General features: G+C 40.3%; 5 protein-coding genes across 8 annotated transcripts; 2 read left to right on the top strand and 3 right to left on the bottom strand.

Moving 5' to 3' along the window:
• Positions 1–12,504: 12,504 nt before the first annotated feature.
• LOC144712128 (type I inositol polyphosphate 5-phosphatase 4-like) lies at positions 12,505–20,602 on the bottom strand. Its single transcript, XM_078586318.1, has 10 exons — positions 20,049–20,602; positions 19,836–19,926; positions 19,556–19,619; positions 19,347–19,451; positions 17,304–17,799; positions 15,459–15,652; positions 14,628–14,736; positions 14,170–14,318; positions 13,394–13,652; positions 12,505–12,779 (listed from the first exon to the last, which is right to left on the bottom strand). The coding sequence occupies exons 1-9, from the start codon at positions 20,076–20,078 to the stop codon at positions 13,409–13,411; spliced, it is 1,482 nt and encodes a 493-aa protein (XP_078442444.1). The 5' UTR covers positions 20,079–20,602; the 3' UTR covers positions 12,505–12,779; positions 13,394–13,408.
• A 4,777-nt stretch (positions 20,603–25,379) lies between these two features.
• On the top strand, positions 25,380–31,917 carry LOC144711642 (uncharacterized). Of its 2 annotated transcripts, none has more exons than XM_078585634.1 (3): positions 25,380–25,473; positions 26,305–26,422; positions 31,408–31,917. In XM_078585634.1, exons 2-3 carry the CDS (start codon positions 26,317–26,319, stop codon positions 31,797–31,799), a joined length of 498 nt encoding a protein of 165 aa, XP_078441760.1. In that variant the 5' UTR covers positions 25,380–25,473; positions 26,305–26,316; the 3' UTR covers positions 31,800–31,917. The 2 variants fall into 2 exon arrangements, with proteins under 2 accessions (XP_078441760.1, XP_078441761.1); XM_078585635.1 differs by having other exon boundaries at positions 25,381–25,477.
• Positions 31,918–32,088: 171 nt separating this feature from the next.
• Positions 32,089–38,805, bottom strand: LOC144711640 (serine/threonine-protein kinase 52-like). 2 transcript variants are annotated; one of them, XM_078585633.1, is made up of 8 exons: positions 38,439–38,805; positions 37,908–38,302; positions 37,319–37,440; positions 37,032–37,240; positions 36,355–36,529; positions 35,874–36,008; positions 35,004–35,248; positions 32,089–32,390 (listed from the first exon to the last, which is right to left on the bottom strand). In XM_078585633.1, exons 2-7 carry the CDS (start codon positions 38,227–38,229, stop codon positions 35,042–35,044), a joined length of 1,170 nt encoding a protein of 389 aa, XP_078441759.1. In that variant the 5' UTR covers positions 38,230–38,302; positions 38,439–38,805; the 3' UTR covers positions 32,089–32,390; positions 35,004–35,041. The 2 variants fall into 2 exon arrangements, with proteins under 2 accessions (XP_078441759.1, XP_078441758.1); XM_078585632.1 differs by having other exon boundaries at positions 32,089–32,438; positions 38,439–38,804.
• Positions 38,806–40,648: 1,843 nt separating this feature from the next.
• Positions 40,649–42,942, bottom strand: LOC144711923 (FCS-Like Zinc finger 8-like). The gene is made up of 3 exons (XM_078586077.1): positions 42,468–42,942; positions 41,660–42,180; positions 40,649–40,993 (listed from the first exon to the last, which is right to left on the bottom strand). Exons 2-3 carry the CDS (start codon positions 42,178–42,180, stop codon positions 40,936–40,938), a joined length of 579 nt encoding a protein of 192 aa, XP_078442203.1. The 5' UTR covers positions 42,468–42,942; the 3' UTR covers positions 40,649–40,935.
• Positions 42,943–60,247: 17,305 nt separating this feature from the next.
• On the top strand, positions 60,248–64,986 carry LOC144711980 (Pentatricopeptide repeat (PPR) superfamily protein). 2 transcript variants are annotated; one of them, XM_078586147.1, is made up of 3 exons: positions 60,248–60,531; positions 61,962–62,128; positions 62,455–64,986. In XM_078586147.1, exon 3 carries the CDS (start codon positions 62,458–62,460, stop codon positions 64,639–64,641), a length of 2,184 nt encoding a protein of 727 aa, XP_078442273.1. In that variant the 5' UTR covers positions 60,248–60,531; positions 61,962–62,128; positions 62,455–62,457; the 3' UTR covers positions 64,642–64,986. The 2 variants fall into 2 exon arrangements, with proteins under 2 accessions (XP_078442273.1, XP_078442272.1); XM_078586146.1 differs by lacking the exon at positions 61,962–62,128 and having other exon boundaries at positions 60,251–60,531.
• Positions 64,987–70,636: the final 5,650 nt, after the last annotated feature.

Below are 70,636 nucleotides of genomic sequence, written 5' to 3'. Positions count from 1 at the left end.
TGAATCATAGGATGCAATATAAAAATATTTTTTTAAAAGATGTATTTTATATCTAAGACTAAATCTTGTAGGAAGGTAAGAAGAAGCTTTCGCTAGGAGACAAATCATTTGGTGAATCAACTCATCATGGAAACTCTTAGGCATAAGTAATACATTTTTATCACGGTTTGAATGTATTTTCCAGGATTGACATTGACCTAATTTGTGGGGGCACATTCTTATAGAGCTACGATGACGAGTTGGTTGATTTAATAGAGAAGCTAGCTGAAAATGACATCTATCACATGGGAAAATTTCAGGACAAAAAAGAGTAGGTATTTTGAGCATGAAGGGAATGTATACAGAGATGAAGATAGAAGGGACGATGAGAGGCATTAGGAAAATGGGAAACGATATAGAGAAACTCATTGAGTTCAAAGCTTTAATGAATCTATGATGCAGACGATGAAATAAATACTGAAGATGACAGAAGATCTAGAGAAGAGAGAGGAGAATCATAACCAGCCCCAACATGATCAGGAGGTTAGGGAGTTGACTTTAACTCCCAAAATGGGTCAAATCCCAATCCAACCCATAGTTAATGTAGAACTTTATTTCATTTTGAATCAATTTCCATCCCACCTGCTAGTAAAAAAATATGAGGAAATTATTGCTATAGCTAAATTAAGAAATGGAAAACAACTCTCTTATCCCTTTCACAATACTTTGGATAATTAAAATGAGATGATTGATGACAACAAAGTGATAAATAAACAAAAAGAACCAGATTCTGTAGATTATAAACATCCTATTCCCTTTCATGACTAATAAAATTTTTTAAAGAGGCGACTATTTCCATATAAATAGAAGAGGAAATTAAAGTTATTCTACTATTTCTAAATATCTAAAAGAACTGTGCACGTGAAGTAGAAAACAAAAAGAGTGAGATTTTTTGAAAAGAAAAGCTCTGTCCTCACAAATAAGCTCTGTGAAAAGAGAAATATCAAGGAGCTCATATTATGAAACGTAAAATAGGAGGCATAATACTTTATAGATATTTACTTGATTCAAGTGCAAGTGTAAATACCATGATCAAATCCCTTCATGACAAATTTGAATTGGGAGATTTTAGAACCTACATTTCTATAAATACAATTACTGGGTGGCTCAATGACCCACCCTTGTGCAAAACTAGAGCATATAACTGTTGAAATAGAAAATTGTAGATTCCCAATGGACTTCATTATGACAGAGACACAAAAAAGACTTAAGATTTGAGTTATTCTCCTATAATTTTGTGTTGACCTCTTCTTACCACATCTAAAGAACTGCAGATTGGGATAAAGGGATGGTGGAATTAAAAGTATGGAATGAAAAAATAAAGGTAAACATGACCAAACTCATGAAATATCCTCAAGTGGACCATGACGAGGTTCATTTATGCAATCTATTGGTTGAATTCATTTTTTCAGCAGGAAATTGAAGAACAAAAGGATGTTCCTGAATCTTTTCCTACTAAAGTGGAAGATAAAATCCTTAAAGGAGTTCCTTATCAGATTTGTGAACAGGGTACTTTTGTTGAAGAAGGAACTAAACCATCAGAAGAGAGTCAAAGGAGAACAAAAACTCATATGTCAGAAGTATTAGAACAAGAAATTATTAATATGTTGAAATCTGATTAATGCCATTTCAGATAGCTCTTGGATTAGCCCAGTTCATATGGTGCCAAGGAAATATGGGATAAACCTAGATAACAATGCCAGAGGAGTAGAAATTCAAACTATGTTGACCACTAGTTGGAGAGTATACATAGAGTATAGAAAGCTAACCTAATAACAAAAATATATCATTACCCCTTACCTTTTATTTATCAGATTTCATAAAAACTTTCTCACCAGAATTTTAACTATCGCTAGATAATGATTAGAAGGAATATGTCTAGGGTAGGACATAGTGGTGCGATGAAGATGATGATATGAGATGGCTGGTATTAATTATTAAATGAGGATGTAAAATTTAATAAGAAGAGACGTAGGTAGGCTGACATGAATGGGACGAATGGGATGAATGGGAATGATGGAGTACGTTAGATGAAGATGTAAAGTGAGAGGAAAAATGTAGAAGATAATTTAGTGTTTTATGATTTGTATGGAGAATATATCAAGGGATGTGATAGGGATGATGTACATGATGGTACTGATGGATGAGAGATTAGAGTAGACGTAATGAAATGTTAAATATTTAACTGGTAGTTGTGATGAAGAGTAATCAATCTAAGGCAAGAGACTTACCTTAAATCCCAATGTTATGTTAGATCAAGGTGATTTCTTAATTCAGTTCAGCCTCTCCACTTCTCTGTTGACTTACTCCAATTACTCAGGACACCGATAAACCTGATGGATCTTCAAAAACCTTAATCTCTATCAATCAGCCTCTCTAGTGAAAAGAGAATTTAAAGATTTTTTTTTTGACCAAGTTTGAGGTTTATTTTATAGATATAAAAATATGCATAGATAGAGGAGAGAAAGACCAAGCCGCACTCAAAAGTTCAGTTCAATAGACCTTATGGATCGTCGGATATCAAGCCATGATGTCAGATGACTCTTGGTTGTTGATTTCAACCAAAATTTTATCTCTCCTCATCCTTGGTGCTTTTGCCACACCACTTCTAGGTTTTGTGTCTATGCCTATGGCATTAAATCCAATGATTGGCATGTATTCTTCTGTGTCATACTCTATAAATGGATCTGCTTCCACCCTGTGTCCCTGCAAGAAAAAGAGAATGAAAAAGAATAAGGGTAAATAAATAATGTGTGTGACATGGCACCCCATCAGTGCATGCCATGTCCACTCAAATATCACCACATGTCCCACATATACATGTGCATGTCACTTCTGACACATGGTCAGTTCAATCATCATCACCATCGTTGATTTTATAATCTGATTTTGATTTCACATTTATTTCAAAAAAGTAACGGTGTTTTTTTTTCTATTGGGCCACATCAATACTCCGATTAACAAAAGAAAACCATTATCCAATCATTGGTTCTTAAGGCATTGTGATTTAGGATGCCATAATGGCATTTTTTCGCAATTATGAGAACCCTAATCATTATGATAATTTAGATAATGATTGCTAAAGATTAACACAAAAACTAATTCATTTGTATAAATTATTATTTTATAAAAACTAAAATAATATTAAAATTTAAAATTCAAAAAAAGCACTTTAGAAATAAACATAATTTTTAAGGCTTCATATTTTTTTATTCTTTATAGACAATTTTTTATTCTTTCTCTCTCAATTATTGCACCACATTTTTTGTGACATAAATTTCATCTTTTTATATTGAACCACATCTCCCCTTGGAATAAAAAACAAAAGCTTGTCAGTCATTTATTGTGCATTGTGGCATCACAATTTATGACGCCATAATGACACCTTTTCACAATGATTGGCTGCGCTACTCATCAGCAAAACTCTTGATTAGTTGCCATTCGATCAAATTGAATGACGACACATCGCAGGCATGATTTTATGACCATAAATATATTAATCAATATTTATAAAATGAATCCTAGGTCATCTCCATGAATATAATATCTCCATGAATCTAATGGTAAAAAATCATAAAAAATGTATTCAAAATTATAAAAACCCTTAAAATACCATTTAATCATTTTAATCTTGATAATACACACATATTATTATTATTTAAATGCATAAAAATATGTCAGTTTAGAAATAACTCAATAATTTTCCTTCCAAATTAATTATGAAATCATATCGTAAATTAATTAATCATGAATTTATTTAATTCAATTGATTGATTGAACTTTCAGATCATGAGGGCCAAACTACACCTCATGCTACAGAAGATACAAAAGCGTGTATTGGTTGAGTCATGGAACCTTACTATCATTGGTTACCATGTACATATATCCCCTATTCCACTTGACCCTCCTATGATGACTTAGGCCATGCTTAGATGTGAAATCCTAATCATTGACAAAGGACTACCTTGACAAAGGACTCCATCACATCATCATCCTTGAGATGTCTCCTCTAATTCTAAGAGTGAACACCCCGTATTTACTCCTCAATGATTGTCATGAACTTATTGTTGCACGCTGGCAAAGACAGTTTGGAATTCCACAATGAGAAACTTGTAATTAATAACCAAATCACAACCATCTATCTATAAGATCCCATCGGTGTCTCAAGCATATAAATCACTTACAACCATGACATGAAACATTATGATTGACAGTTTGGTATAATACAATTGAGGGATTCATAAAAATTAATTTTATGAACTCTTTCCCCTAAAGAGTACCTACTATTTTTCTGTAATGGCTAAGGTATCAACATTACTCATCATGTGAGTGGGACAAAAAAAAGGAGGAAATTTAGTGTCAAATTGTTTGGAATTTTGGTAGAGCCCATGTATGATTTTGTGTTAAATATAGTAAATGAATAAATAGATGTTCATGGAGCAAATGCAAAACAAAGGTTTTTCACTCGCATTTCAGTCACTTTTACTTTTTTCTCCATATATAATACTCTATAGTTTCATAGTGACAAGTCATTTTCTCATTTTATATTGTCCACAAGCATTAATTTAAATGGATTTTAAAGAAATGTGCTTCATTTTTTAGACATTCACTATCCTCGAGAGTCTCAATAGACATTTATTAGAACCTTTTTTAGTATTCCTTAAGCTAATCCCTCATTATTTTCATTCATTAAGAATAGGAATATGTTTATCTGGTAATATGATGGCCAGTCATAGATCACTAAAAAAATTAAATAAAGAAATTTTCATCAGAAATGCAGGTTCTATATTTATAGTTATCACATTAACCGGTTTGGAATTGTGTCTAGTTATATCAGAAGCTCATGATTCTACGATTTAAATATGTATTTACTTGAATGATGCTACAAATATATGTTAAATGAGACATTTAATAATTGACAATAACATTGTTACACTCATAAACTCGCCCCTCAGAATGTTATAAAATAAAGAAGGTTCTTATTTTTAAGAAAGGCAAAGTTTAGGTTAACATAATGGATTTAAGGGTGTTTCAAATATAGTGATGGGAGTTTGACATGTATAAGCTGCAGGAATCTGAGCGCGTTCTTTTGGTTGATGTTTTATAATATAATCTCCTTTGGCAGGTAGTAGATACATTTCAGCTCTTGGTCCCTCTTACACTAACTCCATTATTTTGGAAGGAGGACTATTTAGTAGAAAAAGTGGAGCAGGTTCCATCCATATTCTTTTAGTTTGAATGATGTTGTAGCAAAGATGGTGTTATTTTTGGTCCATGAATATATGATGGTGATGTTGATGGAGGACCATCCAGCTTCGAAGACCCCGTCGAACAAGCTTATCAAGTGAGGGCTCACGGGCGAGATCCAGCCTTCAGAGTACCCGGCCTTGTCAACGGGCCACAAAGGTTTGACATTATCTTTCCTTGCATTTTCCTTGTTTAGTAGGCCATGTATGTCGGCCGTGTATGTATTTATTTTTGTTTGTTCGCACGTGTTTGGACCGTTGTATGGACCTACACGTTTGCGCGTGTGTGAGCCCATGTATGGGCATGTTAGTGGGTTTCTGATATCGGAAGGGTGAGGAAGATCCGGATATTGGAGACCGGATATCCGGATTTCAGAATTGGTATCCCGATAGTATCCTCAGAAAAAACTGATATGGATCAACATTTTAGATGATCTACGTTTAGGAGTTTTTGATCTATATTCTATATTGTTTAATATATATACCTTTCAACCTTTTTGTTTCCTTGCATATGGGATAACAGGATTCGAAGTTTATTGAACTCTGAATCCTATTGTCCCATATGGAAGAAAACAGAAATTTTAAGTTGTATATATAGAACAAGGTAGGAAACATATTAAATAATTTAATAATATTTTATAAATAATTACTATATTATTACCTGATTTAGGACAAAATAAACATATAAATTTAATATCGTTCAATAAATACAGCTCAAGGTTTCTGTTTTCTTCCATATGGAAGGAAATAAAAAGATTGAGAGGTATATATTAAACGGGCTACTTTCTAAATCAAAAAGCCTAATGTTAAATAGTCGGTCCATGTATATCCTCTACATACTGTGGCACTATGGTAATAAAATTATATTTTTAATTTGGATATCAAAATCTGATATCCATGCCCAATATCCAATGTCGTCGTCCTCCCCGCGCGACGGATTTGGATGATGACATCGAGACGGATACCGATATCGGATATCACTATTGTAGCAACCGATATCGATATTCGATATCCCCATAATGGAAAAATGGATGCCAAAAATTTGAATTTCAATATCCAGTACAGCATCCATCCCGATACTGGTATCGGGACGAGGGATCCCTACAACATGCCTTCTTGTGCTGCCGTGTCTGCTTGCGTCGCCGCACTCACCTACATCATCATCGTGCCTACATGTTGCTCACCTTCCACAGCTGCCAAATCAGACACCGCCCGAGCCTACCACTCCCAATACGCTCGTCAACTTTCTCTCGATGTTATATTATTTGTTTTAGTGCCTTCGAACATTTTCTCCACCGTCAGGGTTAGGTTAGTGATAGATAGGAATACGTCAGTGGGAATAGGTTTCTATCGGCACGATCGTGGTTGGCGCTTTGCACGTTTCACGCACGAGCAGTAATAGTCGTACTTGCACCATCAGCCCTCAACCCATCGTCCGGGTCATTGGGAGCCTAGTCGCATTTCCAAGTCACACTTACCATAGCCTAGTGGTCATTTGTGTCCATCGGTGTCAGATTTATACTTCTCAGTGATTTCGTCGTTGCATCATTCGCTTGCATTACGTCCGCACTAGTCGTCTCCCCTACATGACATGACTGCCTTCGCCCTCGTTGTGTGTAACACGAGCCGTTCGATCCCGGCATCCGTCGTGTTACATCAGATGCCCTTATGGAGTATCCTCTGTGTAGGAATATTTAGAACACATGCTTAAAGACATTAGTACTAACGTCACATCTTCTAGGCCACACAATATAGCTTGGCACTCAATGGGCTGGAAATTATCCAATTGATTGGGTTAATCAATCCTTGCCTAACTGAGATATATGTTGATATTTTTTTAATTAATTAGGATGTGAAGTAAAATTTATAAGGCATTAAAATCATTAACTAGACTTACATAGGTCATGAAGGGTCATGCATATAAGAGTTTTGGGACAACCATGGTTATATGTTAATTTGGGGACTTAATGAATTTTTTGAGGATAGGGACTTTTATTAAATTTTACCACGGACTTCACAAATTCTCAGATATTTTAAGAGGAGTGGGTGTCCACCTTTGGTTCCTATGGAAGTGACTCGTGGGCGCCCTCCCCTCTCTTATCTTGCTCTTCCAATAAGTTACTTCTAGTGAGAACATGTGGTAAATTTTAAATTTCTAGCGACATACTTGAGGGGAAAAAGGATATCCAATGCTCTGAAGGTTGCATGGATATGTCTTGAGGCTGAACATTTGAAGAGCTCAAAGAGTCTTATCTGAGGAACCAAGAAGTTTTGGATTCAATCTACACAGAGTTGGTGTGTTCATCAATGTTTTCAGTCTTAAGTTTTATCTTCTATAATTTTTATTAATTAACTGAATCATCAATGTTAATTACGAAGGAGAAAGTGAAAATAAATATGTTCATCAATGTTTTCAGTCTTAAGTTTTATCTTCTATTCATTCTTCCACTGCATAATTGATTTTGGAATGAGCCATTCAAGACTGTGAAGATCAGCACCATCCATATCTACTTCAACCTTCATCATCTCCATTTCATATCATCACTCACCCCCTCTATTTTAAATAAATATTTATAACATTAATTAATATGTGCATATTTACCTTCACCTTCTCCTTCGTATATTTATTGTCTCAATAATCCCCATTTGTTCACACATAATGATGTAAAATTTTATTTATCATATTCTCGTCTCGGCATCACACTTCTCTCCATTTCTTAATTATAAAATCTTCCTTGTCATCCCTGAACTATCATTTTAATGGGCATTAATACTATTATATCTACTCCCAGTAGAGATAACCTTTCCCATCACTATGTAATCATACTTTCAGATTCAGGGAATTATATATTTTTTATTAATTAACTCAATCATCAATGACAAATTAAACATCTAAAATTGAGTTCATCATATACTATGTAGTACCACAAATTGGTGTAAGATTTTTTTGTCCACCTCATTTTCATATTCTCAGTCATATGAATCAATAAGAAAGATAAAGATGGCTTTCACATGATTGTTCAATTTTAACATATGAATTATATTAGAAAGTCATTTGATAATGAGAGATATATAATGATGAAACTATGTGAATTACAGAAATTAATTTGCTATATTTGTAAAAAAAAGTGATGTGAGATGGGATACAAATATTGTAGTCGCAAGAATAAATATTCAATTTTGTTCAATGAGATCATTTTCCCTGAATTTAAGTATCCAGAAGACCTAATCGAAGAGAAAGAGAGAAAGAGAGAAGGAAATAGAGAGTAATAGGGAGTAATAGAAAGAGAGAAAGAGAAAAATAGAGAGTAATAGGGAGTAATAGAAAGAGAGAAAGAGAAAAATAGAGAGTAATAGAGAGAAATAGAGAGAGAGAGAGAGAGATAATAGAGAGAAATAGAGAGAGGGAAAAGGAGAAATAGAGAGAGAGAGAGAGAGAGAGAGTAAAGCACCCGGTGACTGTGTCTGTCATTCAGACTAGAATTGAACGCTCATCTCTCTGCTCTTTCTCTCCTCTCTCTCTCTCTCTCTTCCTTTTATTCTATCAGTTCTCTCTCTCTACACCGAACTCAAACTTAGTTGGATTTATTTTATCAATTAACATGTTCTGAATAGAAAGGTGATCGTCCTCTCTCTCTTTAGTCTACACCGACTGCTCCTTTTGCTTTTCGGTCCTTGTCCGTTACCCTTTTTCAACAGCCAAAATTGCCAAATTCGGCGTCTACCTCTTCACTGTTTCCGAATGGGTCAGCGAGATCATGAACCTTCTATGACCCAAGCGCAGCTCCTGTGAATGTGTTCGTCAGCACCCTGGACAGACTGTCCCAATCGGCCAACTGATCCCATGCACTGCCCTCACGTCACCAAAGATTTCCATGACCTTCCCAATTTTAGCTTGCCAAGTCTTTGTAACAGGAAAGTTGAAGACAGATAGTCATAGAGATAGAGACAGATTGATGGATAGATAGATAGAGAGAGAGTTTGAAAGATAGATAGAGAGCGAGAGATTGATAGATAGATAGATAGATAGAGAGCGAGACATTGATAGATAGATAGATGTATATAGATAGAGAGAGATTGATAGATAGAGAGAGAGAGAGATATAGATAGATAGATAGAGAGAGACACATTGATAAATAGATAGATGTATATAGATAGAGAGAGAGATTGATAGATAGATAGAGAGGGAGATACATAGATAGAGAGAGAGATTGATAGATAGAGAGAGAGAGAGAGACCCAGTCTACCGTAGGACGATATCAGGGTGCCGCCGAGTATCCTGGGTGGAATTTCTGAATGTAAAACCGGAAGAGAGAGAGAGAGGGAAGAGTAAGTGAGGGGAAGAGAGAGAGAGAGGGAAGAAGTAAAAGCATAGAGAAGGAAAGCGACAACTTGCTTTCCGGAAGGGGAGAGTCCTGCAAGGACTAATTCAGGAGAGCACCGTCATCTTTCTCCCGAAAGACCGGTCTAGCAAGAAAACCAAGTATCCGGATATCTCTCTCTCTAGGTTTCTACTTATTCATCCACCCATATCCTTATTTCACGTTGCTCTTCAGGCTCTCAGACTTTCTCTCTCTACATCCAGAGAAGACGTGTGTTATCTCTCTGTATGGAGGGACAACACCTCAGAGTCTCTCTCTCTCTCTCCCTCTTAAAGAAAAGCTAACCCTTTATCTCAGAGTACAATGGTGTGACGCATCATAACGCAGTGGACTAACAAGGTCTCTCTGTCAGTTCCTCAGTCTCTCCAGTTCTCTCTCTGGTTTCAGCAAAAAACTGTGACATCCGACAGGAGTTTGAGAGAGGTTTTCAAACTTCCATCTGTTCTTGTACGTCAGGCGATGTGATATCTCTCTCTCTCTCTCTCTCTCTCTCTCTCTCTCTCTCTCTCTCTCTTTTCTCTCTCATACCCCTCTGTCAGAAGTCAGAACACCTCACCCTGAGAATGAGATGAGAAAGAAGGGCTGATCAGGTTGTTGGTCATGGCTCACGTCGGCGAGAGTTTACTAGAGGGATGCTGGTGCCTGCTTTTTCTTCCGTCACCGTCCGTATTAGTCCTCTCTCTCTCTCTCCCTCTCCCTCTCTCTATCTCTCTATCTCTCTCTCTCACTGTCCTTCTCTCCTTCTCTCTATCTCTCTCTCCCTCTCTCCCTCTCTCCCTCTCTCCCTCTCCCTCTATCTCTCTATCTCTCTCTCACTCTCCTTCTCTCTATATCTCTATCTCTTTCTCCCTCTCCCTCTATCTCTCTATCTCTCTCTCACTCTCCTTCTCTCTATATCTCTATCTCTTTCTCCCTCTCACTCTATCTCTCTATCTCTCTCACTCTCCTTCTCTCTATCTCTCTATCTCTCTATCTCTCTATCTCTCTATCTCTCTATCTCTCTCTCCCTCTCCCTCTATCTCTCTATCTCTCTATCTCTCTCTCCCTCGCCCTCTCTCCCTCTCTCTCTCCTTCTCTCTATCTCTCTATCTCTCTATCTCTCTCTCACTCTCCCTCTCTCTATCTCTCTCTCTCTCCCTCTCTCTCTCTCTCTCTCTCTCTCACTCTCCTCTCTCTATCTCTCTCTCTCTCTCCCTCTCTCTATCTCTATCTCTCTCTCTCCCTCTCCCTCTCTCTATCTCTCTCTCTCTCTCCCTCTCTCTCTCTCTCTCTCTCTCTCTCCCTCTCTCTATCTCTCTCTCTCTCTCCCTCTCTTTATCTCTATCTCTCTCTCACTCTCTCTCTCTCTCTCTCTCCCTCTCTCTATCTCTCTATCTCTCTCTCTGTCTACCCCTTGATATGTATATATACATCTCTCTCTATCTATCTAGCTCTCGATATATATGCATATCTATCTCTCTATCTCTCTCTGTCTATCGATCTATCTCTCGATATGTATATACACACATATCTATCTCTCTCTCTCTCGATATATTATTATAATATCTATCTCTCTCTCTACCTCCGTCTCCACAAGTCACAAATACTTTCTCACACCCTCTCTCTCTCTCTTTAAGTGTCCGTCTTTCTACAGTAATTTGTTTTTGTCTTCTCTCTTGTCTCCTCTCTCTCTAACACTGATAAAGCATCCTTTGAGCCGGACTTCCACAATCATTACTCTTAGAAAATCCTAGAAGATCCACTCAAACCATATCGTCCATTTTATTTGACACGGGCATAATGATGTAGAAATTGTATTTTTGTGACCAATTTTATGTTGATGTTCTTAATTTGGCAAGATTTTTGTTGACGTCGACCGATTCTGGAAACCTGGAATTTTAAGTGAAAGCATCCAAAGGATTACGAATTCCAAACCAAAATTGTGATTCCTTTTAATTAGTCTCGTTCTCGTTTAAATAAAAAAGTTAGTGCCTCCACTAAAATATATTATAGTATATGTTATATATGATAAAGTTAGTGCAGGGAGACAGACAGACTCGCATATAATATATATTATATATGCAAACCTCCAAATAGATAGATATATATATAGATATATAGATATATAGATATAGATAGATAGATAGATAGATAGATAGGATTATCTTCCAAAAAGGAACCGAGAAAAAAATTAAAGAGATGATGAGAGGGAAAAAATTAAAGAGATGGTGTTGCGGATTCCCCATGAAACATCACATCTCAGTTTTCGGGATTCACTTATTCATGGAGGTCAAGAGAGACAACTGACGGAGATCTGCTGTTTTGGGTTGTTATTATCTTCCTCGTTTTCTTCCCACTCCAGTCTCCATGGTCATGACCCTACAAGACGGTACCCACCTCTAGAGAGAGAGATGAAGAATCAGGTGAGAGAGCTAAGTAGAGATTTGAAAGTTGAAACCTCTCCCACTCTGTCTCTCTCTCTCTCTCTCTTTATCTCTCTCTTTCTGTCACTATTTATCTCTCTATCGGTCACTCTTTATCTCTCTCTCTCTCTCTCTCTCTCTGTCTCTCTTTATCTATCTCTCTCTCTGTCTCTCTTTATCTCTCTCTCTCTGTCTCTCTTTCTCTCTCTCTCTCTGTCGCTCTTTATCTCTCTCTCGCTGCCCTCTTTCTCTTTATCACTCTCTCTTTGTGTCTCTCTTTCTCTTTATCTCTCTCTCTCTGACGAGTCTCTGCATCTCTCTCTATTTATCGCTCTCTCTCTATCTCTCTTTGTCTCTCGCTATCTATTATTGCTTTAAATACTTTGACTGGCTGTCGGTCGTGGCCTCGTGAACGACGTCGTCCATGACATGGAATTTCTGTAAGCAATAAGCCTTTACTAAATTGTCATTGAAAATCGCGCTTCGCCCTGTTTGGGTGGGAGTCCCGGTAATCGGAAACTCCTCGGTTGGATGATACAGAGAGAGAGAGAGAATCTCTCTACGTAAATAATCAATGGAGCTTTTTTCTCTGATAAAAGGAACTCGAGAAACAGGCCTGCAACAAGCGCTGCCTCTCTATCCTTCTCGTTTTCTCACGTAATTTACGTTACAAATTTTCTCTCTTTTCTCGGTCAGCGGCGTCTTCCCTCCTGCAAACAAAAAAACTGGGATGGTTCACTGAAAAGAGAGATGTAGAGCGAAAGAAGTAAAGAGGCAGAGAGAGCGAGAGAGAAAAAGGGAGCAAAATGAACACTCACAGAAAGGTAGAGATTTGAAGAGGTGGAGGGAGAGAGATAAGACGCAGAGTTTGAGAGAGAACGACAGGGAAATGAAGAGGCCGAAGGGTGAGCAAGAGAGAGAAATGAAGAGGCGGAGAAAGCGAGAGAAAGAAAGAAATAAAGAGGCAGAAGAAATGGAGAGAAAACGAGAGAGAGACAGATGAAAAGTGGCAGAGATAGAAAGAGAAATAGAGATATGACGCGGCAGAGAGAGAAACAATAAGCAGAGAAAGAGAGAAATGAAGAGGCCGAGAAACGGAGAGAAAGAGAAAGGAAGAGGCCGAGAAAGGGAGAGAAAGAGAGAGAAATGAAGATGCAGAGAGCGAGAAATAAAGAGCCAGCGAATGAGAGAGAAATCGAGAAAGAGAGGTAGATGAAGAGAGATATATTCTATAAATAGAGAGAGATTGAGCGGGGCAGAAAGCGAGAGATTAGAGATAGGTAAAGACAGAGAGAGAGAGAGTTGAGAGATGTAATTTACAGACCTTATTTACAGCGGGTCATAGCGAGGTGAGATGGGTGAAGCCGTGGAAGTAGGGGAGGAGCTCTTCGACCTCCACCCGGGAGGAGGCGGAGCAGCTGCTGAGATTTCTGCTGCTCCGAGCGGTCTGGCCTTCGCAGCTCGTCTTCTCCACCTCCGCCGCGAAGAGGCCGTAAACTGGCCTGTGATCCGAGAACCGCGACTCCCCTCGCACGTACGATATCTGCCTCAAACCCCGCCCATACCACAGAATCCTATCGCACCTGTTGTTCCCCCACCCCATGCATTAAACACTTACTCCTCCGCTGAAGAGTTAGAGAGACAGGTGGGTCGAGAAGAGAGAGAGAGAGAGAAGAGACCTAGAGAGAGAAGTAGGTAGAGAAGAGAGCGAGAGAGAGAAGTGGGTCGAAGAAAGAGCGAGAGAGAGAGTGAGAGAAGTGGGTCGAGAAGAGAGCGAGAGCAAGAGAGAGTTTTGAGGGAGAGAGAGAACCAGAGAAAGAGAGTTTTGAGGGAAAGAGAAATGGGTCGAGATGAGAGCGAGAGAAAGAGAGAGAGTTTTGAGGGAGAGAGAGAGAGAGAGAAAGGTGGGGGATAAAGGAGATGGATGCAGAGAGCAAAGAAGTGGAGAAGTGGAGAAGTGGGAGGAAGAAAAGATGAACGTAGTCCGGAATGGGAGAAGTGAGAAGAAGGGAGAAGAGAGACGTGGAGACAGTTGACAGATAGACAAGAGAGAGAGAGAGAGAGGATGATAGAGAGAGAAGATGGGTCACGATAGAGTACCAGGCGGGTGTGCGACGCTTCTCCTTGCTGTGAAGGACGTCGCCGGCGTAGCGATCGGAATTGGTGGAGTATTTGTAGGTGGGCGGGAAGTAGATTCTTCCCTCGTTCCAGCCAAGAAAAACGCGCCCCAATCGCTGCTCGTTCCTTAGCTGCACCAATTGAGAAACAAACCCGCTTAATCTCCATCACATCTCTCTCTCTCCATCTTAGTTTCCATTCCAGTATCTACAATTACCTCAAACTCTAACTCCACCCGTATCTTTCTGCCCTTATCTCTATCTCTACTTACATCTAGGTCCATCTCTAACCCTATCTCTTTCTCCATCACTCTCTCTCTCTCCTCTCTCTGTCTCTGTCTCTCTCTCTCTCCTCTCTCTGTCTCTCTCTATCTGTCTCTGTCTCTCTCTCTCTCTCCTCTCTCTGTCTGTTTCTCTTTCTCTCTCTCTAAGTTTATTTACCTGGTCGTTTTCAAGGAGCACCTTCCAGTTGCGCATCTCTACCAGGGCCTTGGCGGCGCGATAGGAGAGCGCGATGCGATAGTTGAGATCTCCCAGCCATATTACCCGGCTGCCACGGACCGCGAAGAAGTGAGAGAAAGAAGTAGGAGAAGAGAGAGAAGGAAGATGAAAAAGACGAAGAACAATAACTAAAAGAAGATGAAGAAGAGAGAGAAAGAAGAAGCCTAGGAAGCAGAAGAAGTTGAAGAGGAGAGAGAAAAATGAGAAGAAGATTATGACGCTGAAGAACCAGAATAAGAGAGAGAGAGAGAGAGTAAGAAGAGAAGAAGACTTTGAAGTTGATGAAGCAGGAGAGAGAAAGAGAGAGGGAGTAAAAGGAGCAGAAGACAGAGGCTGATGAAGCAGAAGAAGAGAGAGAAAGAGAGAGAGAGTAAAGGAGAAGAAGAAGAAGAAGAAGAAGAAGAAGAGAGAGACTAAAAGGAGAAGAAAACTAAGAAGCTGATGAAGCAGGAGGGAGAGAGAGTAAAAGGAGAAGAAGACTAACAAGCTGATGAAGCAGAAGAAGAGAGAGAAAGAAGAAGAATCCGAAGAAGAGGGAGAAAGGAGAGAGAGAAAGAAGAAGAAGCCGAAGAAGAAGAAGAGGCTGAAGAAGAGGGGAAATAATAGGTAGAACGAAAAAGTGAGACAAAGAAGAAGCCGAAGAAGAGGGAGAAGAATAGTTAAACGAAAAAGTGAGACAAAGAAGAAGCTGAAGAAGAGGGAGAAGAAAAGATAGAACGACGAAGTGAGAGAAAGAGGAGGAAGAAGAAGAAAGAGAAGGGCGGCGATTACTCGTGGTCGAGGATGGTTTCGGGAGACGTGGCGCGGATCTGGCCGTTGAGTCGGGGGAAACGAGTCTTCCTCAAGATCTCGAGCACGTCGGAGTTTCTACGCAGCTCGTCCCCTTCCTTCTCTCCCGACGACAGATGCGCACACACGAAGCAGAAGCTCGTCCGGTGCAGCCTCAGACTTATCGAGATCGCACCCTGAACAACACAACCCACAACCCTTTCAGAACAAAACGCACCAATTTCTATCCAGAGAAAGAAGAGAGAGAGAGAGAGAGAGATTGAATTACGGATGAGAGATGAAGAGAGTTGCAGAAAACTGATAAGAGAAAGAGAGAGAGGTTGCTTGGGATGAAAAAGATTTGAGTTTTTTTTCTGGTTCGATGTAATGGTAAGTAAAGAAGCGCTGGAGTAGAGAGAGAGAGAGAAGAAATCCTGTTGCAGAAGACAGACGAGAAAACCGTGTGAGAGAAAGAGAGAGAGGAGAGACGCTGATGCAGAAGACAAGAGAGGAACCAGCGAGAGAGAGAGAGAGAGGAAAACGATGTTGCAGAAGATAACAGAAAAAGATAGCTGACCATGCAGTGCAAGAGAGAGAAGAGAGAAGAGAGAAGATAGGAGAAGAAGATTGCAGACGAAGCATTGCAAAAGAGAGAAAGAATGAAAGGAGAAAAACGGTGTAGGCGAAGAGAGAAGTGAAAGAGAGAGGAAACGTTTTTGCAGAAGATAGTAGATGAGCCAGGGCAAGAGAGACAGACGTGGAGGAGAAACGTTGGTATAGAAGAAAGGAGAGTAAGAAGAGCGAGAGAGAGAAAGAGCTAGGAGAAACACCGTTGCAGAAGATAGCAGAGTATCCAATGCACAGGACAGAGAGAGAGAGAGACAGAGAGAGAGAGAGAGAGAGAGAGACAGAGAGAGAGAGAGAGAGAGAGAGAGAGAGAGCGACGCTGCTGCCGGAGATAGGCGACGAACCAGTGCAAGAGAGAGAGACAGAGACAGAGACAGAGGGAGAGGTAGAGAGAGAGATGCTGTCGCCGAAGATAGGCGAGGAACTAGTGCAAGAGAGATAGAGATAGAGGGAGAGAGAGAGAGAGAAAGAGAGAACGACGCTCTTGCCGAAGATAGGCGAGGAACCAATGCAAGAGAGAGAGAGACAGAGGGAGAGAGGTAGAGAGAGTGTGACGTTGTTGCCGAAGATAGGCGAGGAACCAGCGCAAGAGAGAGATAGAGACAGAGAGAGAGAGAGAGGTAGAGACACAGACAAAGATACAGAGAGACACACTGAGAGATAGAGAGACACACAGAGAGAGATAGAGAGACACACAGAGGGATAGAGAGAGGCATTGAGAGAGAGAGAGAGGTAGAGAGAGAGAGGAACCAACGCAAGAGATAGATAGAGAGAGAGATAGAGAGAGAGGTAGAGACACAGACAAAGATACAGAGAGACACAACGAGAGATAGATAGACACACAGAGAGAGATAGAGAGAGGCATTGAGAGAGAGAGAGAGGTAGAGAGAGAGAGGTAGAGAGAGAGAGGAACCAACGCAAGAGATAGATAGAGAGAGAGATAGAGAGAGAGGTAGAGACACAGACAAAGATACAGAGAGACACAACGAGAGATAGATAGACACACAGAGAGAGATAGAGAGAGGCATTGAGAGAGAGAGAGAGGTAGAGAGAGAGAGGAACCAACGCAAGAGATAGATAGAGAGAGAGATAGAGAGAGAGGTAGAGACACAGACAAAGATACAGAGAGACACAACGAGAGATAGATAGACACACAGAGAGAGATAGAGAGACACACAGAGGGATAGAGAGAGACATTGAGAGAGAGAGAGAGAGAGGAACCTTGTTGCCGAGATAGCCCATGAGGCCGCGGCTAACGCAAGAGACCCGCAAGTCCTTAACCTCTTCTCTGAGCTCCCTCCGCACCCAGACAGTAAGAAAAACCCCGACCATCTGCTTACTCGCCACCAAACAAAACCGCCGCCCCTCCGCCACGCCCCCCAAACCACCACCACCATCATCATCATCAACAACACCATCACCATCATCACCACCATCATCATCATAATCATCATGATCATCATCGTCCATCGCAGAAGGCGCCATCATCATCATCCTGTCGCAGACGCTGAACCTTCTCTCTAGAGAAGGGTCGACGAATCTATCGCTCTTTTGCGAGTGGAAGGAGCGGCGGCGGAGCGCGGCGGAGGAGGAGGAAGAGGAGGAGAAGGGGTTGCGGTTGAGGGTGGTTGCGATCAAGGAGAGCCATTTTCTCGCCGGCGCGTTGTCCTCCGTCCCCAGAACGTTGCCGGCGTTTAGCGGCACGATTTCCTGAAACCTGCGCGGCCCATCTCGCCATTAAAATCTCTCTTAACTTGTACATTCATATGCGTGGGCGTAGAGAGGGAGATGGATTCGTGGGATGAGAAGAAAAAGAAGAGAGATGGATTCGTGGGATGAGAAGAAAAAGAAGAGAGATGGATTCGTGGGATGAGATGAGGGAGAGGGAGAGAGAGATGGATACATGGGATGAGAAGAGGGTGAGGGAGAGAGAGATGGATTCGTGGGATGAGAAGAGAAAGAGGAAGAGAGATGGATTTGTGGAATGATAAGAGAAAGAGGGAGAGAGGAGAGAAGAGAGAGATGGATTCATGGGATGAGAAGAGAACGAGGAAGAGAGAGAGATGGATTCGTGGGATGAGAAGAGAATGAGGACGAGAGAGAGATGGATTCGTGGGATCGGAGATCGGAGAGAGAGAGACTGAGAGAGGGCGACTCGGAGGCAGGAGAGAGACAGAAAGAAAGAAAGAAAGACAAGAATAGAGAGAGGGGGAGAGCGAGCCGGGGACCGGAGACATACTGAGCGATCGAGAGGAACAGAACGAGAGAGAGAGAGAGAGGAAGAGAGAGAGAGAGAATGACAGGAACAGAACGATAGACAGAGGGACAGAGATAGCGAGACGGAGACCAGAAAGAGACGATAGAGCGAGCGAGTCGGTGACCGGAAAAAGAGAGAGACAGTGAAAGAAAGAGAGGAGGAGAGAGAGCAAGTCGGAGACCGGAAAGAGAGAGAAAGAGAGAAGAGGAGGGCGAGCGAGTCGGAGACCGGAAAGAGAGAGGAAGAGAGAGAGAGAGAGAGAGAGAGAGAGAGAGAGAGAGAGAGAGAGAGAGAGAGAGAGAGAGAGAGAGAGAAAGAGAGGAAGAGCAAGAGAAAGAGAGAGAGAGAGAAAGAGAGGAAGAGCAAGAGAAAGAGAGAGAGAGAGAGAGAGAGAAAGAGAAAGAGAGAGAGAGAGAGAGAGAGAGAGAGAGAGAGGGAGAGAGAGAAAGAGAGGGAGAGCAAGAGAAAGAGAGAGAAGAGAGAGAGAGAAAGAGAGGAAGAGCAAGAGAAAGAGAGAGAAGAGAGAGAGAGAAAGAGAGGAAGAGCAAGAGAAAGAGAGAGAGAGAGAGAGAGAAAGAGAAAGAGAGAGGGAGAGAGAGAGAGAGAAAGAGAGGGAGAGAGAGAGAGAGAGAGAGAAGAGAGAGAGAGAAAGAGAGGAAGAGCAAGAGAAAGAGAGAGAGAGAAAGAGAGGAAGAGCAAGAGAAAGAGAGAGGAAGAGAGAGAGAGAGAGAGAGAGAGAGAGAGAGAGAGAGAAAGAGCAAGAGAGAGAGAGAGAGAGAGAGAGAGAGAGAGAGAGCAAGAGAAAGAGAGAGGGAGAGAGAGGAATAGAGAGAGAGAAAGAGCAAAAGAAAGAGAGAGAGAGAGCTAGTCGGAGACCAGAAAGAGAGAGGATGAGAGAGAAAGAGAGGAGGAGCAAGAGATAGAGAGATTAGGAGAGAAAGAGAGGAGGAGAGGGAGAGAGAGAGAGAGAGTGATTTGGAGACCGGAAAGAGAGAGAGAGGGCGTACCCGAGAACGTAGAGGTCTGCCGGCAGCGAGGTGTGGAGCCAATCGTCGAGATTGAGATACGGAGGAGGCGACTTCCCCCCCACGTTCCAAGTGCCGACGAAGATCCTACAACGAGGAGAAGCATTGTCGGGATAAAACATAAATCCCAGATAAATGAAGAGAGAGAAGCACTCCTCTCTCCCACCAGACGAAGAGAGAGAAACAGTCACCTGTACTGATGAAGATCCGTAGCGTGGCCGGGGTCGAGCTCGAACATGCCTCGCCGCGGCCTCTCTGCAATTTAGAGAGAGAAAGAGAGAACCCACGATAGTGAGAAGACAACGGAGAAGATTGCATCGCCAATTATAATAAAAATGGAATCTTGGGGGAATCCATGTTCTAAGAACATGCCAATCTCAAGACCCATGTGAAAAGAACGACGCAAAACCCAAGAGAGAGAAAGAGAAATAGAGAGAGAAAGTAGAGAGAGAGAGAGAGAGGGTGGTAAACCTTTGCAACAGGCATCAAGATCCGCATGGAAGTCCTGGCCTTTGGTCTTGGCGTTGAACCATTTCCAGACCAGAGTCTTCGACCACGACAGCTTCTCGGACAAAAATACGAGATAGAGAGAGAAGAGGAAAGTGATAATGAACGAGAAGACGAGCAGTGACCGGAAATCCCACGATAAAAAATCAATTCCGGGGAAAGAACAGAGTCTAAAACCTTGCTCTTTTTGGCGTTCTCATCTCTCATTGTCTCAACTGTTCTTCATACAGCCACCGTCTTCTCTCTTGAACACCGCTGCAATTGAGGAACAAGAAGAGAGAGAGAGAGGGAGAGAGAGAAATCGGCTCAGAATCGCTGAGAGGGATGACGAAGGGCAGTAGAAGGGGCCATGGGAAGGAATTTAGAGAGAGAAAGAAGGGAGACGACGCGGTATGAGGGAAAGAGGAAGAGAATGGAATTTCTGGCAGAGAGAGATAGAGAGAGAGAGAGATGGGGAGAATGAGTGCTCAGAGAAGGGAGCAGGAGAGGGAAAAGAACAGGCGAGAAGGCCTCAGGCTTGCAGCAAGCATCGAATTTGAAGCGAGGCAAAGTGCGGCAGACAATCCCTCTTTCTTTCTACCACACCTCCTTTATTGACACCCTCTCTCTCTCTACCTATCTATCCCTCTCTCTCTCTCTCTTTCTCTCTGTTTCTCTCTCTATTTCTCCCTCAACCCTCACATGATCTCCGACTTTTTCTCCCTTTCTCCTGTCTTTCACACCCTTGTTCGCTCTCCTCTCGATGTTTTTCTCTCTCCTCCCAAAACAACCAACATCTCCCTGTATCTGTTTTCTCTCTGTCGTCTGCCGTTTGCCTCCAAGCAATTAAACGCGACTGCAAGAGGGGAGAAAATATTTAGGATCTGGCCCCCAGACTCTCTCTCTCTCTCTCCTCTCTCTCTCTCTCCGCAATCTCTCTCTTTGCAATCTCTCTATCTCTGTCTCTGAGTTCTCTTGCACTATCTCTGTCTCTGCATTCTCTTTCTCTATCTCTGTCTCTGCATTCTTTTTCTCTTTCTCTATCTCTGTCTCTGCGTTCTCTTTCTCTCTCTCTACATTCTCTCACTATCTCTCTCTCTGCATTTCTCTCTTTCTGCATTCTCTCTCAATCTCTCTCTGTATCCTCTCTATCCCTCTCTTTACTATCTCTCTATCTCGCTCTCCATATTCTCTCTCTATTTCTATCTCTCTGTATTCTCCCTACCTCTCTCTGTATTCTCTCTCTATCTCTCTCTTTATTCTCTCAATCTCTCTCTGCATTCTCTCTTTATCTCTCTCTCTCTCTGCACTTTCTCTTTATCTCTCCCTCTGTGCATTTTTTCGTCATCTCTCTCTCTGCATTCTCTCTTTATCTCTCTCTGTGCACTCTACTCTCTCTTTATCTCTCCCTCTGTGCGTTCTCTCGTTATCTCTCTCTCTCTCTCTCTCTGCATTCTCTTTGGTAATCTTTATCTCTCTCCGCATTCTCTCTTTAACTCTCTATCTCTCTCTCTGCATTCTCTCTTTCTCTCTCTATCTCTCTCTCTGCATTCTCTCTTTCTCTCTCTATCTCTCTCTGCATTCTCTCTTTCTCTCTCTCTCAGCATTCTCTTCCTCTCCCTCTCATGGTGGCCCTTCCTTTCTCTTTCCGGATCAAACTCTCTCTCTCACTCATTAAATCTCTTCTCCCTCTCTCCTTTTCTGTATCGAACTCTCTACACCTCATGCGTTACATCTCTCTCTTCTCTCTCTCCCTCCCTCTCTCATGCTCTCTCTCGCTTTATCTCCATCTCTCTCTCTTCTCCCTCCTCCCTCTCTCATGCTCTCTCTCTCTTTATCTCCATCTCTCTCTCTTCTCCCTCCCTCCCTCTCTCATGCTCTCTCTCTCTTTATCTCCATCTCTCTCTCTTCTCCCTCCCTCCCTCTCTCATGCTCTCTCTCTCTCTCTTTATCTCCATATCTCTCTCTTCTCCCTCCCTCCCTCTCTCATCCTCTCTCTCTCTTTATCTCCATCTCTCTCTCTCTTCTCCCTCCTCCCTCTCTCATGCTCTCTCTCTCTTTATCTCCCTCTCTCTCTCTCTTCTCCCTCCTCCCTCTCTCATGCTCTCTCTCTCTCTTCTCCCTCCCTCCCTCTCTCATGCTCTCTCTCTCTTTATCTCCATCTCCCTCTCTTCTCCATTCCTCCCTCTCTCGTGCTCTCTCTCTCTTTTTATCTCCATCTCTCTTCTCCCTCCCTCCCTCTGTCATGCTCTCTCTCTCTTCTTGCTTTGGGCGCGGTCAGTTCAACTGTGCTTCTCTCCACTTGGGTCTTCTCATTGGACGGTCAGTAAAGCAATAAAACACCAAGAGAGAGAGAGAGAGAGAGAGAGAGAGAGAGAGAGAGAATACAAGGGGAGAAGAATTTGACCTCTTTTTCCTTCCTTTTCAGGGGGGGAATCTGAAGAAGGGGAGAGAGAAAGAACGATTCATAGAAAAACCAAGCACTCCTCTCTCCCCAATTACAATTCCTATTTCTCTGTTCTAGGGTTTCACCTCAAACCCTAGAAGCTGCGATTTGAGAGGAGAAAGAAAAGATGAAAGAGAAAATAGGGATTAGGGTTTACTGTCGTTCTTCACTGTTCTTCTGCCGATCGCATAAGTCCAAGTCCTATAAGCCTATATCTAGCATTGGGAGAATCGATCTGGTCGATTATGTTCAGACGGGACGGATGACGGGACGAATGGAAAACTAGGAAAATTTTACCAAATTAGATCATGGTCCACCAATCGTAGACTGCCATGTGGCATGGTTTCTCATGCATGCGATTGCGATGTGGAGGAGAAGCATCTCTCGTGCGTTTTCTCACTAGAACTCTCTTATTTTTTCATCTCTTTGTCCTGACCATTATTCAAAGCAACTGAAACCAACAACTTTTGCTTTGAGCTATCCATGGCTTTCTCTCTTTCTCTCTCTTTCTCTCTCTAAATTTATTTGTTATTATCCCCCAGTGTTAACTATGTGGGACTCATGAATGTGATAAACTTTCATGGGTAGTTCTCCCCATGACTTTCTCTCTCTTTCTCTCTCAAATCTTCCTGTCATTGGCTACTGTTGTGACTATGTGGGACTCATGAATGTGATAATTTTTGATGGATAGTTCTCCCTTCCCATGGTCAGAATTAACCAATAATTGACTCTATGGTTATTGTTTCTATGGTCAAAGAAAATATTTATCTTACTTTCTCTCTCTACCACCCTCTATCTTTTCATTTTTAGAACTTTTCCTTTTGCCTCCCCTTCATCACTTTTTCTCTCTTTCACACTCCAAGTGCGTCTTGTTTTATGAACCCTCAATTATTAACTATATGGGAGAAAAGAATATGGTAATATTTCTATGAGTCTCCTCTTAAGACTTATGGGTCCAGATGTTGAATGGGAAACACTTTAATATATCTAATTTTATTTCAAATAGATCCACATGGAAACTCAAAAAAGTTCCCATAAATTTTGACTTATTGCTCTTCACCATTTGATCCATGTGCATCATATATGCATTATAAATATGGATCTTGAGAGTCTCCTTATGTTGTATGCATTGATCTAGAAGCCTAGCATCCTTTGGCAAACTATAATCACTAAATTAATGGATTTATTATACAACTATGCAAGTGATGTGTATATTATTTTTTCAAATAAGTATGTAATGATTAACTTTAAGGCTCGGCTACGGGTCAACTATATAGTTGATATTTCCCCTTTCTTGATATTTGAAAGATGCCAGGTTATCAGGCATTGCTGGGGTATCAAATTTTACTTTACAGTATACTTGGAAATGCGTATGTTTATAAATCTCTTAAGAAAATTTCCCCTTTCAGAAAATATGCATTCCTTATCCAATCAATTTATAAAAGTATTGGATAATTTTTAGTTTCAGGAATTTCATAACAGTGTTTAGGCATAAAAATGTTTATGCCCAGTGCATAGTCACTAGGTGGCGGCTGCTCTTGGACTGTGGACAATTAACGGATCCTTCTAGCGATAGGCATAAAGTGGTGATTTCCAAAGCCAGCATAGTAATTGGTTCAACCATATCCGTAGTTTGTCACATAGCATCTTTCTTAGCTATACCCCTACTTTCCCCTTTTTACTTTCCCATATTGCCTCATGGGCTCTCACTACCTTACTCTTCTGAGCATATGCCTCTATGTGCTAGTGGTCCCTCACAACATATGTACTATTTACTTTCCTCATATACCAGACATCCCCCAGATCTAGTGTTCCCCCATCTTATATCTGATATCAGACAGTCCAATATTCAGGCGAATTTGAGAAGATTTCAGATTCCTGCATCGGATATCGAATGGATATCAAATATTTTCTTGATATCAGATCAGAAATAAAAGGGTAAGGAAATCGGCCCCTCACCTGATTTATTTAATTCGGAGACATCTTCTCATAGGGAAGAAAAACACAGTTGTGTAAATTATTTGTAATGAATACTGCTCAAAATCAAAAGTATAATATGCATTATTAATACCACATAGTGTGAAGTTGACACTATGGTAGAGTAGGGCTAATTTGTCCCCTGTTGACTTGACCATGGAACTATTGTCTTGGTTCTGTTGACTCATCCAAAGATTTTAACGTGTATTAGTTTTACAAAAACTATTTACGCAAAACCATTTGAGGGAAAAAAACATACATACACACACACACACACACATATATATATATATATAGTTACATGGCTGCTGGCTCGCCGCCCATCTCACCCACACGTCATCACAAAGTTGAAATTTGCAGAAGGCTACATGATGACGGATTTTACGGCCTATATGATGACATAACACATGATGAATTTATATTATTATCTAAATTATTTAACTAACCGAATAATATTTATTCAAAGTCATGGAGAGAAGAATACATGTCGGATATCGGAAAACTGATTTCAGACACATAAATCTGATGTCGGTACCCAACCCTTGAGACTAAGGCAGATACTGACAAGGGTGAAAGAAATTATATCGGGTATTGCTATTGTAGCAACTGATATCCGGATATCGGTGCAACCGTATATAGGACTTCCTATTTCTGATATTTGGTACAACATACACCCTGATATCATCATCCAAGATCAGGATATGTAGACGAGCAAACAATACTGGGAGTGACCTCCAGCGACAGGGCCGCTGATAATTTTTTTAGCTGTATAATAAATAAAGAGACATATGTGACATAATGGTACGTCATTTCACTCAATCATCTGTCACAGAGTCTATAGTTTTGCCTCGTATCCACGAGGGGCTGTACATACAGGCCGAAGAGGAGGGAGGACGGAGGACTGAGGACGGAGGACGTTTAGTCATCGGCACCGGATGACGAAAGGGGATGAAAGGAAGGCACAGAGGTTTTCATGCCCTTTTCATTTTGAGGGCAGGGTGGATGTTGGATGACGTTAAGGGGACGGACGGATGACGTATAAATTGGGCTTAATTGGGCTTGATTCCCAAGGAAAATAAGCCCATTTGCTTCCTTTAAATACTCAAAATGGGCAAGTTTTGATCAGAGAGACGATTTAGATCGCTGAAGGGCTTCTTCACGCAGTTTTCTCAGCGTTCTCCCGGCCCAAAACTTCTTCAAGTGGGTAAATTTCTGTTTCTGGGAAGTTTTTCATCGTTTTTCAGAATATTAGAATGATGACTTCTGCAATTATTTCTTTTTTTCCGTTCGGTTGTTTGATTTTGCTATCAACTTGTCGACACGGTGAAGTTTTTTTTTCCTTTTTATAAATTTTATTGGAGATCTCCAATGTTCGTATTTTTTGAAGAAATCCCTTTGCAAATGCTCTGTTTTCGTCTCCGGCATTTGTTCTTGATAAAGTTTTGATCACAAGCGATGAACTAAGTTTTTTATTAGCATTTTCTTATTTTGAATTGATGGGGTTAAGAATCTTGATTGCATCTGGAGAGGAATTTCATTTAAGTTATATCGTTTCTCTGCCACCCCCTCCCGATTTGTTTCCTGGGCCCTAGAAAAATCAAGGTTCTTGAACTGGAAAAAAAGTAAAAAACCTGGGACTATCACCTCTTGTTGTTTTGTTATGAAATACTGAATAACATGGACTTTTACTGGTGAAATAAAGTATTTTTGAGTAAAAATGTTCTCTAGAGATGGTGTAGTCGGTTCCATAATTTTTGTTTTCAAAGTTGCGATGGGATCTCAGTTTCTTCATCCAACTGTGCCACTGGGTTTATTAGAGTTCTGCATTATAAAACTCTTTTGTCATATTCCTTAAACATTTAAATTGGTCCTCGAGTTATGAATTTACAAAGGGTCCGGCTATTTAATTCTCTTCTTGAACCATCACTAGAAAACAAAGCCTAAGTTGTTGGCCTTGCCAAATTGAGCCACATTTTTTCTTGCACTATTCATTTTCAGCTATTTTTAGTACATCAATGACATTTTTTGCAGTCAATCGAACTTATGAAGAGGGCAGATCCGAGGGCAAAAGAGTTACCCTCCTCTTCGGATTCGTCAAGTTCTGATTCTGATGATGAAGGAAGTGGACTCAAGCACAGTCTCAAAAAAGGTATGAATGTTGAATACTCTCCATATTTATATCTTATTTTTAGTATTTACTTGGATATGCTCACATCCCGAAGGGAATCTTCCTTAGTTCACTCCACGAGGGAGACATTAGTCATTTACCTTATTGGATGCTGAAAAATTTTCATATTTGTATCTTATTTTGTATATTTACTTGGATATGGGCCCACTCCAAAGGGAAACTTCCTTAGTTCACTCCATGAGGGATATGTTATTCATTTACCTTCTAGGATGGTTTCTTTAAAATAATTGAAGATGATTGTAGTGAATGCTCTAGGGATATTTTGTTAATAAGGCTATGAATGCTGAAAACTGTCGGCCGAAGATCCTCCCCAGTCTTATCTCCTCTTTATTCTACTTCTATTTTGTAATACTCTCCTTATCATAAAGGGGTCTACTTTCTATTTCATTATTGTGCCCAATGAGTTTAAGGCCCAGATTATTAGGCCATAAGTATGGGGTGGACTCTTAGTAAGAAATTGATTCAGTCTTTTCTCATCAAATCCTTGCACTCTCTTCCCTTGCTACTGGGAGATCCACCTCCAGACATGCCAATGGCTGAAGCTGAAGCTGATGACATGGTATCAGAGTGCTGGGTATAGGGAAATATTCTTCCCTTGATCTGTGGTTGCAGTCAAGGCAGTGAGTTGTGCCAGTGCTCCAATCTGAGTTACGACGAAGACCGTGAGGAACTTGCACAAGCGTGGTGAGCTTGTCAGCCATTTGGACAAAGGAAGTTCTTGAAGGCGTGTGCCAAGGGGAAAAATCCGGCAACATCATTCCAGGTTGTTGACCGAGTGATCAACTCTGAACCTTGAAATCGGGACAGAAGTTGAGGGTGAATCCACCAAATTATTCTACCTGGCGGAGGAGATATCATAATATTGTTGCACAAGCCGGTGAAGCAGGGCGGGATATTGTGAATACATCGAGATGGCTCCTGAGAGCAGAGGAGTGGACGACTACCTCAAAAAGGAAGAGGATACAAGTAGCTCAAAGTATAGGACATGGAAGCGTGATAGTGCCAATAAACGGCAATGGTTGCTGTGAAGTATGGCAGGTGATCGATTCCGGAAATACCTATATCTAAGGACTACAAAGAAAATATGGGATCATCTCCTGAGAAACCATGTGAAGAAAAGCCACACATGGAAAATTTGCGAATTTGTGCCCAAGGCTGCCACCCTTGTATAGGGTGACATGCCTGTGACAAAATATGCGGAAGAGCTCTAGACACTGTGGTTGGCAATTGATCACTTCAGACCTATTAAAAATCCGGAAGAGTGGTGGTCAACCTTGCAAGATCATCCAGTTAGAGTTTTGATGGGTTTGAACAAGGAATTTGAGTGTTTACAAAGTCAAATTCTCAATTGAAAAAGGGTTCCAGACCTTGAAGAAGCCATCCAAATTGTAATGGACGAAGAGAATAGGCTTGAGCTAATCCCAGGAAATGACAAAGATGAAGTTGGGACAGGTTTTCAGGCTAAGACAAAACAACAGAAGAGTGCTCCTGACGGCACAGGTGAAAGAGGTCAGAGGAATACAGGGGCGGATGTCTCAGATCATAAGAGTCAAGGAAGCAAACACAAGTCTAATTTACATTGTTCACATTGCAAGAGAAACCACACCAAGGATACCTGCTGGATCCTACACCCATGTCTCAGACCTGCACGGGCTAATGCAGCGCAAACTAAAGAATCTGAGCCTGGCTCATGAGATGGACGAGACAATGAAAAAAGTATACCCATTGTGGATTAGGAGGGGTTGAAGGAGTTTGAGAAGCTCAAGACTTTGATCTGTTCAATGTCCGTGGCTTGAGTTAGTGAGCCAACTTACCATACTTATATCATCTGAATGGATTAATGATACAGGCGTTATGGATCATATGACTCCCCACTATTCAAATTTTTCTTGTTATACTTCGTATAACAGAGATCGACGAGTGTTTACTGCAGGCGGGGAGATTTTGCCTTTCACCAGCATAGGTGATCTTTAAATTGCTGACCTGGGCTTGATCAGACATGTTCTTCATGTTCCTTAACTCATAATGCGGTTAAGCCTGTGGGCACAGCTTAACTCACCTCAGAAACTCGAATTTTACGGTTACCTTAACTCATAATGCCTCTTTTGTTTATGATAAGGTAAAGAACTTGAGGAGTTCACCTTTGAAGGAGAAGAATGGGCTATTGTACTTGAATGAGCTTGCTGATGGAGATCTCGTCTCCAACATTGCTGCCCAAGAGTAGGAGCGTAGCAGACAAGAGAAGCACCTCATGCTGATCCACTGCCGCCTTGGACTTCCTTTTGAAGTATTAAAACTCATGTTTCCCTTATCCTTTAAAAATGTGGGCCCTTCTCATGTTCAATGTGATACATGCCAATATTCAAAGAATAAGGGGGTGTCTTTTTCTGGGAAAGGTGAACGGAGTACAAGTCCATTCTGACTTGTTCATTGTGACATGAGGGGGCCATCATCCAAAGTAAGGATTATACAAGCCAAGTGGTATGTTGTATTCGCTTATGACTGTTGACTGTACAAGATTGACTTGGGTTTATCTGTTAAAGTCCAAGCCAGAAGTCTCCACTGTGGTTGAGAAATTCTTTCAGATGGTGAAAAATCACTTTGACATCTCTATTAAACGGCTGCACTCTGATAATGCTAAGTACTTGGTTTACAAAACTCTTACTTGTTCATTATGATGTGTTGGGGCCATAATCCACTGAAAGCATTAGAGGAGCCAAGGGAAGGTGTGATACATGAATCATCCTGTGTATACACTCCACAGCAGAATGGGCTAACGGAGAGAAGAATCGGTCATGTGACCACTACAGCTCAAGCATTACTTTTACATTATGAAGTGCCGAAGAGTTTTTGGGGAGAAGCCATCTTGACGGCTGTACATATAATCAACTGGTTGCCCTCATAGTCACTGGGATACAATAATCCGGTTGATCTCATCATGGTGTATTTGAAGGTATATGTTGGTCACCGGATATGTTATGACCACCAGAGCGGAATAGACGTGGAAGTGTATACAGATGCGGATTGGGCAGGCTTGGCCATAGATAGGTCAACATCAGGCCATCGCAAATTCCTGGGAGGAAATGTAATTACCTAGAGGAGTAAAAGACAGTCAGAGATCTCATTGTCTAGTGCCGAGGCCGAGTATAGAACAGTGGGTCCGTGGTATTCTCACGGAGCTTGGAATGAAGTAAGACAAACCCACTGTTATATACTGTGATAATAAATCAGCAATTGATATCGCCCCTAATCCAGTTCTACATGACAGAACAAAGCACATTGAGCTAAACAAACATTGGATCAGGGAGAAAATTGATCAGGAATGTGTCCTGATTACGCACATCAAGTCAGCTGATCAGATAGCTGATATCTTTAATAAATGATTGGCAAGGTCATTCTTCAATTGGCTACTGGACAAGCTGGGAATCAGGAGCATCTACTCTCCATCTTGTTGGGGGGTGTTTCAAAGATTCTCCCCTCTATCTCCTCTTTGTTCTACTTTTTCACTTTAATTCTCTCCTTATCATAAAGGTGCCTGCTTTCTCTTTCGTTATTGGGCCCAGATTGTAACCCCATAAGTATGGGTGGTCTACTGGTAAGAAATTGATTCTGTCTTTTTCTCTTCAAATCCTAGCACGTTCACCTCCAGACAACCCAACAGTTGAAGCTGAAGCTGACAAAAACTATTTATCTTTGTATCTAAGTTTGGGTATTTACTTGGCTATGCCCCCAGCCAAAATGGAATCTTCCTTCTTAGTTCACTCCATGAGGGATATTTTGGCCATTTACCTTCTAGGATGGTTTCCTTTAAGTGATTGAAGTTTGAAGTTTTCCTCTAGCGTTGGTGAGTGGATGACACCATCATCATCATCATCATCAGCTGCAGCAGCAGCATCCATGGATGATGAGTGGAAGGTGACTATGAAGAAATTGTCACTGTCCTTGTACACCCATCATTGTCGTTGCTGATGCGCAAACCCTTCTTGGAGTGAATCTCCTTTCCTACTGGATGGATTAAAAATTCATTGTCTTCGTCAACATCCAGAAAATTTGTTGTCATCATCATCGTCTTCACAAATGTTTGGATTATATGAACAGCGATGACGATGATGAATTTGTCATCTATAGACTTGCTCAGCTCCTCATTCTCCTACTTCTTGCTCCACCCTTCAACCCTCTGCAATACCCTTCTCCTGTGATCATCTCTAGATCGCCTGATCTCCAGTGACCCACTTGTCCCCATTTGATTGTTGGATCTTGTTTAAATTTTCTCCTTCTCCAAAATTCATTTAAAGGTGTTTTTTTGGAACCCACGTCAAGGTTTCTATCAAAATGTTGTTTTATTTATGATTTAAGTTTTGTCCTTCTCCAAAAAGTACTTTGATTTGTGTTTTTAGGGACCCAGGACCCTTAGTCTGCAATAATAAATGGAATTAACCTTAAGTTTGAGGAATTTTTCTGACATCTATTTAGGAGGGGTCCGTTTTCCTGGTCTAAAGTAATTGATTGAAGGTAGCCTGAGTACAGAAAAAAAGAACAAAATGAGGAAAAACAACCCAGATAGCTTTGGAAATGGAAGAAAGCAAACATGAAGAAGAGGAATCCTCTGACATACTCCTGTCCTGAATGGACTAAGTAGCCGCAGTAAATGGAAAGAAAAATCTTTAATTATTTGATCCGAGTTGTTATGACCTGATGACTTGAAGAAATTGATGGTTTGGAAAGATATGGACAAGTTTTTCGTTTATTTCATGTGCTGAACAATAATAGTTACAAACTCGTAGTAACATTTTGGTTCTTGAATCGGTTATGGGTGTCCTTGTTGGTGTTTTCTTTCTTCATCTTCTTCCTGTTTTCCTTGATGCTGATGTTGATCATGGTGAATTATGGTGATTATGATGATGGTGATTATCATCGTGATGATGATAATTTGAATCCTTTTGCAGTTGAGGTGGCAAAGAAGAGGAAAGGTCTTGTAGACTACGGAGCACTGAGCCGCCATGGGTATCGAGGTGGGCTTTCCGTCCTTCAGGTTCCGCCGCCTCGCCTGTCGGTCAACGATGGCCAGACCAACTGGTCTTGGTCCAACGGCCAACCAGAGACTGACAAGTCGGTGGAAACTTACGAGGATCGCGAGCACACAAGGGCTGCTGCCAATTCTGTGATGGTGGCGACGACGGCACTGCCGCCAGGCGGTCTGAGAGACGGGGGATTGACCTTCTCTCAGAAGGAGAAGCGGAAGAGGGATCTGGGCCAGGCCAGCAGGGGAAAAAGCTACGTCGAGGAGGAGAAGAGGCTGCTTAGAGAGAGAGGGGTCTACTCAGGGTTTGATTCCTGATCTCTCCTCTCTTTCTCTCTCTAGCTTTCTTGCATACTTTTCTTCGTCATGTGTACAGATGGAGACAGGAAGACACAACATGGGATTCTTGCCTAGCCCATCTTCTCTCTGTTGGCTATAGAGTGTTTTAGAGAGAGAGAGAGAATCCCATACTGTACTAAATGTGTATAGAGAGTTAGAGAGGGTATGAGAGTACACAAAAACCTCATAGCAAAGAGAGAGAAACAGAGGAAACAAGAACTCCATGACTGATGACTGATGAAGAAGAGAGAAAACGATGCAAGAATCATTTCCAAGTGCAATAAATCATTCAAGAGTCATGCTTGTTTTGAGAGAAGAAACTCACCTCAGGCCCTTTTCTACAACAATTCCATTTGGGCCACATCCAATAAAAGTCGGGCCCTTTTCTACAACAAGACCAGAAAACCAGACCCACCTCAGCAAATATAAATATGGGAGAGAGTAAGAATAAGACAGCGTATTCAACCCAGATAATGACTGGGGACAAGCACTAAAAAAAATCAAGAACTCTTCCTGGCCATCCTGGGGATATGTCGACAATCTCTAATCAACCTCATTATTTCTCCTTCCCTGGGTAAGAAGCCCTCACGAATCAGTATGATTGAACATCCATCAGGGCTGGAGAGAGAAATAGAGAGATAAACATGGATCATGAATCATATCTATAAGCATGCAATCGAATATAAGTAGCTATAGAGGGCCTATAGTTTGCATCTAAGACCAGTAATCAAATAAGATAGAAAACACAGAGAGAGAGAGAGAGATACATGGATAATGAATCATATTTATAAGCATGCAATCGAGTATAAGTAGCTACAGAGGGCCTATAGTTTGCATCTAAGACCAGTAATCGAATAAGATAGCAAACACACAGAGAGAGAGAAATATGGATCATGAATCATATCTAGACATGGTCGTTCTGTTCTGTTCGTTTTAAACGAACAAAAATTTCGCACAAAAGAACCGCACAGGGCCTTGTTCTTTGTTCTGTTCTTTTTTTTTCAAAAATGAACAAAATTCGCACATTCGCACATTTGCACAAAACTAGAACAAATTTGCACAAAGCGAACAAAAGAACCGCACATGGGTCTGTGCGATGTTCTATTCTAATTTGTTTTTGTTCTGTTCGGAAAACCAAGCAGAATGAACAATTCGCACAAAAAGAACAGAACTACCATGTCTAATCATATCTATAAGCATGCAATCGAATATAAGTAGCTGCAGAGGGCCTATAGTTTGCATCTAAGACCAGTAATCAAATAAGATAGAAAACACAGAGAGAGATAAACATGGATCATGAATCATATCTATAAGCATGCAATCGAATATAAGTAGCTGCAGAGGGCCTATAGTTTGCATCTAAGACCAGTAATCAAATAAGATAGAAAACACAGAGAGAGATAAACATGGATGATGGCGAGGACGCCAACACTTCAGCATCAAACGCGTAACCACGGTCAACCGGAGTCAACACGCCCGCTATGGACCACAGTCAACCGGAGTCAACCGAAGTCAACACGGCGCAACCGTCGACAAGCACGTCTCCAGCCTCCCCTATCCTTCTTAACCCTAGCCATCTTCGTCGCCGTCGCTGCTGTTGCCGCCGCCGCCACCGCCAGAGCCGCCTCGCGACGTCGGCCTCCCACCTCCCCTCCATTCGCTCTCTCTCTCTCTCTCTTCGTTCACCCAGCCTTGGCCGCCCAAGCAGCCCCTCTAGGGCCGCTCAGGCAGCCCCGACCAGGCCGCCCTAGGCAGCCCAGACAACCCCGCCGAGGCCGCCCAGGCAGCCCCGCCAAGGCCGCCAAGGCAGCCCCGACCAGGCCGCCCAGGCAGCCCCGACCAAGCCACCTAGGCCGCCCCGCCAGAGCCGCCCAGGCAGCCCCGCCAGAGCCGCCCAAGGCAACCCCGCCAGGGCCACCCAGGCTGCCCTCCAGGGCCGCCCTAGGCAGCCCCGCCAAGGCCGCCCAAGGCAGCCCCTCCAGGGCACCAGGCAGCCCCACCAGGGCCGCCCTAGACAGCCCCGCCAAGGTCACCTGGCAGCCCCACCAGGGCCGCCCTAGACAGCCCCGCCAAGGCCACCTGGCAGCCCCGCCAAGGCCACCCAGGCAGTCCTCGCCAGAGCCACCCAAGAGCGCCCAAGCCGCCCAAACCGGGCCGCCCGAGACCGCGTTCAGGCTGCCCCTGTCCGAATGCTGTCGGCACTTCAAGCTGCGCGCGCTCGGGTGTGCTCCGCCGCACTCTGCGCGCGCGCCAGCGCTCCGCGCGCTCTGTGCGCTGCGCGCACCCTTCGCGCGCTTCGCGCGCGCGCGAGTTCGCCCACGCTTGACTCTGCGCCCACTGCACTCAACCAGGGCCATTCAGAACGTCCAGCCTCGTCCTCATCCACTGGGCCGCTCAACGCCCGGATTCGTCCAGTCGCATCACGATCAGAATTTCCCGCTCCCTCTTCACGCACTACGGTGCAGAGGTACGCCTGAACCCTCTGGTGTCGAAGTGTTCTCCGTCCAATGTTTTCTCGGGAAGTTTCCCACCGCCGTCGGAATCTGAATTGGTTTTGAGTTTCTGCTTCTTCTACCTCCCTCTCGAGTGTTTCCTCGCGACGCGAATCCGACGTATTGATTTCGGCGCTTAGGCATCGTCGCGGTGGGGGAAGACAGTACTCCCGCCCTCGATAAGGGTCGGAGCTGCACCACCAGATTTTTCATCGGTTTTAAAGTCCGGATCCGATCGTGTGGATTTCTGTGGATTGTTTTATCCCTCCTTATAAACCCAATTCCCTTCGTCAACCTGTCCGTCGTCCTTTCCCCTTTGTCATCCCTCACACATCCATCCTACCCTTACCCATATACCCAGTCGTTCCACCCTTCCTCGTCTACCCCGTAGTCGTCGTACGTCAATGGATCATGAATCATATCTATAAGCATGCAATCGAATATAAGTAGTTGCAGAGGGCCTATAGTTTGCATCTAAGACTAGTAATCGAATAAGATAGCAAACACACAGAGAGAGAGAGAGAGAGAGAGAGAGAGAGAAACAGCCAAATGATATTGGGACTGAATATAAGATGAACAATTGATGGATTCATAGATGCATCTCCAGAGAAATAAACACGAATCCAAGAGATCAAGAGCACAAAGGAACTAGTAAACATCACAGAAAAGAATACAGGGGGAGAGAAAGTACCTTGTGGAGAGAGAAACAAGAGAGAGAAATGGCACTGATCATGGGCCTCGAGCAGGGAAGAAGCAAAGGCAACCGGGGCGCTGGTCTTCTGGGATCATGCCCCCTCCTTTAGAGGTGTCGATGGCTTCTAGAAGCTTCACTACGTCCTCCATTTCTGGACGTTTTTCTGGGTTGGCGTCCCAGCATTTTCTCATTATACTCCCCATTGCGCTTGGGCAGCACCGTGGAATCTCCGGCCGCAAATTCTTTTTATTTTTTTCAAACAAAATTTAAACTCTATCAATCCACCGAAACATAGAAATCAGGATAACAATTTGTTTTTTTCAAAGAAACGACATGATCGACCTGAAGGAAAAGAGTTTAGTATTTTTTTTTTTTTTACTTGGAAAGGACGAGAGAGCGATGGGGGATGTCCATTCATAAATGAATGATGATGGTGATGATGAATTATTGTCATTGTCATCCGTGTGACAATGATGAATTCGTCCTGGTGTTTAAGTCAAACATGGATGAGGATGCGGATGATGGAACTTGTGGATGGCAATGAAAATTTGCCAGCCATGGGCAGACAATGGTTTTCTCTGATATCAAGCAATAATATAAAAAGTGGCTTCCTCTAGCATCAAGAACAACCCAACATAGAGAATTGAGCTTTCTTTCCGGAAAAAAACACCAAGGACAACTCGACAATTTTTTCCCACATTTGTGAAGCACAGAGCTCTGATTTTCCACCATATGTAATGTTTTATTTTGAAATATATGGTGGCATAAGAAAATTCCTAGAAGAATAGGAGCTGGTGATTATCATCTGTTGCTGTTGTGGAAGAGAAAACTGGAGCAAGATAAAGATAAGATTAATAAAATGCTGACCTGGCGAACGACGTTGGAGGAGACATCGGCGAAGGAGAGATTAGGGTATGGCATATCGCAGCAGTAAATCTCCCACAAGCAGATCCCAAAGCTGTACACATCGCACCTCCTGTTGTACGGCTTCCCTTCAAGAACCTGCGGACCCCTCCAAAAGTAGAAGTAAAGACATAGCTCAAAGATTCGATTTCCTCTCAGATCAAATTGATTTCATAAGATTCAGTTTTATCTTCATTGACTTTGTAACATGGATATGAATATGCATTTAGCTGGAAACCTGAAGTAAACTTAAAGTTAATGGTTTTGTCATTAAAAAAAACCCAGGTCTGATCTCAAAATACGAAAAAATTGAACAAAGTATAAACCATAATTCGTTTTAAATGTGTAGAGCAATTTTCCGAAATCACGCTTGATTTTGGAAAGAAAGAAAGATGGTAAGAAGGAGATGCTGAGACAGAAAAATAGATAGAGAGAAAAGGCACACCTCAGGAGCCATGTAACCAAGAGTACCGGTTTCGCCGGTCATCTCTTGGGGGTTCTGAGCCTCCACACGGGCGACTCCAAAATCAGCAATTTTCAGCCGTCGATCGATATCCAGAAGCATGTTCTCTGTCTTCACATCCCGATGCACAATCTTCTTGGAGTGAAGATAGCTCAGCCTGCATCGCCATAACAAAAAAAATCGTAGAGATCAATGGATGGAAAGAATTTTCCAATTAACCCAATGCATAAATAACAATTATACATAAATAATGGCCACCCATTATGCATCAATAACCATAACCAGATGACCTTGATGCTAAAGAACTAGCTGAAATGTAGATTAAAATTGAGCAACTCCAATAGGAAGATTTTACAATCCCTTGTGGAAAAAAAGGAGATTTCCTTAGATGTACCCTATCTATCAATCATCACTCAGTGAGCTCTTAATTTCCTGATTGGGTACAGCTGTGGTAGAACCTAATGAACCGGGCCTACTATTTAACATTTTCTCTCCTGACTTCTGACTTTAACTATGATTAATATACACAAAAAAATACATGGAGTAAGCATGAAAATCAAAGCTTATTTTCTATTCCAGACCAAGAAATAAACTCACTGTAGTGATAGTCTGAAGTAATTTAGATTAATTCAGGAGGAGAGAAGTGATGTTCTTTTTACCCGCTCGCAAGGTCCAGCGCCAGCTGAACAACAACCTTGTAAGCAAGCTTCCTCCGTCTGTTCTTTATCAAGAACTGCTTCAACGTTCCACCTGGAAGAAACTCCACCACAACGCAGCAGGCTCTTGAAGGCAGAGAATTGAGGCCATTGTCAGATGGATTCGTCTCTGGTATTCTAAGTTCTGAGGTCCCCATTGATGCACCAACAAACTGTTCCATCACCCATTAATTATGTTATAATGTTGAACCAAGATCACTAAAAATTCAAAGGGAGGAAGAGTTTTTGACCTTGGTGACGTTGGGATGATCTAGCTTGTGCCAGACAGCAACCTCCTGCCGGAACGATGCGCGAAGCGCAGCAGCCTCTGACTCAATCGAAACGCCGTCTGCTCCCCAATCCAATACCTTGACTGAAGCAAACACAAGAGAAACTAATCATTCACATAGCCTGAACTATACAATCTTTTTTCTTGTCAAAAAAAAAAAATAGAAGATCACCCAGAATTGGTGATCAACCCAACGAGCAATACAATCTAACAATAACTCTATTTAAAATCCACAGAATTTCAATTATATGGACCAACCAATCCTGAAGTGATTTCAAAGTTTGCTTATAAAATTAGTCGGCGTATTCTGATTTTAAACCCAGGGAGCGAAATTTAGATGTTTAAGCTGGATTCAATCACGGGTTTTATTAACACTTTGAGGAATTACCAGTCCACCTAGTAAAGCTCAAGGAAAGCATTAAAGTAACTCGGATGCCAAGAGAGATTATGGGTAAAACTAGACCACTATGCAAAAGAAATATAGATCATTCAATCAGTAACTTAACACACCCAATCAAGTATGAAGTTCATACTAAAGATTATTCATGTACCTGCAACATCTTGGTTATCATAGTTGGCTCTATAAACTGTCCCATAAGTCCCACGGGCGACAACATATCTCAAATTAAGCTTGGCGAGGTCGATTTCCCATTCATGAGTGGGTCTATGGGTCACACTTTTCTCTCTGGACCGAGCCTTGTTGAGACCCTTCTCCAGCTGAATATCAAGGTTCTTGAGATCAATCTTATCAGCCCTGAAGAACATGTCTTTCCCGCTGAGGCTCCTGAAACCCTTCGATTTTGAACGCAATCCGACCTCTCTACGGTGGGTTTCCTCCACCTCCGACCCATCTCCCTTGCTTTGTTGATCCATATCCCGCCAGAAATTCCCCAATCAAGGCCAGATTCGACTCAGAATCCCATAAATACCGCCGGCTTCACAAGTTCTGCGAAATTCAACCAAAGAAACTCGAAATCAGCGCTACAATCCAGCCATTCGCGGCATTCATCAAGGGTTCAACAATCACGGACGGAAAAACGAGAATTCTGCGGTTCGAAGGCGCGGAATAACGAGGAGCCTACCGTGGGTTGAATTTTTCGCCGGCGGAGGTAGGCTCGGAGACGAATTCACGCACGGAATCTCGACAACGAGATCGAAGAAGATGATTGGGGGTATTGTGTGGGGCCGAAAACGTTGACTGCGGACAGCAGAGAGAAGCCTCAGACGTACCTTTCCCACCTTCTGAGATCTATACGTCATCTCCGACATCACACCAGCAGCCCCCACCATGGTAATTGCCGAGATCCGACGATCGATGTGGCCCGACTGATCTCGACTCGTCACGATTTCGCTATTAAAAAACTCAAATCGACAGCCAATTGAAGCGCGGAGACCTCCGGAAAGCCCGAATTCGCTAATTTCTGCCGGAAACTTGAAAATCTGAGACTAATTCGCGATCTCCGCAGCCGAGCTTCTTCTTTCCATGCATTCTCGATCGCGATCTTCGTTCTTCTTTCTCTCTTCTTCCCGATCCCCAATTCTGTTCCTCTTTTAACTGTAAGAACGGTATGCGGGCCCCACCAAGCTCCAAAAATATTCGAGATATACCCTTCCCTGCCTGCCCCTCTATACTTTGAGTATCTCAAATTTATCCCTCAAATATTTTTTATTTGCTTTATACACACAAAAATCTGTAGGCGTGGTCGTTCCGTTCTTTTTGTGCATACTGTTCGTTCTGTTCGGTTTTCCGAACATAACAAAAATGAATTCGAACATAACATCACACAGACCCGCGTGCGATTCTTTTGTTCGCTTTGTGCAAATTTTGTTCGTTTTTGAAAATAAAAAAAACATAACAAAGAACACGCCCCTGTGTGGTTCTTTTGTGCAAACTTGTTGTTCATTTTAGGCTAACAGAACAAAACAACCATGTCTACTAGTCTGCCGCCCCATGAAACTACGGACGTGTAAAATTCAGCACCCAAAGAATAATTATTTGTCTTTTTATTCACGTTGACATGTAAATAACTGCCTGTGGGACCCAGCTCCAAAAATATTGGAGACATACCCTTCCCTCAAAACTATAACAAAAATTAGGAATTTGTTTTGTGTCCCTCAGGGGTTGGGGATCTGACCACGAAGTAATTAATAATGCCTATAAAAATCAATTTGATTCCCCCATCGGCACGTTTCGTGCCCTCAAATTGTCACACGGCAAAATCCACGAGGGCTGAGAATAAAATATAGCAACATGTCGAGCTCGAAGATGGCTCGATGTCAAGCAACCTTCACCAGCACAACAAGAGCCAACTACGTAAAAGGGAGGTCTCGCGCCCTCAAATTGAATGGCGGAGAACGCAGTTTAACAACACGTCAAGGTTGGCGATTGCTCGATGTTAAACAGCCTTCACTGGCACAATAAGAGTCATTTGAGCACGTAAAAACAGTACTGGCCAAGAGAATTTACAAGGGCAGTTGCGGTAGTAGGAATATTTAGAATACAACATAATTCCCCTTAACAATTTGCGAGGGCTGCGAATCCCATTGAGCAACTTGGCGACCTTGACGATTGTTAGATGTTCGTAAATAACAGACTTCACGGGGAAAATGAAAGTCATCTGAGCACGAAAAAGTAGTGGGATTGGCCAGTTGCGCTTGTAGGAATATTTAGAACACAATGTAATTTCCTGAACAATTTACGAGGGCTGAGTGTCCAATTTAGCAACACGTCGCCCTTGACGATTGCTAGATATTCTTATATAACAGATGACACGGGCACAATGAAAGTCATTAAAGTAATTAAAAGTAGTGGTATTGGCCAAGAGAATTTACAAGGCCAATCGCGCAAATAAGAATATTTAGAACACAACGTAATTTCCTTGACGATTTACGAGGACTGAGAATCCAATTTAGCAACACGGCGACCTTGACGATTGCTAGATGTTCATAAATAACAGGTTTCACGGGCACAATGAAAGTAATTAAAGTAATTAATAGTGGGATCGACCCATGAGAGATAACATTGAGTAGTATTGGCCAAGAGAATTTACAAGGCCAATCGTGCAAATAGGAATATTTAGAACACAACGTAATTCCCTTGACGATTTACGAGGACTGAGAATCCAACTTAGCAACACGGCGACCTTGACGATTGTTAGATGTTCGTAAATAACAGACGTCACAAGCACATTGAAAGTCATTCGAGTTCGTAAAAGTTGTGGGATCCGACCCATGAGAAATAACACTTGGTATTGGCAAAGAGAATTTACAAAGGCAACCGCGCGAGTAGGAATATTTAAAACACATCTTAATTCCCTTCCAGGAAAAACCCTCGGGCCCTCGAAGTAATCAGTATTATATTTATGAGCCAAGTGTTATTTACGGGAAAAGGGGGATGAACTTGGGCAGGGGACGGGGACCAGGCAGAAGCCCACAAGGCAAAAAAAAGGAAAAAAAACACATAAACAAAACTTGCTGGCGCATGCCGCCCCCTCGAAACCGAGATAAAAAAAAAGGAAATTAAAAAAAAGAAAAAATCGACACGGAAAACTTGTCGAAAAATCAACTCGGAGCGGCGATTCACGACTCGGCGATCCACTCGTTGCTGCATTCTTTGCAGCAGAACACCTCCTCGTCCCTGATTCATTTACACAAATGAATCAGAAAGATTGATAAAAATAATCTCAACTGGGAAGAAATTATTGACTTTTTCTTTCAAAAAAATTATTTTAAAAGTTAAATGCAAATTCATGAGGATTCATCATTCAATTGGTTTGAATTCTATATATCTGGAGAAAATCCAGTGATGATCTCACACCTTGATGAAGAAATCAACCGGTTTATGATTTTGATTCTTGCGAGTAAACATTCAAAAAACTTTGAGGAATATGCTCAATCTGGAAGAAATCAGCAGGTTTAAGATAAATCCAAGAGAATCACCATTAAAAATAATTTTTAAAAGGGAATTGAAAACATGAAAACAGCAAGATTAGAGCTAGTGATATAAACTACTCGTTTAAAAGAAGATGATTTTGATCATATCAATACAAAAAATTTCAGTCTTCATGATCGCGAGAATAAATAAAAAATGGTTAGACTTCTGCTTACGATCAATCGACCACAATCATGAATTATAATCCATAATCAAAATTACGAACTTTCTAGATCGGGTGAGTCGAAATCACAGAATTGCGAATTTTTAATCAATCGATGACGATAATCGGCACTCTAAAAGTTTGAAATTTTTTCTTGATCGAGAGGGAAATCAGAGATTTGGAGAAAGAATTTGAGCTGACGATCTGACCTGTGATCAGCAGCCGAGCTCTCGACGATATAATCTTCAAAGATGTGGATCATCCTCGGATTCGCCCCGCGCGTGATCACGCAGGTATAATCTTCAGATAATTCCATCCCGCACTTGGGCAAAGAACCGGGCACGATCCGAGGGGAAGAACAACGATCACGAACAAAATCTCCACCGCTCGGAGAGAAGGCGCTGAGCAGAGATTCCTTGGTTTTGATCCCAAATTCGATCGGGATCGGCGAGAACGAAACTTGAATCTTGAGCTGCGATCCTCGAAGAACTCTTCCGCTCTTCTCCTCGATCAGCGCATCAGCAATGCCGTTGCTCGGAGCAGGCTTCATGGAGAAGTTGTTCTTGGCTTCGAGGATGGAGGTCGGGCTCATGGCCGCCTCTTGTTCTTGCATGTTCTTGACCGAGGAGCTTCGGATGAACAGGCGAGGAGAGAGGAAGGAAGTCGACGATGGAATTCGTTGATCCGCCACAAGAATCTTCTTGTTGCCAACAGCTCCCGATCTGTTCATCTGCATAGATCCGGTTTTGAATGAGATTTGAATCTGTTAATCGATCCGTCTGGAAAATCTTCACGATCGAAAGGTCAGATCAAAATAGAAAGTTACATCAACATCATGCCAATCCATAGAATAAAAAAAAAAAAAATCAGAAAATTAAAACTTTTAAGACACTGAATTCAAAATCGCATCGACCTAGTTTAAACGAAGTTCGAATCATCGATCAGCAGGGAAAATCTTCCCGATCGAAGGAACAGATCCAGAAAAGGAAGGAAAAAAAAACAGAAACAAGACCTCACCTTGAAATATCAGTAGATTATCAAGGGATCGAGACTTTATCCATCCATCAGATGACGAATCTCGGAAGAACAAAACGGATTTTACTAAATCTCTCTCTCTCTCTCTCTCTCTCTCTCTCTCTCTCTCTCTCTCTCTCTCTCTCTCTCTATTTCTCTCCTGCTGCCACGATCGAGCACAGAGGAAGAGGGAAGCGTATGCTACCAGACTTCCCAGAAACACTTGAGCAAGAACCCAGACGCCATCGCGAACAAGCGCCAAGAACAAACCCTAGGCATCTAGCAAGCTAGAAAACTTCCATGGCGCGCGATCTCTGCAACATTGACAGTTCGTATCGGTGAAAATCGCCGTCTGGATCGATCCAAACAGCGAGAAAGATCGAAAGAGAAGCAGAAATCGAAGAACTCGAGAAGATCTCGTTCGAACTTGAGAAGAGATTGAGAATCCGCTCGCCATCTCCTCCTCCAATATATAAGCAATCAGCTGAGGCTAGAGAGAGAGAGAGGATGCGTACAATGGTAGAGAGAGAGAGTGGGGACAGGGACACTTGTAGGACTCTGAGAAGTAGTAATAGAAATTGTAGAGAGAGAAAGTAGGAGATAGAAAGAGAAGGGCCCGATAGAAAAAAGGTTAGAGAGAAGTAGAGACAGTGTCTCCTCTCTCTCTTTCTATCTCATGTTTTCTCTCTCTATAATTCTAGTATTTCTTCTCTGAATCCTCCAAGTGTTTCTGTTCCCACTCTCTCTCTAAGTTCCTTTCTCTCTCTACAATTACTACTATCTTCTCTGAATCCTACGTGTCCCTGTCCCCACTCTCTCTCTCTCTAAGTTTATTTCTCTCTCTATAATTTATAGTATTTCTTCTCTGAATCCTCCAACTGTCCCTTCCCCACTCTCTCTCTCTCTAAGTTCCTTTCTCTCTCGACAATTTCTAGTATTTCTTGTCTGAATCCTCCAAGTGGTTCTGTACCCACTCTCTCTCTCTCTAAGTTTCTTTCTCTGTCTACCACTGTACGCATCCTCTCTCTAGTCTGCTGTTTGATTATGTATTCAACGAATAGGAATTGTAGAGAGAGAAGGAGATAAGGTTGAATAAAAGGGCCCGGTAGAGAGAGAGAGAGAGATAGGAGACACTGTCCTTTCTTCTCTCTAACCTGTTCTCTGGAGGATTCAGAGGGGAAGGAATAGAAATTTTAGAGAGAGAAACTAGATAAAGAAAGTGAGTGAGTGAGAGAGAGAGAGAAGGTAGGATAGAGGGGCCGTTAGAGGTGAACAGACTTTGTATCTACATCTCTCTAACCTGTGGGAGGATTCAGAAGGGAAGGAATAGAAATTGTAGAGAGAGAAAATAGAAAGAGAAAGTGAGAGAGGAAGAATAGAGCGGCCAGTCAGAGAGAGAGAAGACATTGTCTCTACATCTCTCTAAACTATTTCATGGAGGATTCAGAGGTGAAGGAATATAACTTTTAGTGAGAGAGTGTGAAAAGAGAAAGTGAGAGAGAGATGGTAGAATATAGGGGCCAGTTAGAGAGAGAAAGAGGAGATATTGTCTTTACATCTCTCTAACCCTTTCTATGGAGGATTCAGAGAAGAAGGAATAGAAGTTTTAGAGAGAGAATGTAAAAAAGAGAAAGTGAGAGAGAGAGAGAGAGGAAACATTGTCTCTGCATCTCTCTAACCTTTTCAATGGAGGATTCAGAGAGGAAGGAATAGAAGTTTTAGAGAGATAATGTAAAAAAGAGAAAGTGAGAGAGAGAGAGAGAGAGAGGAAACATTGTCTCTGCATCTCTCTAACCTTTTCAATGGAGGATTCAGAGAGGAAGGAATAGAAGTTTTAGAGAGATAATGTAAAAGGAGAAAGTGAGAGAGAGAGAGAGAGAGGATACATTGTCTCTGCATCTCTCTACCCCTTTCAATGGAGGATTCAGAGAGAAAAGGAATGGAAGTTTTAGAGAGAGAATTAAAAGGAGAAAGTGAGAGAGAGAGAGAGGATCCATTGTCTCTACATCTCTCTAACCTTTTCTATGGAGGATTCAGAGAGAAAGGAATAGAAGTTTTAGAGAGATAGTGTAAAAAGAGACAATTTTTATAGAGAGAGAAAGATGGAATAAATATTGTAGAGAGAGAGGGAAGGTAGAATGGAGGGGCCTGGTAGAGAGAGAGTGAAAGTGAGAGGAGACACTGTCTTTACTTCTCTCTAACCTGTTATCGAGAGTATTCAGAGAGGAAGGAATGGAAATTTGTAGAGAGATAAAGTAGATAGAGAAAGAGAGAAGGTAGAATAGAGGGGCCCGTTAGAGAGAGAGAGAGGAGACATTGTCGATACATCTCTCAAACCTGTTCTGTGGAGGATTCAGAGGGGAAGGAATAGAAAATTGTGGAGAGAGAAAGTAGAAAGAGAAAGTGAGAGAGAGAGAGAAAGAAGATAGAAAACAGGAAACCAGTAGAGAGGGAGTGAGAGAGGAGACATTGCCTCTACTTCTCTCTAACCTGTTCTCTGGAGGATTCAGAGGGGAAGGAATAGAAATTCTAGAGAGGGAATGTAGATAGAGTGAGATAGAGATTAAGGAGAGAGAAAGAAGTTAGAATAGAGGGACCCGGTCGAGAGAGAGTGAGAGGAGACATTGTCTCTACTTCTCTCTCACCTTTTCACTGTAGGATTCAAGGGGAAGGAATAGAAAATTGTGGAGAGAGAAACTAGAAAGAAAAAGTGAGAGAGAGAAAAGGGTAGATAATAGGGGTTGAGAAGGAGAGAGAGGAGACATTCTCCACTTCTCTCTAACCTTTTTCTCTAGAGGATTCAGAGGGGAAGGAATAGAAAAGTGTAGAGAGAGAAAGTAGAAAGAGAAAGAGCGAGAGAGAAAGAAGGTAGAAAATAGGGGGCAGTAGAGAGGGAGAGAGAAGATTCAGAGGGAAGGAATAGAAAATTGTAGAGAGAGAAAGTATAGAGAGAAAGAGGTTAGAATAGAGGGGCCCAGTAGAGCAGAGAGAGGGGACATTGTCTCTACTTCTCTCTAACGTTTTCTCTGGATTACAGCCAGCCAACAAAGGAAATAGTACGTGCTAGTGAGAGAAAGCGACAAGGAAAGAGAGAGAAAGAGAAGTTTGTCGTTAGTGAAGGGTAGAGAGAGAGAAGGAAGAGTAAGATGCAGAGATCTATTGTGTGGGGGGGGGGACAAGGACACTTGTAAGATGCAGAGAGAAGGAATAGAAATTGAAGACTGCAAATGACTAGAGAGAGAAAGGAAGAGAGAGAGAGAGAGAGAGAGAAACATTGTCTCTACTCTCTCTAACCTTATCTATGGAATATGCCCTGTCTCTAGAGAGAGAACGTGCTAGTGAGAGAAACCGACACGGAAAAAGACACTCTTGAAGTCAGACAAGGGTAGAGAGAGAATGTGGGGACAGAGACTCTTGGAGGATTCGAGTAGAAGAGAATAGAAATTGTAGACAGAGAAAGAAGGTAGAAAAGAAGGGCACGTTAGAGAGAGAATGAGACAGAAAGAGGAGCCACTGTCTCTACTTCTCTCCAACCTTATCTCAAGAGGAGAGAGAGACCATGATTGTGAGAGAAAGCGACACGGAAAGAGAGAGGGAGATGACAGTAAAAGTAGAGAGAGAAAGGGTAAAAAGGGTCCGAAGTGGAGAGCACATGAGAGAGAAAGGAGAGTGACATGACACAAGACGTGGACATTCTCTCTCTACCCTCTTTTCCTGTACTTCTCTCTAACCTTATCTCACTGGTATACAATAAATGTAGAGAGAGAAAGAGTCGGGGTGTGAATTAAAGAGATGAAGGATAGAGAGAGTGGGGACTCTATGAGGGGCCAGAGGTGTAACGAATAGAAACAGTCGAGAGAGATAAATTATAGAGAGAGAGAGAGAGAATAATACTCTTTTAAGCAAGAGAGTGAAAAAAATAAGGGCTAGGCGTGGGAATGAATAGAGACCTCAGAGTAGAGAAAGGGTCTAGAGAGAGAATGTGTACTTTCTTCTCTTTTAAGAAAGGGTGACAAAGAAGGATGCGGCACAGGAATGGATGGAGAGAGAAAGAGAGGATGCAAGAGAGAGAATGTCTTTGTGCTGCGTACTCTTTCTCTCTATTTCTATTTCTCTCTTTATCTCTCTATCCCTACCTCTCTTTGTTTTTCTCTCTATCTCTAGCTCTCTCTTTCTCTCTATCTCTACCTCTATATTTCTCTCTCTATCTCTTTTTTCTTTCTTTCTCTATCATTATCTCTCTTTCTCTTTCTTTCTTTATCTATTTTTATCTTTCTTTCTCTTTCTTTCTCTATTTTATCTCTCTTTCTCTTTCTTTCTTTCTCTATTTTTATCTCACTTTCTCTTTCTTTCTTTCTCTATATTTATCTCTCTTTCTCTTTCTTTCTTTCTCTCTCTATCTCTATTTCTCTTTCTTTATTTCTCTGTCTTTCTCTTTTATTTCTTCCTCTCTCTATCTCTATTTCTCTTTCTCTCTCTCTCTTTTCTTCTCTCTCTATATATCTCTATTTTCTTTCTTTCTCTGTATATATCTCTATTCAATATCTTTGTATTTCTTTCTCTCTCTATCTTTATCTCGTTTTACCTTCCTTTTTCTCTCTATCTCTATCTCGCTTTCTCTTTCTCTCTTTCTCTCTCTGTCTCTCCATCACTATCTATCTGGGACGCTTTGGGGCAGATAAGACAAAGAAGGGGTCCTCATAGGGTCAGGCCCATCCAACGGTTCAGATTGGCCAATCGGTAACGTCTGCTGTACGTAATCCTCTTGTCCCACATTAAGCCACAATTAATTAATTATTATTCAGAGAAATGTAATATATATATATATTATTCTGGGGTTTATTTCCATATTATCTTCTTATTTTTGCCAATAAATGGATGGCTATAATTTGAACGTGGTGTGCCCACTAAGAGGGCCATTATTCCCTTATTTGATGATTTGTTTGTGAATTAATAATGAAAAAACAGGATTTTAATAATGTGTTGAGTTTACTCCAACCATGGTTAACTTTTCCAGGGAAGGCTGAGAAGAACCAGGGGCTTGCTTAATTATGGTTAAGCTAACACCATCTCATCCCCGTCGTCACCGAGCCGTGGTTTTTTGTAGTTAATTACGATGACATGACTTTATTTGGACAATGTAATAAGAAGCAAATGGAAGCTTAAATGAATACATTAAAAAGCAAGTTGTGTCACTGGGGCTCAACTTGCTAGAACTATGTAGCTAGATATAGAGATCGAGATAGCGATAGAGATAGATAGAGACATTTTTTGTTTAACAAATAATTTATTTTTGTTTTGCTCACAGTGTAGGTTTTTGTATAGTGATGTAACGGACATTGGTGTTTGTACATTAAATGACCTCTCTTTCGTCCGCATTATTAAGAAATTTAATACTAGAGGAAATCCACTCTGCACATATCGAATAGTAGCCCTCACTAACCAATCATTCTTATTTTTTGTAAGGAAATGATTTTGGTATTAGATGATAATTTAGATATGATTGTTTTACATGAGATTTTTGGAGCATATCAGGAAACTTGATCAATGACTTAATACATTGGTTTGACGATTTTTTTGTTTTGTTTATCCCACCCAATCAATTTACAAGGAACGATAATGATCCTCAATTTCAAGGTTGTAGAATGTGCTGCCATTTAGTATTATAAGATGTTATTCTTACAATCACACTTCATGTATTATTTAAGCGCAATATGCACATTTTTATCGAAATAATTTCTACTCTCTTTTTTAAAGATATATACTATCGTCCTATTAATCAATCCAAGATATATTTTCTAGGAATGTCCTATTTTGGATCCAAATTCCAATATATACTATCATCCTCACATTTGTAAGACTATGTGGTAATTTCTCGTGTATCTACATGTCTTTGGAAATGACAAAATATCATGTATTCCTAGAGTATAAATTTAAGTTTTACCAGTATATTTCCCACCCCATTAGATTCAACAAAATATATCAAGGAAAGCTCCAGCTCCCGGACGAAATGTCAAACTATAATTGTCATGATTCCCATGTCTATGAGATTACATACTTTGCTCATGTACATCTTGTGTTCCTTATATTTGGCTGCGATGTCCTTTAAACCCACTTATCTTGTGTTAAAACGAGTAGGGATGGTATCAAACATAATTGGTTGTGGTTGGGGAGGTTCTGGTTTTTTAATTCAACCATTCAAATTGGACCTTGCACATTCCCATGAGCATTCTCTCTGCCCATCACGCACATCCTGAGGTATGGAGAAGGGATGAACACAGTGATGTTTTTTAATAATTGACACTATTATTTATCCAGTTGATGTGCTCCACTCATGAGAAAGGATGACATCAATTTTTCTAAAATTATCTATATTAAATATTTTGAATAAACCAAACTCATACTAACTAGGCCCCTCAAAATACACATAATATGGATTTCATAATATTAATCAAACTAAATTAAATGATGAAATTTGTTTTTTATATAAAATTAATGCATAAAAATATTTTATAAAAATAAATATCAAGTATTTTACCTGAAATGAAACCCAACTTATTATAGAATTTTCTTTGTGTCATGATGGCTTGTAGGTTTTAGGAAATTTTAAGAACTTCATAATATTTATTTCACAAATAGGTTATTATTTTTCAAGCTCGATTTATACATTTTCAAGGGCCATGCTTATTTATCTTATGATTCTTTGGACTCATCAGATTTGACTGAAAGGGCTGGTGATTCAAATCATGAAACAGTCTAGTGGATCACGAGAGCTGGTGAAAGGCCAGATGATCAAGTTAATGGTCATTAGCTCGCAGATGCAGACTCAACCACATTGATTCCATCATGACTCAATTACCCAAATTTAAGAAAATGAAAGGTATATGGCCCATATTTAATGGATCAATGTAGCATATCACAATTAGTATATTTACTTGGAATTTGACGAGTCACAATAGTGGATCAAAATCTTATTATTTTCTCATGATCCACTACTAAGTCAACTATGTGATCAATATTCTGTCTCCTTCTGGAATTTTTAAAAATCTCCCATTTTGTGAAGACTTTTTGAAAAGTCTGTTTCAAGACGCTGCATGTTTTTATAATGAATATAAATATGAGGTCAAACCTTTTTATTTGAGCCCCAATCCACATTGATTTATCAATGTCAAAGAGATAACTTAGATCATGAACCAAGAAATTTGTCTGCACAAATATCCAGTTATTTAACTGAGGCCCTAACTATTGTGGTCCAAGGTCAGTGATTGATTTCTAAGTGACATAAGATAAACTTAAAATCATAATTTTAATAGTAACCAATTACAATCACAAATTTTAGATTAAGCTCAAATTTGTTCGAACCTTATCGTCTTTTGGGAGTTTAAATGACATGAAATGCCTTTTTATTAGAATTTTATTCCATCCCTCAATAATCTACAATTTTTATCTACAAAACATCAGTTACAAAAATATAAGCCAATTTTTTCCTTGAGCAACATTGACTCATTGTTAAAGGACATTTAAATTTTATGAGTAAAGAATAATTGTTAATTTTTAACATTCTTTTATAAAATGGCATTTAATGAGAACAAAATCATCATACCCATGGCTCACCTAAACCATATGGGTAAGTTTTTTGGGGTTCGAATTATCTTTCCATTTTTGAACCAAAACATTCATTAATATTAATTTTTGTGGTATTTATGTTATAAGTTTTATCCAAATATCAAATAATCTCCCTTCAATTGAGTCATAAAAAACTTATGATAGTTCAATGATTCACACTTATAAATTTTAATCTTCCTCTTAATAAATGCATGTTTCATTAATCAGTATCATGTGGATTTTTTTATGATTATCATTATTTGATGCTTATGTCTAAAATATCTTTGATTTTAAATATTATGTTGGATTTTTGGGTTATAAACATGCATATTATTTGATGTAAAACCCATGGGCTTGAGTATGTGGCTTTGATATTTCTGTTTCGCATGGTATATACATTTTAAATTCACTAATGTTTTTAAAAGAAAAATATTTGAGAATACATTAGGTCAGTTTTTCATCATCATACATGCTGATAACATACAGAAGGGTATTGACCATGCATTGGGCCAATTTTTGTGTTTAATTAATATTATAAATTACATTACGATACATCACAAGCAGATAATCATAAACCAGTAAAATATAAAAACATTCATCACGCCTTACACATTAAAAGTGTACTTAACTATATCACTATAATACCAAATCTTTCATCCGCCTGCTAACAAAAAATAAATTAACCAAAAACCATCATAAATTAATGTAAATTTTCTGATGACCATTGAATCGACAAAATAATTATTGGACTGCCACACACATATATAATTATAAAATTTTATTTACTGTTATCACTCTAAATTTTGGTCAGATAGAGAAAATCTAAGTGTATATTTTTTGTCGATTAATTTATTTGTATTAAACATCAGTCTATTTAATATTAAAGACTAAAAATGAAAAGTAGCGATTAAAAAGGGAGAGTAAATTGAACAAAAAGAGATAATATAATTATTTAATACAGATTTAGGCTCATCCTTGAATGTGATCCATATCCTTAGAAATCCTAACAAAAAAATATCACAAAAAGACACATTTGCATGGTCATGGTCTTATATTGTGAAGGACTTTTGATGTGGATGTAATAAACACATTGTTCCAAGACATGTTATATTTATCTATTAAGAGAAAAATGAGAAATCATATTACACAACTCATGTTTTATTAGTAGGAAGTATGTGTAGCATGATGATTTGTAGACCTTGAATTGTTGACTTGAACAAAATCAGTATTGTGTTCAGTCAAAAGCAGATACACTTTTCTATTAGAATGAGCTACATAAATGATAGACTTCATTAAAATGTTCTACACATATATTGACTTTTCTTGATAAAAATCAAGTACTAAGCATTGAATTTATTTATTGGCATCCATGTTAGAGTGAATTTTCCTTATGTTGATAGTTTCACTCTTTTTTTTCAAATCCTAGTGTTTTTTAATAACATGGGACAAAAAATTTAAACAATGCTTCTCAAAATTAGCTTCTATAAGCAGTAAGACATGGCTTCATCAAGGTCATCATTTACCTTTATGAAGCAGGTAAGAGTGAAGTATCAAATGAGAGATAGAAGCATTTCTGATAATTTTTCACAATCTCTGATGTTCTAAAAATGACATAAGTATGAAAATATACAATACAATTTTCTATGGAAAAAACATTTGATTCAATGATGATATGGATTTAGGCAACCGTGCAACGTGCATTAGTTTTTGTTAATCAATAGAGTTAAAATATATAGAGGGGAACCCCTTAGCTTATATAGGGAAAGAGATGTGGCCCAAAAGGCCTATCATATTCTCATACTCCCCCTCAAGCTGAAGAGTAAGTATCAAACATTCTCAACTTATTACATATAGCGTGCTATGAGTCCCTATTCCATCTTATCATAAATATAATGACGATGCACCTTAATAATCTTGGTGTACTGATGGAAAGTTGGGTTGCTCACACTGAAAATGGATGCTTTGTTATCACAATACACTGAAAATGGATGCTTGAGGTACACTCGAGTCACTCAAAAAGGTCCTTTGAGAGACTCAATACATTGGCTTTGGTGTAACAAGTCCAACTACCACTTAGACAGTCGTGACATGAATAGACCTACTTGATAGTTTGGAATAATACCATTCAGGTATTCACATGCACCAATTTTTTGAACTCCACAAAAGAATACCCAAAATCTATCCTTCATGTCTCCATACTAATGGCTACAAGATCAGCCATTCTCATTGTAAGAGAGGGATTAGATAGTGATATTCTATAAGGATATTTTGATATCCTTCTCGAGTATACCTCAAGCATGAATATTTAGAACACATGCTTAAAAATTTGGTGATCTAAGATTATGATATCATCATATTTTACTAAATTGAATCATGTATTCATGGACTTCACTATAAACATCACATATGCACTATAATGAATACATTGTATTTAGGAACATTTAATGGTGTATCAAATGTGTGATTGGTTTGTCAGCCAATATTTCCATCGGTTTGTACTCAATAATTCCATTTAGTTTCAAGATGTAGGGACACGAGGGTTGACGTGAGATTCTTAGACCAGAAGAACACTTAGAGTGCACTTTGGGTGAATTCAAGTTTATTGTCAATGGAAAAACTTTCAGAATCATACCGTATATGGTTGCGGTTTGTCAAAGAGATGCTGGATGATAAGAAAAACTCCATGTTTATTTGAGAGGAGGTATAGCAATGGGCCGTGAGTATGTTTATGAACAAACACAATGTAGTGACAATGATCAATACAATCAGTTTTTTTGGGAGGAGCCCACAAATCTGAATGGAATGAATTGAAAGAATAATTACTGATAGAAATCACAACCTTAATAGACATGATCCAAACTTGATAACATGGTGGAACATAAATAAAAGAGGGATTTAAAAACAAAAATATCACCTTTTCAAAAATCCTAATATGTGATTTCTTGAATTCTTTAGTGAGCATCTTAAAGTTTCTCAACAAACAAGCCTCTAAACACTAAATTATATTCAGAACATTAGATCTTCTCTTCTTTCCCTCAGATTCTGCTACTAGAATTTTAATTTCCTCCCCATCTAGTTTCACTGGAAGTAGTACCTGAGAAGAGAAAGATAAGAAAGATGAGGCACTCAAAATGACTCGTATGGCTGTCAAATGAGGGTTCTCCCTTCTATTTATATAGTCTAGGAAATTTTCATAAAATTCCCTAGTAAACTTTCATAAAAGTCCTCTAACTTAGAGTATATCCACCAAGATCCAAGAATATTATGTGTGTGATCCTCTAGACTCATGTATCAATCTATTTAATACCTTCAATAGTCCTATGGCATTTATTGGCTGATTTTATTGATTAATTAAGGATTTATTTAACCAAATCAATTAGTTAATGTGTCCGGCTATGGGATGCCAAGTTACACTTTGTGCCCTACAAGAGACATAGGCGTATGTCAACTCGTGCATGTACCTTTAACTGTCATTGACTACCATGTATGTGTAATCTTTCATATGTACGAGGCTCATGGATGACTTAGGTACACCCAATTAGGGAATGACGGTTTTGGTTCTGGTATCAGTTTTTGCCAATACCTATACTTATACCTAAACTTCGGTACTGTCTTGTTTCAATCGGAGTTTGGTTTCGGTTCAGTAAAACCTATAAATTTGGTCACATGCCTCTGAAAAAATATATTGAAAGCTTAAAAATCGAAGTAAAAATTTAGGTAAAATACTAATTAAAAGAGTTAAATAAACAAGTGTACTACGTAAAGATTCCATTATTTCCTTGGATTCACTACATAATCAAAGACAAAACTGTATTTGTGGCACATTTTCATATATTTATATTTGATTTTATGTATTTGCATTGTCATAGATTTACATACTTACATAATCATACATTTACGTATTTATATATTTAAATATTTAGGTATTTACACGATCACATATCTAGGTGTTTACATTTTTGTGTAGTTATGTATCTGCATATTAACATATTCATGGCATTTGTGTATTTTTGTATTTATATTATTTGTGTATTTGTTTATTTATATTATTTTCATATTTATGTATTTTTTGTATGTGTTATTTGTGTATCTATCTTATTTTCATATTGATGTTTTTTGTGTATCTATTTTATTTTTGTATTTATGTATTTTTTATACATGTTATTCGTGTCTTTATCTGATTTGTGTCTTTATGTATTTTTTGTATATGTTATTTTCATATTTATGTTATTTTAATATTTTTGTATTTTTATTTTTGTATCTATCTTATTTTATTAGTTTGGTATTTTTTGTATTTATATTATTTGACTACAATATATTGTGGATTTAAATTTTGTATTTAGCTTTATAAATTTCAAAAATCACTAGCGCAATTGGCGCAGGACTATTGTGTACGCGTGACCATACTAGGTTCAGAACTGACTGTCAACATGTTTTTTAATATTTTTTATAATAAAATAATTAATCCAGTTTTCAGTTAGGTTTTCTCGTGAAACTGAACCCTATTCCGAAATGTTGGTAAACTCGATAATCCCAAACTGACGGTATCGGTTCGGTTTGATTTACTGAATTTTTGTAAGAAATGGCAAACCCTACACCCAATCATCAAACAATCACGTTAATGGTCTAATTACATCTGAGTGGGGACAGTTTGGAATGTCATGGTAAGATATTCTTCAGTCATAGTCAAAACACATTCGTCCATCCATAAGTCATCTGATGGCGAGGACGCCAACATATCATCGACGAACGCGTCACCACGGTCAACCAGAGTCAACACGCCTGCTATGGACCACGGTCAACCAGAGTCAACCAAAGTCAACCCGCCACGGTCAACCGGAGTCAACACTAAAGTCGACACGCCACAACGGCCAACTAGCACGTCTCCACCCGCGCACGTCTCTATGCGCGTCATGACACGACACCAAAGGCAAATCCACAACTGCCCTTTGGCGTGACACGGCGCACGTCTTTACTTTCTCGTCAATTTCTCTTTCCTCCAAGGCCTATATAAAGGCCATTGTTTTCAAGAAATTCTTAGGCAGTCATAATTTCAAGAATTGAGTTTTGTTTAACTCTTCTTGGAGAACTGCCCAACCTCCCTATCCCTCTGAACCCTAGCCGTCACCGCCGCCGCCGTCACCGCCGCCGCCGTCACCGCCTCGCGACGTCGGCCTCCCGTCCCCTCTCCTTCCTCTTTCACCATCCTCTCTCCCTCTCCTATTCTCCTTCTTTCCCCTCTCTCTCCCACCCTCTCTCTCTCTCGCCCAGGCCGCCCAGCCAACCGCCCAGGCCGCCCAGCCAAGCCGCCCAGGCCGCCTCGCTAGGACGCCCAAGCTGCCCAGCCAGGCCGCCCCATAACGCCCCAGCCGAGGCCACCCAGGTCGCCCCGCCAGGACGCCCAGGCCGCCCAGCCAAGGCCGCCCAGACCTCCCGCCCAGCCGGCCGGCCCAAAGACAGGCCGCCTCGCCGAGGCCGCCGCCAGACGCCAGCCGCCCAGCCAAGGCCGCCCAGACCTCCCGCCAGGGACGCCCAGGCCGCCCCAGCCAAGACCGCCCATGCAGCCTCGCTAGGACGCCTAGGCTGTCCTCGCCAAGGCCGCCCAAGCCACGTCCTAGACCGCCACCCAAAGCGTCCCAGGCTGTCGATGCCGCCGACGCCGCTCGACGCTCCAGCGCAAGACGCCACGCCGCGGCGCTCGGTGCGCTGCCGCACTCGCGCTGGCGCTGCTGGCGCTGCGGCGCTCCGCGCACCCTACGCGCGCTTCGCGCGCACGGGTGTTCGCCTACGCTTGACTCTGCGACCACAACATCTGCACTCAACCAGGGCCGTTCAACGCCCAGCATCGTCCTCGTCCAGTGGGCCGCTCAACGCCCGGATTCGCCCAGCCTCGTCACGATCAGAATTTCCCGCATCCTCTTCACGCACTACGGTGCCGAGGTACGCCTGAACTCTTTGGTGTCGAAAGTGTTCTCCGTCCAGTGTTTTCTCGAGAAGTTTCCACCGCCGTCAGAATTCGATTTGGTTTGGATTTCCATCTCTTCTCTCTCTCTCTCTTTCCCGAGTGTTTCTTCGCGACGCGAATTCGGGTATTGATTTCGGTACTTAGGCATCGTCGCGGTGGGGGAAGACAGTACTCCCACCCTCGATAAGGGTCGGAGCTGCACCACCAGATCTTCATCGGTTTTAAAGTCCGAATCCGACTGTGTGAATTTCTGTGGATTGTTTTATCCCTCCCTACAGACCCATTTCCCATCGTCAACCCATCCATCTCCTTAGTCGCCCTTTTCCCTTGTCGTCCTACGTCATCATCTTTGGTGCCTTAGGTATAAGGATCACTTGCACAATCATGACATAAATCAACCTGATCGACACTAAATATAATATCTTTCAAGGATTTATATGGAGCATTTTAGTGAAATCTTTCTCAAAGAGCACCCGCTATCTGTCATTGTTATTACTAAACTAATGGCTACGGAGTCAGTCATATTCATCATATGATTGGGACTAGATAATGTTATTAATACTTTGCATCCCTTCTCGAGTATCCTTTAAATTGAATTATTTAGAAAACTTGTATAAAGATTAGTGATCATTGTTTTACGATCTCATCATAATTCACTTAGTGTTCATGAATTTGAATTTTAAACATTGCATATCTATTATAATTACTAAGTCATATCAATAAAATAATGAATAAGATGGGGAATGTGCGAAAGGCTTGCAAGGGAAATATATTTCGAATAATTACTAGAACCAAACCAAGTAATTTATATGTAAAGTGATGATGCTCACCCATTTAGAGGTGAGGGATGTAGGGAGGCCAAAGAAGAGAGTGTATTATCTTGGAAAAGTCTAGGTGACTGAACTGGCCCTCCATTTTATAGAAGCTATCCTGCCTTATGACAAGGAGCCAAGTCTCATAGATAGATGATCCAATACATGCACATAGAAACCGTTGGCATTCTTAATACCTAAAACAATCATCTTCAATGTCGTCAAGTTATGAAAAGAATAATAGAATGGGAGAATAGTAATGAAACACTATACAGTTTGTGTGAGACCAGTTAACAGGAAAATTAGGAACCTATAACGCATTGCTTAGAGTTAAACTAGGGGTAAGAGCAGCCATGCCTTGTCCTTTGATTAGACAAGTGTGAACGTTTAAATGACAATCATTTTTATGGTGGAAGGAGGAGAAAACTTAGAAAATTGTAAAGTTAACACAATTCTAATACACATGAATATGAGTGAGAGTGGTTCTCTGGGTTTACATTAGTCTAGGTTTATATTTTTATGGAAAGTATTTTATTCAAAATATCCAATGTTTAACTGAATTTTTTTTTTGTGGATTGACATGAAAAATTACTTGAACCAGTTAAAAATAAAAAATTTAATCTGGAAAATATCATATAAAAATTAACTTTCAATAAATTTAGGTATCTTTGAACGAGGAATGTAGTCTGGGTAAATATTTTATGGTTTTTTATATTTTATGAAAGTAGTTTACTTTGAATGGATTGGAACAAGGGATGGGCACATCCAGACAATGATTTTGTATGACGATGATGTTAATTTTGGCCATCTGATGATGAAACACAAAAATGGCATTTCCATCAATAAGCACTGATGTTGACTCTCTGTAGAGTCCCTTGGGTTCATCATCATTCACATAGAAAACTCATTGAGGAAAAAATAAATGCCATGACTCTCAGACTAGGGATGATGACTTTGTTGATGGAAATGATGACAGAAGTAATCATCATCGATGGGATGGCAATAAACCGTAAATTAGAGTTCAAGTGTTATTTGAGATTTTTTTTTATGTTGCAATTAATAATTAATAATTTATTAACTGAACACATAGTGTTTAAGGGTCAAAACCACATACACCGTGTATTGAGAAAGTGGAATATACTTTAACAAATATATATTGTACATTTTAAGTATTTATATTTTTGTAATTTTTGTTTATATGATTTTTTTATTAAAAAAAATCAAACTACCTAAAACTAATTTTATAAATTAAAATAAATACTTTTTATTTTAATACAATTTATCATATTTATCTAAAATTTAGAAAGTTTTTGGAATTTTTTAGGTCAATAGTTGAATTACAGAATAATAATTTACCTTCACTCTCATGTTGGGGGTTGCAGTTGTAGGTACCTGTAGGCAGACCGGATGACTTTTGGACACATGGTGAGCAGTGGACTTTTCTGCAACGAGGGGTATAATGAAATATTGTAACTTTTGCTAGACAATAATTTTTTTAGTGAGGTTTGATGCATGGGGAAGGTATGGACCTAGGCTATCTTCTTAAAAATAATATAGCAAAAAAGTTGAGAGAAACATGAGAAGAATAAAAAGGAATACAAAAGTATATTTATCACCCTAGTTATCATACTGTTTATCATACTGTTCTCAATCAGACACTCTTAAGAAAGAATGAAACCATGAAAACGGATGCACTAAGGCCTCCAACAATGTATTGGGATAAAATTCAAGGATTGAACATGAAGGGGGGGCACATAAGTTTTTTTTATAGAGGAGGCCTAATGCTCTTAGCCCTAACATATAATTTCCGGGAATTAGGAGGCTATTATATCTTCAAATCCAATCTTAATATTCATGTTATTCTATCCTCCAATAGGAAAGCAGCCTCCAAGTTCAAGTTAATAGTGTTAGTTGCATAAGTCATCCCTGCTTTTGACAAGGTCGTTAAAATGGCTAAAGTCAGGCCTTTTCTTCTCTTATTTGAACATGGGCCTCCAATTTTGATCCAGGTTATGACTTAGGCTTCTCCTTATCTCCCACTTGCATCCAAAATTTAATATTTTATTTATATAAATCTTGCATTTTAACTTGATTCACTTGAGTCAAGAGAAGTAATTCACTTGATTCACTCGATTCAAGAGAAGTGATGCACTTGATTCACTGAATTCAAGAGAATTAAGGGGTTAGTCTAAAGAATCAATTTATTCAATAAATTAGGACTCAGATAGGTAATTTATATTAGCCATCTATAATCATAATAGTGTTTTATTAATATATGGAAATAAAAAATTAATTAATTAAGTAAGCAACTGTCTTCGACAGAGACAATGACCACGACTCGACTATTGTTGATGTAGAAGACGACCAGGCTGACCACAATCTTGTTCTCGATCTCCCTATATCTTGTTCTCTCTCGTTCTCTCCGTCTTTCTTGCACACGCACACTCTCTATGTTTGTTTGTTTGTCTATCTCTATGTCCCCCGCTCTCCCTTCCTCTGCCTGTCTGTCTGTCTGTCTGTCTATCTCTCCTCTCTCTTGCTTGCTCTATGTCTCTCTATCTATCTCTATCTCTTTCAGGATTCAGTCATCCCCGTTCCGTCATCTATTCCATTTTTGGTCATGTACACTAATGGGACGGGGCAGATGATGATTTTTTGATGGATGAGTGAACGGAAGAAAGTTTGGTACAATAGTGTCATCCTTCATTCATCCAACAGTCTAACCCAGTTAAATGATCAAGCTCTACTTCATTAGAAATTCTGAAATTTTTTGATTAAGAATTAAAAATTTAACTCATGTGCAATGTCTATGAATATGAATGAGTGGTAAACCCCGTATACAATATTCCATTTCCTTATAGGAAAAACCTATTACTCTAAAGTCTATTAATATGAATGAGTGGTAAGCCGGGTATACAATACTCCATTTCCTTCTGCGAAAAACCCATTACTCTAAAGTCTATGACTATGAGTAAGTGGTAAGCCGGGTATACAATATTCCATTTCCTTCTGCAAAAAACCCATTACTCTAAAGTCTATGAATATGAGTAAGTGCTAAGCCGGGTATACAATATTCCATTTCCTTCTGAGAAAAATTCATTACTCTAAAGTCTATGGATATGAATGAGTGGTAAGCCGGGTATACAATATTCCTTTTCCTTCTGCGAAAAACCCATTACTCTAAAGTCTATGAATATGAGTAAGTGGTAAGCCGGGTATACAATATTCCATTTCCTTCTGAGAAAAATTCATTACTCTAAAGTCTATGGATATGAATGAGTGGTAAGCCGGGGATACAATATTTCATTCCCTTATAAGAAAAACCCGTCACTCTAAAGTCCAGGAATATGAATAAGTGGTAAGCCGGTATACAATATTCCATTTCCTTATGGGAAAAAGCAACCCATTACTCTAAAGTCTATGAATATGAATGAGTGTTAAGCTGGGTATACAAAATTCCATTTTATTCTAGGAAAAACCCATCACTCTAAAGTCCCGCCAGCCTCGGAAGACTACTCTGCGGAAATTCTTCAAGAGCGAGGAAGGGGAAATGGCTACCAAAACGACGAAAGACATCTCACAAGGATCAAGGAAACGAGTTCTTCAAAGCAGAGAATTATCCGAAGGTTGGGGCACAGTACATCCAAGCGATCTAGGCCGAACCCTCTAACGCTGCGCGCTTAAGGTAACTTGCAATCTTCATCTTTTCTGGTTGTTTTCTCCGTTTAATCCAACTTAGGTTTACTTTTTTTAGATTTTTGTTTTCTGGGTTTCTCTTTTTTTGGATGATCATACCACCAAAGTTGAGCATTAGTCATGAAATCGTTGTCCTCATTTTTTCTCTCGTACTAATCTTGGTTCTATGAACGGGTTTGTTATCCGATTAATTAGCATATATTTCCTGGTTTTATCCAAAGCCAATAGTAAGGATCAAATCACTCACCGTGGATAATGAAGTGGGACCGCTGGAATGAACTTTTGAGCCATTAGCGAGAAGGTGACTTTTATAGTGCTCCACTGAACGATCAAATTTGTGATTTACAGTTCTCTTTATCCTGATCAGGGAAAATAGAAGTCAGCTCCCAAATTCAATTATTAAAAAAACGTGGAGGTTCTCAGACAAAGCCAATATGATTCAATCCATGCGTCCTTGATTGAAGTATAAATGGTCGAAAAGTTATTTGACCTCCATTTGCATACCCTTCAATGTGACAAGTTCAGTTTATCGACCCGAACTGACTGTTTAATATTCCAACTCATAGGTACAAAATCTTTTGATCCCAAACATTCTGATAGTTAAGAAGGTGAAAATTTTCCATTGAATTTACAGAGTGATACAAGTCCCATGAGAGAACGATCATATCTGTGTTGAAATCACTGAAACGACGTGGATCGAGCTCTTGAACTCAAGAAAAACCAAGAATTGTAATATTCCAAGATAATGCCACAGAGTTCAATCGTCAGATACAGAGAACAACCAGAATGTGATGAGAGAGGGAATCACAGTGTGGGATAGATAATGGAAGAGGTAATCAGACAAGCCGGATTGGTCTTGCCCTTTTTGTGTTGGTGAGAGGATCTTCTGGCAACCAGCCTGAACTCATGCGTAGACATGGTCGTTCTGTTCTGTTCGTTTTAAACGAACAAAAAATTCACACAAAAGAACCGCACAGGGCCTTGTTCTTTGTTCTGTTCTTTTTTAAAAAAAAAACGAACAAAATTTGCACATTCTCACAAATTTGCACATTCGCACAAAGGGAACAAAAGAACCGCACACGGGTCTGTGCGATGTTCTGTATTAATTTGTTTTTGTTCTGTTCGTAAAACCGAACAGAACGAACAATTCACACAAAAAGAACAGAACGACCATGTCTACTCATGCGTGAGCTCCAAGAAAAGACTGTCCCCTTTCTGTTACGGGATCCCCTTTATTTATAGGTAGATAGTTGACCAAGAATCTCCTCACACGTGGCCTGAGGAGCTTTGCGTGTTGACTCTTTTCTGTTTTTCCTCTTTTCCAAGTATGTTCGAGTTAGTTTTGTATCATAGAGTCTTTTCATTTGCTTGCTTTCAGTTTATATTGTTCTCCCTCTTATTGTTTTTGTGTTATCTCAGGAGATTTACGTTATTATAAATGATCTTTGGCATTAACGGGATTGAATGAGACAACATGAGCTAGTATGTGCATGTTCATCATGTGGTAACTTTTAACTCTGGAGTTCACAACCCTGGAGTTCATCATATTGGAAATCTCCCTTGGGGGCCCTTACATGTCTTAGGTGGTAAGCAGGAAAAAATAGTTTAACAGGAACCCATCACAAAATTTTTCCTCTCCATACATGAGCTCATGAAAAGTTACCCAAGCTCCATATCATGAAATTATTCTATCCTTTCGAGTTTTATCTCAGGGGCAATATTGTCTGTAGTTAAAGATGAGCACTCCTTTCTTTCTACTCTAATTCCCTTTTGGTTTCTGGGAAGTCCTTTAAACCGGATGCTCCTCTCCTTCTCGGCCATTTTCCTACCTTCTTTTAGTGTTCTCTGCTGTTCCAAAGGTGATATTTCTTGGATGGCTTATTCTTTGATCTTTCATTCCCTGTACATTTAGCAAATGGGTCTCCTCCCTGTCATAGAGAGACTGTTCATCCGGAGTACATGCGGCCTTCTTCACCGTTTGAAGCACAGACCAGTTCGAGAACTTGCAACCACTACAAATGGAGAATCTGTTCTAGTCTGGGCTCAGGATCCAGGCCACGTGGCATTGCAGATGAAGACCGCTGTTGAACAAAGAAAACTCGACGAAGCTTGTATGCTCTACGATAAACTCTCTCCCATGGAAGGATTTCCACGAAAATCGTTGCTGGGTTCTCTCATCTGTGGCCTTGCAGAGAGCTACGAGAAGAAATGGTTGCTCAAAGCTTCCTCCTTGGTAGAACAAGCCTTTGATCAGAACAGGCGCGACATTCTAGACAGAAATTCTCTTATTTATCTCTCCTACGTTCTCTCAAGGTGCGAATTATCGATCCCTGCATCGACCCTTTTGAGAAAACTCATTGAAATTGAGGAATTTATTCCAGTAAGTATCTGGGTTTCGATTATTTCTTATTTCTCAAACACCAAAGAGGGCGCCTTTCTTGCAGCCGAGCTTGTCTGTGAGATTGGGCATCTATTTAAGGATAACCGTGTTGACCCTCGGAAGAAATCTAACCGTCCGTTGCTGGGAATGAAGCCCAATCCGATGGCGTTCAGCATCGCTTTGATTGGGTGCCTGGTTTTTGGGGTCACAAGGAAAGCTGAACAGCTGCTTGAGCTTATGCCGAGAGTGGGTGTTAAGCCTGACACTGAATTATTGATAATCATGGCTCATGTATTTGAAAGAAACGGTCGTCTTGGTGAGATTAAGAAGCTACAACGGCATATTGATGAAGTCTGTGAAGGATTGACCGACTCACAGTATCAGCAGTGGTACAGTTGTTTGCTCTCTTGCCATCTCAAGCTCGGGGAGTTGACATCGGCATGTGATATTGTACTGGGCATGCTCAAGAGGGCGAATAAAGTGAAGAATTCTCTCGCGGCGGCGAGATCTGTTCTTGAAGCTGTTCAAGGGAGAAGAAGAACATTGCTAATACCACCCGCTAGGGAAGAGAAAAAATTCAATTTTATCAATTCCCAGTTGCCATCTTTCGTTGAATTCACCAAAGATATAAAGTTTCTGAGGTTTGAATCAGATTTAAAGGCGATGCTTTGCCGATTATCAGAAAAGCTTCATGCCCAGGTTGAGCTGGTTAGATCAGAGGGCGGGATTCTTCACCCCTCTGAGAAAGTGTATGCAAAATTAGTCATGGGTTTTATAGAAAAAGGGAAGATTAGTGATCTTGCGGGATTTTTGGTTAAAGTGAGCAGAGAGGAGAGATCTGTGGTTGCGCAAGTTCTTGACTCCTGCATTGGTTTAGGGCTCTTAGAACCTGCCCACGATCTGCTTGATGAAATGAGGTTCCATGGTATCAGAGTAAGTTCGTCAGTTTATTCTTCTCTCTTGAAGGCTTACTGTAAAGAGGGCCGAGTGGAAGATGCTACCGCCTTGTTAAAAGATGCCAAGAAAGGGGGTTTACAAATTGATTCAAATTGTTATGAATTAATGATGAAGGAGCGGGTCTTGAGAAATGACATGGACAGTGCCCTGAGTCTTTTCAAGGAGATGAAAGAGTCTGGGCTACCGCTCAACCGTCAAAGTAAGGTTGTCCAAGGAACAGTCGACGAGAAGGAAAGCTTCATGGCCAGGCTTCTAGAAGAAGTCAACGGAAATGGGCCTGTTGACTGCGGGGTCCACGACTGGAACAACGTGGTTGACTTTTTCTGCAAGAAGAGGATGATGCATGATGCGCAGAAGGCCTTCAAGAAGATGAAAATCAACGGTCGGGCCCCGAACGCGCAGACTTTTCACTCTCTGGTCAACGGGTACGCGGCGATCGGAGGGCGGTATGCAGAGGTGACGGATTTGTGGGGCGAGATGAAGGCGTTGAATGCGTCAAAGTCAACTGTTGAGTTTGACCAGGAGCTCTTAGACTCGGTGCTGTACTGCTTTGTGAGGGGTGGGTTCTTTTTGAGGGCTAATGAAGTGGTGGAGATGATGGAGAGAGGGAAGATGTTCATTGATAAATACAAGTACAGAAGTTTGTGGTTGAAGTATCATAGGAAGCTGTACAAGGGCAAGGCTGCCAAGATACAGACTGAAGTGCAGTTCGAAAGGAGGGAAGCCGCTTTGGCTTTCAAATCATGGCTGGGTATATCATAGTAGGATGATTTCCAGTGATGGCTGTGTTTTTCTTTGGTGGGCAGAGTAAAGATGTGGTTTTTTTAGCCGGAAAAGGGGTGTTTATTGGAGAAACTGACTCTTTCTATGCGGGAAGCGACATTGGTTTTGTGAAGTTTGGTTATGGTTGAGGAGCTCTGGAAGATCTCACTTAAAATTTTTAACATAAGTACATTGGGATATTTATGAGTGGGAGATGTAATGTGACTTTAAAATTTTAATTTCCCATAAGTTGGGATATATATGAGTGAGAGTGGTAATCTGACATATATATATGAGTGGATTGTAATCTGAATTAAAATTATAAAATTTAAATTAATACTGGGATACATATGAGTGAGAGTACTAATCAGTGGTTTATATTTATTTCCTGTTTATATTTTATGGACAGCAGTCTATCCAATATATTCAGCTTTTAATTGAATTTAGTTGACTGAGGGGGAGGGTATACTGGTCTTCCAAATTCACCTATGAAACTATTCTGTGTGAGGAACTCTGGAAAATCTAGATTGAAATTTAAAATTAGCACAATTGTGATACCTATGAATTGAGTGAGAGTGATAATCCCAGCAGGATGTTTCTCTCTAAATTTCCAATAGAAATGGTTCCCTGTAGAGTCGGATTTTTGGGGCAGAAATTTGCACTGCATGTCGCACAAAATTCCACATTAAGGGAATAAAAAATGGATAAAAAGGGGTAGAAAAAATTAAGAAAAAAGAGTGAAAAGGGGAAGGTGATGAAGAAAAAAGAAAATTGAGAACAAGAAAAGAGGGAGAAAAGGGTGAAGAAAAAGTGAAGAAATGAAATTGTGCGGACTAAGACCGAGAAAAGGGGGAAGAAAAGATGAGGTAAAGAGGAACAAAAGAAGAAGAAAAGAAGGAAAATTGTGAATAAGAAACGGAGAGAAAGAGGAAGAAAGAAATGGAGTAAAAGGGGGAAGAAAAGAGGGAGAGGACAGTTGAGAAGAAAATAGGGAGTCAAGGGGGAAGGAAAGTGGGAGAAAGGGGGGGGGAGGAAGAAAAAATAGGGAGAAAAGGGGGAAGAAAATAGGGAGACTGGGGGAAAAAGAAGAATAAAATATGGAGAAATGAAGAAGAATAAAAGCATTATGTGAAAATACAAGTGGTGTCTACTTTATGATCTGATTCTAATTCATTTAGTTATTATATGCGTTCATGGATGTCATTATAAGTGTGGCATGCACATTATGAGGAACATATCCATTAGAAAAATTTTAAAAGATATGAAATGTGTAAGTAGGCTACATAAAAAATATTACTCGACCATGGAAGCCATTTACTAGATTAATAAGTAATAATTGGAAATTTTAGAATATATGTCAAAATACTTGTGGAGTTGTGGTGTCTACTCTAGTATTTTTATATATATTTAACATATAATGACCGTATTCATTATATGTTAAAATATATGATAGATAAATAACACAGGTATCTATGCAACGCAGTTGTGCAGTTTAGTTTGATTTTTTATAAAATAAATAAAAACCAAAAATCATATTTCAATGACCTTTCGTTCCAGCTAGGGGCTTCTTATTTTTTTCTAATTTTCTATTTTAGAATATATGTTAAAATACTAGTGGTGTCTACTCTAGTATTTTTATATATATTTAACATACAATGAACATATTCATTATATGTTAAAATATATGATAGATAAATCACACCGGTATCTATGTGATGCAGTTGTGCAGTTTAGTTTGATTTTTTATAAAATAAATAAAAACCAAAAATCATATTTCAATGACCTTTCGTTCCAGCTAGGGGCTTCTTATTTTTTTCTAATTTTCTATTTTAGAATATATGTTAAAATACTAGTGGTGTCTACTCTAGTATTTTTATATATATTTAACATACAATGAACATATTCATTATATGTTAAAATATATGATAGATAAATCACACCGGTATCTATGTGATGCAGTTGTGCAGTTTGGTGTGATTGTTTATAAAATAAATAAAAACCAAAAATCATATTTCAATGACCTTTCGTTCCAGCTAGGGGCTTCTTATTTTTTTCTAATTTTCTAATTTTCTTATTCATTTATTGTTTGTTTCTTCTTCGTTTCTTCCTCTTGTTCTTCGCGTCTTATTTTCTTCCTATTCATTATTTTCTTCTCCTTTTCGTCATCTTTTGTTCTTTGTGTCCTCCTCTTTTGAATCACACATCATGGGGGGTGAACTATGTGTGGTTCAAAAGTTGCACCATACCACCATACACTTCACAAAAAATTGTGATGCGACAACTTATGTGCCGATGGAGATGATGATGATGATGACGGTCAATGCCCTTGGCACAATAACAGCAACATCAGTGACATGGTAATTCAGCATATATCAACTAAATGTGGCAGCTTTTTTATTTTGGATGAGAAAACCCTCGCATCCTCTAAGGCATTGGACAAGATGCATGACAAATGCATTAAAATTTTGTTTGATGATTTTTTGTCAAATTTTAAAACTCTTGTGAATTAGAACATCTATCGTTTCCCACTACCCATGTCATGCTGAATTGAGATGCCAAGGGTGTGCCCATTTCCCATCAGGACAGTTCCCCAACTGGCTGGTTTTGGACGGAATAGTTCCTAGATGGGACGGTTTTGGACATAATAACTCTGGTACAGGACAGTTTCAGTCAACCCAAAAAAACTGGGATGTGGGACTACGGAATGCCAAGTGGCATTTCTCACATCATTCTTCATGGTGACGGACCTGCCAGGGATGATGTGACGGTGGCATATGACATTTTTTACCCCATGACAATGACAGATGATGTGACTAAATGTCGGTGATGAATGATGTGATGGTGACAGAGGATCTCGATTGGGTGATGTATGAACACCTACTATATGGAGAAGTAACTACGAGGGGGGTGAATTAGTTATTTTTGCCTTCTCTTAATGTTATCTAGTTTCTTTTATGTATTCGATGTTAATTCGTTCATTTTTTTTACACCACTCGTGCACCAGAGTTTTTGTACTAGACATGGTATCCAAAACCCCTGTGCCAGTCCCAAAGGAAGACGGTCCCCCCATAGTCACTTGTCACCTTGTTAAACCCCCAATATCAATTACTACCTGGATGGGTCAATCAAGTCACAATTCAACACGAAAGTGTGATCTCATCCACTCACGCGCTTGGTCAGAAACCTCTCTTTGTAGGCATCCTTCGGTATGTATCATCTTGTCGCATCTCCCAAGTACTGCCTCCCGTCGCTTTGCTCGCCGCTCTCTACATCCTTCGAGCTGACTTGCCTCTCGGAAGTCCTCAAGCTACATCCCCAATTGATGCACGCTTCGAGTAGATGATGCGTGATGGTGATGGATTCAAAGTGGAAGTGATAAGGAAGGTGATATGGATATAACTAATGGATGTGATGGAGAAATACAATGTAAGCAAGAGACAAATCTTAGACCCCTACATTCTGTTGGGACCAAGACGATTTCTTGCTGTACATCAGCCCATCCTCTTCTTTGTTGATCTTCCCCGAGCACTCAAAACACTAAGAAAACCTTGATGGACCTTTAAAAACCTCACTCTCTTTCAATCTGCCTCTCTAGGCGAGAGTGAGCTCATATTTTTTGTAAAAACCAGGGGATCAATTTAAATATCCAACTATTTGGATGAATAGAAGATGTAAAGATGAAGGTATCCTGAAATCTTCTCCTTGATTGGCCTTCTATATCATCGGATATCAAGCCCTGAATTTAGCGAATTCTTGGCCATTGATTTTATTTATTTATTTTTCTCCCCTCATCCTCATCACCATCACCACATTGTTTTTAGGGTTTTATTTTTACCTTGGCATTAAATGTGATGATTGGCATGATTACTCTATGCCATCCTCGATCAATATTTTGCACTATGCCACATATCCCCATTGGAAAAAGACAAAGAAGGAAGGAATAATAGTATAACATTAATAATTATGTTGTATTAAAAAGGGTGTGTGATGTGGCAGTGTGTTAGCGTGTGCCACATCATCACCCTTTTTGCAAAGCCCCAAAACATGATGGACACATGTAAATGTGGTGCCCTGTGTTTTGTGACATGTCAGTTGGCTCCCGCAACTTTTGACTAGTCAAAAGAAAAAAAAGAAAAAGAAAAGGTAAATAATATTTCATTCCTCTGTCTTGATTTCCAAAATCACATTTCTGATTGAGCCATGCCATCGCTGCAATTTGAAAAAGAAAATTATTTGTTAATAATTAGCTATTATGATACTTCGATTAGCGATGCCATAATAGCATCTTTTGCAATGATTGGTTTGTGCCAATCATTAACTAGATTAGATGGTTCGTTGTTGTTCCACGAATAGAATGGTGCACGTGGTTTGAAGACTTTTGAGCCTATAGTTCTTTGATAAATTCATATAAAATTTATTCCAATTGAAAAATACAAATAAATATATTTCTGACTTAGAAAAATAAAATCTTCATGAATAATATCAAAATTTTCAGAAAAATCATGTTCTGATTCTAGATTTTTTTAATTTTAGAATATGATGTTAGAAAAATCATAACTACCTAAAAATTTCCAAAAATAAATTAAAGAGTCTAAAATTGGAATTAACCATTTTAGGCTTAATAACACTCATATTAAAAAATTTAATGCTAAACTTATCCAATAAAATTGGAATAAATTAAGATAAATAGGATTAACACTTTCTCGCCTTCCTAAAGTTATTTTGAATCACCTTTTACTAGTTTACTTTCATTCAAGTGGATTTAATTCCTAAACTAAACATAGAAATCCAAGGAATATAAATTCAAGGTAAAATTAACTTATTCAATACTTTCTCCCTATTGGATAAACATTTCTAATCCTAGTTTCTAACTCTATCTCTGAACTCTCTCATCTTAGTACTGTCTCTTTATATCTCTCTCATATCAGCACTCTCTCTTACCTCAGAAAGGGAGAGAAGTTGTCATACTCTTGTCCCGGGGTTTAAAAATGAAAGACATGTTTGTTCATCTAGAGGAGACTAAGAGAGAGAGAGAGAGAGAGAGAGAGAGAGAGAGAGAGAGAGAGAGAGAGAGAGAGAGGACTCTGAGTGAGAGAGGGATTCTGAGAGAGAGAGAGGGGGAGTACGAGAGAGAGAATTGAAAGTTTTAAAATTAAACAAGTAATATGTTTAATTTTTATATGTCCTTTCGTCCCTTGTCACAGGGACTTCGTCTGGTGACAGGACAAGGTCGAGACAAGTAGTCCAGTAATGGGTGACGAAAACGTGATGGATTTTGACAAAATCCTGTGATACATGAGGGGATGGGAGACATGACTAACTCCACGTCACGCTTCTGTCTGTCACCAACCGTCATCTGTCTCTTAAATTCGGAGCTGTCAAGCTGGAACATGCCATTCCCTATGAGGTGTGGGATGAAAACTTTCTCAAACCTCCATCCAGTGTCCTCGTCCTGGACGATCGTGCACTATAATGACGACAAAGCTATCTATGTCAGACGTTGACATCAGACATGGCATTGGCCATCCTTGTTATCCTCGTCGCCATCACCATGTGCAGTCGTCATCGTCACCATAATCATCATGATTATTGCTGATCCCTAATCCAATGGTGAAAACTACATGACCAGTTATAGTGCAGGGACGCGGACGGGACGGTTTTTTCATCTCAGGACAAAAAAATCGACCCGTCCATAAAATTGGAAGAAAATCGGGACAGAAATTCATCCCGAGACAAACGGAGGGGATGGTTTTCATATCGTCGGACGAAAAATCTGTCCCGTCCGGAGGTCTCGGACAATGACCGGTAAGGGAAGGACAAAAATCTGTTGGATTCCCTTCTGACGGTTGAGATCTTGCCATGTGGCATCGATATATCCATTCCTTGACATTTTGCATCAAAGTCTATGCCTTTTTTTGTGCACACAAACTGATGCCACCCAAAAGTAATTGTACATATGCCCCTCTGCTTTCTCTCTCCTCTATATTTCCCTAAA

The sequence above is a fragment of the Wolffia australiana genome, chromosome 14 (genome assembly GCF_029677425.1).
Source record: "Wolffia australiana isolate 7733 chromosome 14, ASM2967742v1".
Lineage (NCBI taxonomy): Eukaryota > Viridiplantae > Streptophyta > Magnoliopsida > Alismatales > Araceae > Wolffia > Wolffia australiana.
Note: the sequence above shows the minus strand (reverse complement) of the source record. Positions and strands in the feature narration are given on the sequence as shown.

Excerpts from the sequence above, each read along its gene's own strand:
- LOC144711642 (XM_078585634.1), top strand. The coding sequence starts at position 26,317 with ATGAAGAGGGCAGATCCGAGGGCAAAAGAGTTACCCTCCTCTTCGGAT. Across the intron at positions 26,423-31,407 it reads CAAGCACAGTCTCAAAAAAG|TTGAGGTGGCAAAGAAGAGG; the intron begins GTATGAATGTTG and ends ATCCTTTTGCAG.
- LOC144711980 (XM_078586147.1), top strand. The coding sequence starts at position 62,458 with ATGGGTCTCCTCCCTGTCATAGAGAGACTGTTCATCCGGAGTACATGC.
- LOC144712128 (XM_078586318.1), bottom strand. The coding sequence starts at position 20,078 with ATGAGAGATGAGAACGCCAAAAAGAGCAAG. Across the intron at positions 19,927-20,048 it reads AGAACGCCAAAAAGAGCAAG|CTGTCGTGGTCGAAGACTCT; the intron begins GTTTTAGACTCT and ends TTGTCCGAGAAG. Across the intron at positions 14,319-14,627 it reads TGCTCCTTGAAAACGACCAG|CTAAGGAACGAGCAGCGATT; the intron begins GTAAATAAACTT and ends CAATTGGTGCAG.
- LOC144711923 (XM_078586077.1), bottom strand. The coding sequence starts at position 42,180 with ATGAACAGATCGGGAGCTGTTGGCAACAAGAAGATTCTTGTGGCGGAT. Across the intron at positions 40,994-41,659 it reads AGCTCGGCTGCTGATCACAG|GGACGAGGAGGTGTTCTGCT; the intron begins GTCAGATCGTCA and ends TAAATGAATCAG.
- LOC144711640 (XM_078585633.1), bottom strand. The coding sequence starts at position 38,229 with ATGGATCAACAAAGCAAGGGAGATGGGTCGGAGGTGGAGGAAACCCAC. Across the intron at positions 37,241-37,318 it reads ATCATCCCAACGTCACCAAG|TTTGTTGGTGCATCAATGGG; the intron begins GTCAAAAACTCT and ends GTGATGGAACAG. Across the intron at positions 36,009-36,354 it reads TTGGTTACATGGCTCCTGAG|GTTCTTGAAGGGAAGCCGTA; the intron begins GTGTGCCTTTTC and ends AGGGGTCCGCAG.